The 60,948-nt window shown below is 34.0% G+C and overlaps 8 protein-coding genes across 15 annotated transcripts; 6 read left to right on the top strand and 2 right to left on the bottom strand.

The window, feature by feature from the left end:
• Positions 1-1,672: 1,672 nt before the first annotated feature.
• Positions 1,673-6,284, top strand: LOC122302876. Its single transcript, XM_043114324.1, has 6 exons — positions 1,673-1,915; positions 2,004-2,064; positions 2,426-3,106; positions 3,195-4,562; positions 4,678-4,737; positions 5,092-6,284. Exons 1-6 carry the CDS (start codon positions 1,673-1,675, stop codon positions 6,282-6,284), a joined length of 3,606 nt encoding a protein of 1,201 aa, XP_042970258.1.
• A 5,414-nt stretch (positions 6,285-11,698) lies between these two features.
• Positions 11,699-16,488, top strand: LOC122303210 (NAC domain-containing protein 86-like). 2 transcript variants are annotated; one of them, XM_043114856.1, is made up of 7 exons: positions 11,699-11,888; positions 12,049-12,336; positions 13,472-13,755; positions 14,184-14,519; positions 14,619-15,068; positions 15,433-15,511; positions 15,600-16,488. In XM_043114856.1, the coding sequence occupies exons 2-7, from the start codon at positions 12,180-12,182 to the stop codon at positions 16,349-16,351; spliced, it is 2,058 nt and encodes a 685-aa protein (XP_042970790.1). In that variant the 5' UTR covers positions 11,699-11,888; positions 12,049-12,179; the 3' UTR covers positions 16,352-16,488. The 2 variants fall into 2 exon arrangements, with proteins under 2 accessions (XP_042970790.1, XP_042970791.1); XM_043114857.1 differs by having other exon boundaries at positions 11,700-11,888; positions 15,606-16,488.
• A 1,512-nt stretch (positions 16,489-18,000) lies between these two features.
• LOC122302941 lies at positions 18,001-22,137 on the top strand. Its single transcript, XM_043114423.1, has 11 exons — positions 18,001-18,491; positions 19,600-19,702; positions 19,838-19,851; positions 20,049-20,270; positions 20,385-20,456; positions 20,621-20,707; positions 20,846-20,884; positions 21,135-21,239; positions 21,338-21,500; positions 21,616-21,725; positions 21,850-22,137. Exons 1-11 carry the CDS (start codon positions 18,246-18,248, stop codon positions 21,934-21,936), a joined length of 1,248 nt encoding a protein of 415 aa, XP_042970357.1. The 5' UTR covers positions 18,001-18,245; the 3' UTR covers positions 21,937-22,137.
• Positions 22,138-22,378: 241 nt separating this feature from the next.
• Positions 22,379-27,680, bottom strand: LOC122302942 (ALA-interacting subunit 1-like). 2 transcript variants are annotated; one of them, XM_043114424.1, is made up of 8 exons: positions 27,513-27,678; positions 26,879-26,937; positions 26,595-26,669; positions 26,382-26,498; positions 26,187-26,257; positions 23,855-24,155; positions 23,468-23,757; positions 22,379-22,605 (listed from the first exon to the last, which is right to left on the bottom strand). In XM_043114424.1, the coding sequence occupies exons 1-8, from the start codon at positions 27,604-27,606 to the stop codon at positions 22,545-22,547; spliced, it is 1,068 nt and encodes a 355-aa protein (XP_042970358.1). In that variant the 5' UTR covers positions 27,607-27,678; the 3' UTR covers positions 22,379-22,544. The 2 variants fall into 2 exon arrangements, with proteins under 2 accessions (XP_042970358.1, XP_042970359.1); XM_043114425.1 differs by lacking the exons at positions 26,382-26,498; positions 26,595-26,669 and having other exon boundaries at positions 27,513-27,680.
• A 3,492-nt stretch (positions 27,681-31,172) lies between these two features.
• LOC122302940 (sucrose synthase 5-like) lies at positions 31,173-35,721 on the bottom strand. Its single transcript, XM_043114422.1, has 15 exons — positions 35,408-35,721; positions 35,152-35,306; positions 34,668-34,860; positions 34,467-34,585; positions 34,177-34,393; positions 33,979-34,074; positions 33,716-33,889; positions 33,495-33,611; positions 33,248-33,414; positions 32,851-33,075; positions 32,181-32,747; positions 31,887-32,025; positions 31,699-31,781; positions 31,564-31,596; positions 31,173-31,458 (listed from the first exon to the last, which is right to left on the bottom strand). Exons 1-15 carry the CDS (start codon positions 35,639-35,641, stop codon positions 31,443-31,445), a joined length of 2,535 nt encoding a protein of 844 aa, XP_042970356.1. The 5' UTR covers positions 35,642-35,721; the 3' UTR covers positions 31,173-31,442.
• A 3,583-nt stretch (positions 35,722-39,304) lies between these two features.
• LOC122302944 (phytoene synthase 2, chloroplastic) lies at positions 39,305-44,771 on the top strand. Its single transcript, XM_043114426.1, has 7 exons — positions 39,305-39,582; positions 39,934-40,663; positions 40,783-40,833; positions 42,306-42,478; positions 42,908-43,143; positions 43,790-43,982; positions 44,430-44,771. Exons 2-7 carry the CDS (start codon positions 40,189-40,191, stop codon positions 44,607-44,609), a joined length of 1,308 nt encoding a protein of 435 aa, XP_042970360.1. The 5' UTR covers positions 39,305-39,582; positions 39,934-40,188; the 3' UTR covers positions 44,610-44,771.
• Positions 44,772-46,299: 1,528 nt separating this feature from the next.
• On the top strand, positions 46,300-56,390 carry LOC122302945 (SUPPRESSOR OF ABI3-5-like). 6 transcript variants are annotated; one of them, XM_043114428.1, is made up of 16 exons: positions 46,300-46,473; positions 47,303-47,676; positions 47,893-47,933; positions 48,181-48,925; positions 49,026-49,097; positions 49,183-49,275; positions 49,360-49,439; positions 49,971-50,124; positions 50,529-50,616; positions 50,699-50,790; positions 50,927-50,995; positions 52,079-52,258; positions 53,322-53,514; positions 54,095-55,054; positions 55,273-55,457; positions 55,921-56,390. In XM_043114428.1, exons 2-16 carry the CDS (start codon positions 47,629-47,631, stop codon positions 56,098-56,100), a joined length of 3,180 nt encoding a protein of 1,059 aa, XP_042970362.1. In that variant the 5' UTR covers positions 46,300-46,473; positions 47,303-47,628; the 3' UTR covers positions 56,101-56,390. The 6 variants fall into 6 exon arrangements, with proteins under 6 accessions (XP_042970362.1, XP_042970364.1, XP_042970361.1 ...); XM_043114430.1 differs by having other exon boundaries at positions 47,346-47,676; XM_043114427.1 differs by having other exon boundaries at positions 47,541-47,676.
• Positions 56,391-56,524: 134 nt separating this feature from the next.
• LOC122302946 (CBS domain-containing protein CBSX5-like) lies at positions 56,525-58,387 on the top strand. The gene is made up of 2 exons (XM_043114434.1): positions 56,525-57,257; positions 57,744-58,387. Exons 1-2 carry the CDS (start codon positions 56,794-56,796, stop codon positions 58,123-58,125), a joined length of 846 nt encoding a protein of 281 aa, XP_042970368.1. The 5' UTR covers positions 56,525-56,793; the 3' UTR covers positions 58,126-58,387.
• The last annotated feature ends 2,561 nt before the right edge of the window (positions 58,388-60,948 follow it).

Consider the following 60,948-nt stretch of genomic DNA (forward strand, 5'->3'; position numbering starts at 1 on the left):
TTTAATGTCCAATAATAGAATATTTAAAACAAAGAGTAATTTAAATGTAATCAATAATTAATATCAAGAAAACATATTAAAATAAATCTCGTACCTTAAAAATCATAAAATAATCCAAGAGAGCCCCTTTGTAAAAATATTTGCACATGACTCATCTGTAGAGATATATTCCATAACCTTTTAAAATCAACTAAAAGGAGCCTGCTACATACACACAGGATTTCCACCGAAATCCTCTACCGATAACAGAAATTTTGTTTTTTCAAATTTTTCACTTTTTCTTTCATCAATTTTTTAAGTTATTTAAAAATTTTTAAAAATTAAAAAAAATCACATATTCATTTAAAAACCTTTACTTAATCACTAAGTAAAATAAAAAATAAAAAAATAGAAAAAAAATTTCGGTAAACAATTTTGGTAGAAATTGTCTATGAGAATAGTATTTTCCATAAAAAAAAAAAAAAATACTTCAACAAGAAAAAGAATAGTTTCTCATTTTTGTTCTTTAAAATAAAAAATGAGAAAGAAAGAATTAATAAAATTAACTCTTCTAACAAAGTTTATACTTATTCTAAATAATAAGTATAAAAAAGTTTTTTTTTTATATATAATAAGAACGTGGATGCTAATAATAATAAGCACTCCAGATCTTTTATTACAACTATATTTATTACAACGTTCATTTTATTCTCTATACATTAAATTATCGATTGAAATCAATTTTTAAGGGAAGAAAAAAAAAATTCAACAATTTATATATATATATATATATGTGTGTGTGTGTGTGTGTATATATATATATACACAATGCAATCAAAACTTATAATGTCTTTTGTGTATAGGCAGGAATTATCCTCCTCATCAAGAGATCTAAATATATAAAAGACTCTCTATTGTTCATTTCAAGACCTGTAAGTGCCTTTATATATATATATATATATATATATATATATTATATATCTCTTTTTGTTGGTCCCTGCTTATGATTTTTTTGTGAGTACTTACTTTGAATAGTAAATTAATTTTGAGAAATATTTCATTCAAGAATTTTGATATATGATATTGATCTATGCTTTTTATGAGTTTCATTTTCATGGTATTTTTTCATTCCATGTGTTATTTTGTTATCTTCATTTCCTTGTTAATTTAAAGTATAAATAATTTGCTTGTATGTACTTTTCAACATATGAATCGACGAAATTGTTTATAGCATTTAAAATGCATCATGGTGGTATGGATTTCGCATTAAGCAGTTGTTATTTATTCATTTAGTTTTGGTTGTGTGGAACAGTATCCAACATTTGGAAGAATCATTTGCTTCGTTAACATAATGAGAAGTGGTAAGATTGTGTTAATAAGTTATGTAGCATTTGTTTTGAAATAGTAATATTAATTTTTTAAAAGTTAAGTTTGGGGACTATTTTTTTAAGATCATATAAAACAACTAGTAAAAAATATCACGTATAAAGATTTACCAGAAGAGAAAAAGGAAGAACTCTGTAGAAAACAAAGAGAAAGATATGCTAAAAAAAAGGCATCTAGCAGCAATTCCATCCAGTTAAAAGATTCAACTTCATTCGGTAGTGATCAACTAACTACATCAATTGATGAGCCTTCAAATGATGATGTCCAACATATAAACATCATTCAAGACTTTACTATTCTACAAAAGATGACAAAGAGACAAAGAATTTTCGACGCTGATGTTGACATCGGTGAATTGATTTCATCTCATGAAGTATGTGTTCCTCCTGGTGTTAATGTCTATGTGATTGATTCAGACGCAACTTCATCATTAAACAATGTGACAGATCGTTCTAATTGTTCCAATGATTCTATGGATTTTCTAACACATAAATCAGGAAATACATACGTAAATGAAACAACCGTCTCCAATCAGCTTCTGATTCAACAGGTTTTCCTGAAATTATTTTGTCATCTTTCTTATTCAAACAGCCTTATATTCTTTTTCATTAAAATTTGGGAACATTCTATTCAAATAGGCTCCATGTGTTGTTCGGGAACAGTCAAGTTTTGAAACAAGTATATCGCCACCTTGTAGGGGTAAGAAACCAGTATAATTATATTATTCATTCTTCTAATTCCATTGTCAACTCTTGCCACTCTTTCAGTAGTGTCCTTAGTCAGATCATTCAAAGAACAATCGATGAGTTTACACATATTATCTTATATTCACTTTTGAACTTAATAGGTGAGGGGCATCGCCGCTCTGCTGGACTTAGGCAATTATTATAAGTCGTGCCATCTGAAACATGTTCTTTACCGTATGTGCCTTGTTGCAGACATTGTAAAGCCAAACGATTCTATCATGAAACAAATGGATTTTGTTGTGCTGATGGGACAATTTCTTTGGCCACAAATGTTGTTCCTGATAAACTTTATGATTTTTTTACCTCCAATACAGATAAATCTGCGCATTTTAAGACTTTTGTTCGGACTTATAATAACAAGTTCGCGTTTACATCTTTTGGAGTTAAATTCGATAGAAATCTTTGCAGACGAAACATTCTAACTCAGGGACAGATCTATCACTATATCAATGATTTAATCCCTTTAAATGGTTGTCCTTCTTATCTCCAATTGCATTTCTATGATACGGAACATGAATTAGAAAATCGCATTTCTGATTCAGATAGAATGAATCCATCAATTATAGCTCAACTCATCGATATTCTTCGCATCAATCCATATTCTATGTTTTTCCGGTCTCTTGGTGATTTGCCAAATTTGGAAAATCAAGTAATCCATATAAGATCAGATGCTGGTCTAGATCAACGTATATTCAATGCCCCGACATCTTCACAAGTTGCAGTAATATGGGTTGAAAATGAAGATGCAGATCAGCTAGAAGGACGAGACATTTGTGTCTTTAGTCATTCTGGTGGAAGTCATATAGTTCAATATTACTTTGGCTGCTATGATCCACTTCAGTATCCGTTGTTATTTCCTTTTGGCGATACTGGTTGGCATCAAGGCATTCAAAGAGTCAGTAAAGGAAGCACATCAACATGTAATGAAACAACACGATCAATAGATCCTCATCAATCAATGTCAGCAGAAGAATTACTTATAAGAAAACAGCGAGGTTATAATGTAATCTTAATCTTTCCATTTTGTACTTAGTTTGTAGATGTCCAATTTTATAATACTTCATTCCCTTACAACTTTTGCAGCATTAAACAGAAAAAGGAAGGATCCAATTGTTTCGTGCCGTGAATATTATTGCTACAAGTTACAAATCAAAGAAAATGTCAGATCAATTTTGTTACTGTCTGGTCACCTATTGCAACAATTTGTTGTTGATATGTATGTTAAGATCGAGACGTCAAGATTAGATTATTTCTGTAGCAAACAACAACATATTCGATCTGAGTTATATCAAGGTATTGTTGATACCATTACACTTAGGGAAACCAATGCTTTTAATGTTGGAAAACGGATTATTCTGCCTTCGTCATTTATTGGGGGTCCAAGAGATATGCGAAAAAGATATATGGAAGCAATGGCTTTAGTTCAGCGTTATGGTAAACCAGACATTTTTTTAAAAATGACGTGCAATCCAAACTGGCAAGAAATTTCAAATGAATTACGTCTGCATGAGGAGAGTCAAAATCGGCCTGATTTGGTTGCTCGGGTCTTTCGTGCAAAATTAGAAGAATTAAAGGATCAATTATTCAAGAAGCAGATATTTGGAAAAGTCTCAGCATATATTTATGTTATTAAGCACCAAAAAAGAGGGCTTCCACATGCACATTTTTTAATTATATTACAGAGAGATTGTAAACTCTATGCTCCTGAATCTTTTGATAAGATTGTATCGGCAGAAATACCTGATAAAAATACAAATTTGCACTTGCATAATGCTGTTATCAAGCATATGATGCATGGACCATGTGGAGTGTTGAATCCAACAAATATTTGCATGAAAAAAAATGGCTGTTGCAAAAGCCAATATCCAAAAAGTTTTGCATCAGGTACGACTGTTGGAAATGATTGCTTCCCAATATATAAGCGTTCTTACAATAGAATAATTGTCAAAGTGAGAGGCCATAATTTGGATAACCGTTGGGTCGTTCCATATAATCCGTATTTGCTTACAACATTTGACTGTCACATTAATGTCGAGATTTGTTCTACGATAAAAGCAGTCAAATATCTTTATAAGTATATTTACAAAGGGCATGATCGTATTGCTTTCAATTTGGTTTCCGAACAAAACAATCAACAAATTGATGAAATTCAACAATTCCAATCGGCCCGATGGATTGCTCCACCTGAAGCTATGTGGAGAATATACGGTTTTATTGTTAATGAAATGTACCCAGCAGTATATAGTTTACATTTACATCTTGAGGATCAACATCAAGTAACTTTTCGAGCAAATGAAGACTTAATCAATGTTCTTAACTCTGATCGGTCTGCAAAATCAATGTTAACAGAATTCTTTGCATTGAACCGAGTGGATGAAAATGCCATAATATTGTTGTACAAAGAATTTCCAGAATTTTATGTTTGGAGCCAACAATACAAAGAGTGGACTCGTCGGAAAAAAAAAAACTGTTATAGGTCGAATTGTTACAGCAAATCCATTTGAATGTGAGAGGTATTATCTACGGATATTGCTAAATCATGTAAGAGGACCTTTGTCGTTTGAAGATCTTAGGACAGTTGATGGTGTCATGGCTCCAACATTTTGTGAAGCAGCAACTATGCATGGTTTGTTACAAAGAGACAGTAACTTAGAAGATTGTTTACATGAAGCATCTCTATATCAAATGCCGTCCAGTTTGAGATGACTATTTGCAACTATTTTGGTTTATTGTAATCCAACCAATCTGAGAGAGCTTTGGGAACGTTTTGAGCAAGATATGTCAGTTGATTTTAGGTCGACTGAAGATTCTATGTTGAATGTAAGAATGCAAGTTTTGCGCTCAATCTCTTTTACACTTAAATCAATGGAGAAAGACATTAATTTGTTCCATCTTCTTGGTGACGACATTTGTTTTTATGAAGACCAACTCAAATCTAGGGAAATCGATGATGAATTGGCTGTTGAAATTCCATAAGAAGATATTGTTGCATCAGAAGCCCTTAATAGTAAACAACGACATGTCTATAATTCAGTTTTGGGAAATGTTTTATCTAATGAAGCTGCTACATTCTTTGTTGATGGCCCTGGTGGGACGGAGAAGATATTCTTGTACAAGGCACTTCTTGCCGCAGTAAGATCACGAAAATTAGTCACACTTGCAACTGCTTCATCTGGTGTTGCTGCATCTATCCTTCCTGGAGGTCGAACAGCACACTCGCGCTTTAAGATTCCACTGGATACTGATGAACATAACATGTGTTGTGTCAATAAACAAAGTGCCATCGCAAAGTTACTACGTGTGGCAAAATTAATTATATGGGATGAGGCCCCTATGTCAAGAAAACAACATATTGAAGTATTAGATAAAATGCTACGAGACATTAATGATTCAGAGTTAACATTCGGTGGAAAAGTTGTCGTTTTTTGTGGAGATTTTCACCAAGTTTTACCTGTGGTTCATAAAAGAACAAGACAAGAACATGTTGATGCCAGTTTGGTTTCTTCTTACTTGTGGCCTACATTGATCAAGTTTCATTTGACTAAAAATATGCGAGCAAGATTGGATCCAGTCTTTTCAGAATATGTGTTAGAATTGGGCAACGGAATGCCACCAATCACAGTTGATGAAGCTATAAAAATTCCTGATGGCATGCTTGTTCCATATGAAGATGACTGTACTTCTTTGGATCATTTAATAGATGCTGTTTTCCATGATATTCATGAATATTCAATAAATATTTCAGCTATGATGAATCGGACCATATTAACACCAAAGAACAGTTATGTTGATGAAATAAATGCATTACTAATTCATAGATTTCATGGTGAGATCAATCGATATTATAGTTTTGATGAAGCAATAGATGCATCTGAACAATCAGTTATGGAGGATTTTTTAAATACTCTAACCCCAAATGGACTTCCTCCTCATGAATTGTTATTGAAGATAAATTGTCCTATCATGCTGCTTAGAAACATTAATCCTTCAGAAGGACTATGCAACGGAACACGTCTAATTTGTCGGGCTTTTGATCGAAATGTCATTGATGCAGAAATCACAGTTGGACACCACATCAAAAAAAGAGTCTTTATTCCAAGGATTCCATTCTTACCAAATGTTGATGAAAATAGTGGCTTCCATTCAAACGAACTCAGTTCCCTATCAGATTAAGTTTTGCAATGACTATAAATAAGTCACAAAGGCAAACATTGGATTTTGTTGAAATATATTTACCTCAACCTGTTTTCTCACATGGTCAATTATATGTGGCTCTATCAAGGGCAAAGACTGCATCTACAGTAAGGATTTTACTACGGCCAGTGTCAACTGAACGATCAGAAAAGAACTGCATAAAAAATATTGTCTATACGGAATTATTAAGATTAGCATCTTCAGATTAATGTTAAATGGGTAATGATTCAATTGTATAATTTCAGTTTAATTACTTCAACAAAATTTCGTATTTAATAGAATTTTTTTTATGTATATTTAGTATTGTGTTTTTTAATTTATTATACTCTTAAATTCTCTTTGCAATTTTTTTTTTAATTTAGTATTGGGTTTACTATAATTACACATTTAATATCTTTGTATGTGAACAGCTTTAAAGATGCGGACGGTTTATACATCGATAAAAGATATCACTCAAAGTACAAGAGACTAGAAAATCAAAATGATTGTAGCAGAGAAGTCACCCAAACGAACAGGCCAACGCTCACCAGTGAAGTATCAAAGCCTAACATTAATTGATCCAAAGGTATAGTATTTATCTCTATCTATTGTCTTATATTTTTTTTAGTGGATTAAAAACTGGTAAATGATTTTATTATTTTTTCATTCTATCTATTAAGTTTTGTTTTTATTTTTTATTTTTTTATTACTAATTTGTTGGGTTTTTTGATGTTTGACTTTTTAAATCTTTGGCTTCCTTATATAAATGTCGATGATGTTCTATTAATTTAGTTATCTTCCTGTAACACATTTAAAAACAAAAATTTTACACATAACTCAAAACAATTTTAAATCAAAGAAAATCATTATACTCAATTATTTATTACAATTTATTTTTTTGTAAATTATTCATTACAATTTTTTATATTATACAGGGAAATCGGCTACAAGTTACGATATTTGATAAGGATATTGACTCACGACAAGATACTTTGCACATTTTCCAGTCATATTACATCAGTAATGCATATGTGAAGCCATTGGATCCGAAATATAGAATTGAAACACATAAATATCAATGGATCTTGAATGCTAAAATGATAATTGAGGAAGTTCCAAAGGATGAAGGACAATTGGAGCCACCAAAGTACTAATTCATTCCGTTCAATGAATTAGATACTTACAAGAATTCAATTGCAAAAATAGGTAATTCACTCTTTATTTTAGAATATTTAATTATCAATATACTAAAAATTTAAATCTTATTTGTCAGATATTTTAGCTGTTACAATCAAAATCAAGCTATGTAGAGAGATAACTTCAGCCCATGGACCAACAACTATTCAAGAGATATATGTTATCGATCAAGGGTAAAAATATTTTTTGGGTAGTTCACTCTTTTTGAATTATGTTTCAATTTTTATTTCTTGCATATTCTGCTAATTCTTTTTTTTTTTTATTCCAATTTTGTAGCTTAAACTCCATATGTTTAACTATGTGGAGTCGATTTGTGCAAGATGAATGCAAAAAAATCTCGAAGATAATTGAGACGAAGCCAGTTATACTTGGAACAAAAATAAGAGTTGGTTCTTATAATGATATTTTTAATAATTAACAATCTTATATTTTATTTTACATTGTATATGCTTGCATTAATTATGATGCCTATTTCTAATGAAGGATTATCTCTATCATCACGTCCGAAAAGTAAATTTATGATCAATCATGTTATTTCTAAGGCAACTTCATTGCAAGAGTGGTAATCATCATAAATAAGTCATTATTTGTTTCATACAATTTGAATATTGAAATTTTCATATTTTTATTTCTTATGTTGTATTTGTTTTTATGAATTTTAAAAACGGCGATTAATTATTTATTACTCAAGAGTATTATTGTAAAAAGCTTGACATACCCATCTGCATCTCTATCTTCTGTTGGTATTTGGGAAATAATCAAGAATTGTAATGTTGCTGAGTTCATCAAAAGTTTGCAACCCATGGCGGTAAAATCGTATTCTTAGTAACAGATTCAAATATTTATACAATCAATTCTTCTAAAAAATTATTTCTAATATGATGCAGAAAACAAAATTTTGGATAAAGGCGAAGATAATTGTGGTTGATTTGCGCCAGATATTTTTTTACATGTCATGTATTGGTTGTAATAAAGGAACTGGATATGATTACAATGATACATTCCTTTGTTACCATTGCAAACACTAAAGAATTTCCCAACTACGGTATGTATCTTTCAAATTTTTGGTTTGATAATTTATGTAATAGATTTAATATATAGTTTTTATTGATACTAACTTAAAATGATATTTCCAACAAATTTATAGTTGCCGAGCATATGTTGAACTCGACGATGGTACATGAAGATTATCTGCTGTTATGTTTGGTGAAGTTGTAGAAGAATCATTCGGTTGTTCGGCAGTTGAGCTTATGAATCATACTGGAGATGTACGTCTTCTTATTTTCCATTCGCTTTATTGTTGCGAGTAGAAAAGTCTATCTCAAAATTTTTAACATATTTAGTACATTATCTATAAATAGATTGAGGTTTATATTAAAAAAACTTTTAAAAGTAAATTACAACAAAAATCGTTGAAATTGATTTTTATATACTTATCTATTATGTCAATTTTATTTTTATTTATAAAATGCATAGTAATTTAATTAAAAACATTGCATTCAAAAATTTGTGTTAATTTAGAAGACATAAATTTTCAATATATAAGGTATTTAAATTTTTATTAATTATGCAATTATAATTAAAAATTCCCTTTGCAGGAACATTTGTCATATATAGAAAATCTTGTGGCACAAGTTTCACAGAAGGAGTGAAAGATTGAACTTTTAGTAGACCTCAATTGACTCAACCAAAAGCAGTACAAAAATTTCAATATCGTCTCTATTGAAGTTGTACAAGATGACACAAAATGATGGATCAGAGTAAAAATATCAAAGGACTCATATTTTGAATTGATGTTTTTGTTGGGTTCGTATTAAACTTATCACATTTGTTGGACTAAGTTATGTTTTGAACTAATGTTTTTGTTGGACTTATATTAAACTTATCACATGAAATTTTGCTAAAACTATCGATGTTATAAATATATGTTAGACTATATCATATTTTCAACTAATATTTTTATCTTTTAATCTATACAAGCATGTAATTATTATACTATACTTAACTATCATTATCTTAAATATTCACTAGATTTCATAACTTTTTCTATAAGCTTTAAATTATTGATTGAAATCAATTTTTTTTATAAAATATATACTTTTTTTTTTAAATAATTATTTCATTAAACTAGAGCAACGTGCATTCCTACCTAGTATATATATACTATACAACAAAAACAAATACTACTTTATGCCAAGAGGGTATGTGGTCGGAAAAGGTATATGAATAGTGGGAAAAGGCTTTTTCTCACCAAAATGTTGCGTGGGAGACTTGTTACTTGATTTTAAGCCTTTTTTTCCCCTAAAGTAACAACTCGTGGAAAATACTCATTTTTTCCAACCACATCACCTGTAGAGAAAGGCCATGGATATCACACTCCGAGATCTACAGGGGAGTGCTTATCTATACCAAAATAAACATTAGTGCATTGTGTTTATTTTTATTTATTTATTTATTATTCATAGCATTTTTCGTGTATTTTTTTAGAAAATATATATTAAAAAATAATCAAACACAATACTAAAAAATAAACAAACATAAATACTAAAAAAACACAATTTTCCTTATATATATATATATATGTTATTCAAAATGAACATAATTCCCACTAATTGAACTTTATTAATATATTATATTCCATGCATAGTGAATAAACATCCAACTTGATTTATTAGTTTATTAATAGCCACACACAAAAATGAATTACAAGGGACTTGATTTTATACATTTAGCAGATATGAATGATGATGATATTTAACTACATCTATATAAATATCTATGATCATGATATCATCAACCATCAACAAGCATGCATGCATAAACCCTTGAAAGAGAAAAGCACCAAAAGCTGGATTGATGGAAAGGTAAAGTATGAAACAGAGTATGTGTGTATGGCATCCATGGGAAAAAGGATGAGATAACATACCAAGCGATCCTGCTCTGCCACGTGGTAACTTTAGTTCACATGTCTAAAGCTGGTCCCACATGGGCCCCGATAGACCGATGGACCGTAGTCTTCCATTACCTTGGACCTTGGTAGCTTTTGCCTGCTGCATGTCAGGATGTTCGATTGGGGAGGGATCGGCATTGATTGGTACGTACGTAGTTGTAGTAAATTAATTATCGTATTATTTTTTTTTATAGCGTAAATTCTCCTATATGGCAGAACAATTTATCTGCTCAGGGAAAAAAAAAAAATACAATACAGTTCTCGATTACAAGGTTTTTTTTTTTTATATTTATTTTGTATTTATTTTTAAAAAATAATATTTACAATTATAGAGTATTTGAGTATCGCGTATTTTTTGTAAAAAAAAAATGAATCAAGATGAAACCTATATAAAATAATTAATTTTTTAATAATGAACTACACTTTTTAAAAAAAAAAATACGTGAAAATTACATAATATCTCATGACTATATTTAGTATTACTTCTAATTAAAATTTCCAATTCAAATATAGATAGTAGGATGCAGTGCATGCTGATCTTCTTGCTCAAACCATGCAATTAGTACTTGTCTAAATGACAAAATCTATTTATATTTGATTAATCTTTTATTATCTCATGACGTGTCATTATATGATAAGTTTATAAATTAAATACAATAAATAGTTTTCAATCATTTAATACCATATTATAAAATAATGAAAGAATAATAAAAATTGAGATGATGAGTAGCATTACTCTATCCAAATATCAGCTCCTAGTTATATATATAGTTGGCAACTTGCCAATAATTTATAGGCTACATTATATATATAAATTTCTCGAGAGGAAAACTCTGATGTTGTTTCGGAATTTGCATATTATATTTACGTAAAATTTCTCACGATGATCACATGAGAAAAAGCGACTCGATCGGCGATGAGTATATGGGAATAGATGGAATGGACGAGACTAGCCACAGGAACCAGCTGCATGCATGTGAAAGGGACGTAGTACTTGAGTTAGAACGCCGCCGAAATTCGTTTTCCTCGGTTTCTCGTTAACGTGGATTCTTCGTACAGAAAAGGCCGGTAAAATAACCAATAATATGTCACCACGTGGACCAAGAAAGGACGAGAACGAAGCATGGGATAATTGGAGAGAGAAAGAGCCAGAGAGAAGGAGAGAGTATAGCTTCAAAATAACGATAACAAGAATCAAGTTATAATTTGATTGTGAAAAAACAAATAAAAAGTTAAAGTAGCGATGTAGGAGGGGGGTGGCAGCCTTCCATTGCTTTTCTCTCTTTCTTTTTGTCTTCTTATCAACCCCAAAGCAACACCCACAATCCACCTCTCTCTCCCTTGCGCCTCATCAACTCCCCTGATTAGCTCCTCAACTCTCTCTCTCTCTCTCTCTCTCTCTCTCTCTCTCTCTCTCTCTCTCTCTCTCTCTTAGGGATCTTCTTCTTGTGCCTAAGGTCTCTCTCTCTCTCTCTCTCTCTCTCTCTCTCTCTCTCTCTCTGTTGATCTCAATTGGTGTGCGTGTTTACTAATTGCTATATTAACATATGCATGGAGAATTCATTAAGCTTTATTCTCTATGGCTAATACTACAGTTCTTTTTTGGTGTATATGCAGTGCTGTTGTATAGTTATCGAGTTGAAGGGCTGGTCCTTGTTATTTTTTAATACAAGGCTAGTGATCATATCCTCTTTCATTCTCTAGAAGAAATCCCAAAAGGTGATCATCATATATATATATATATATATATGGCTCCTGTTTCATTGCCTCCTGGTTTCCGGTTCCACCCCACCGACGAGGAACTCGTTGCGTACTACCTCAAAAGAAAGATTAATGGCCGTGTGATTGAATTGGAGATCATCCCTGAAGTTGATCTCTACAAATGTGAACCATGGGACTTGCCGGGTACGTTCCAGTACTTCTTGTATGGTTTCTTATGTATCGTTCTTTATTTCAATTATATTTTCAAAACAACAAGGAAAGCTTCTTGATTAAGTTAACATGCATGTTATAAATCAAATGGGTGATACGAAGCTTTTTTCTTAGGGTTTCATGATAATTTTGGAAATTTCCAAAGCTGGTTTGTCCATTCCATGTATGTGCTACCGACAATAAATTACAATACTTTTTCCTGGTTTGAATGCTGCATCTTGACTCTTGAGTAACTACGACAAAAGTTAGAGCTTTATGGAGATAAAATAATTCATATATATGCTTTTATTTCATTTTTTTCTTAAAGTGCCAATATATTTTCTTTAGAGACTTGGCCACAAAGATAAAGATCAAAACAGGTCACAACACCTTTTTCAAAAGGTGACCCCACATAATTAATGATTTGATCATAAACTCTTGATGATCTACGGCCTTCAGTTCAGACAGGATTTGATTTCTTTTCGTTTTCATTTTTCATGTTTATGAAAAAATAGTGAATCGCATTGAACGTGCATGCTTTATAATTAGCTAGTCGAATATCTTAAACTTTAAGGTAAAAATATCTGTTCTACCTTGATTTATGCGGTCATTGGAAAAGGAAGTACTAAATGGGTCCCTAAAGCATAGTCCCTTAATTTATCTTTATCGTTGTTTTAAACTTGAAGATCTGTAGGCCAGGAGACATATAGGGCGACCAAGTCAAAAAGGATGGGAAAAGGAAAGCTTTAATTGCATTAACGGCTGATATATCAAACGTAAGACAGATTTAAAAGTTTCATATATAATAAGTTTTTCACCAAGTTTGATCTTATTCGAGATTTTTTGGAAGTAGATCGGGGAATAAAATTTGAACATCATTAGGGAATAACGCATGCTCTAAGAATAGGTTATCCTCCTTTTCGTCCATGCAAATCTTCTTATAACTTATAAACAGGAAGATATATATATATATATATATATATATATATATATATATATATATAAACACACACATGCAAATCTTCTTATAACTTAACAGGAAGATATATATATATATATATATATACACGCACACGCACATACACTTTAAGCCTATTCATAATATTGATACATTTTGGAAACATTACAGGCAAATCATTATTGCCCAGCAAAGATCTCGAGTGGTATTTCTTTAGTCCACGAGATCGAAAGTACCCCAACGGATCAAGGACTAATCGTGCAACTAAAGCTGGATATTGGAAGGCAACCGGGAAGGATCGAAAAGTGAACTCTCAGACGCGTGCTGTGGGCATGAAGAAAACCCTAGTTTACTATCGAGGGAGAGCACCCCACGGTGCTCGAACAGGTTGGGTTATGCATGAATATCGTCTGGATGAGAGAGAATGCGAAAGTGAAACTCCTACAGGCTTGCAGGTACGTACTTATATTATACATAGTAATGCTATATACAGTCGTAAAATGTACAAACATTATAGTCACTTTGAAAAAAAATAGGTCTATAATTAAAAAGTTAATTTTTTTCATATGAGTTCCGTATTAATTTACTTTTTTTTAAAAAAACTGCATGATGCTTGTATAATTACGACTATAAATATCATTTATCTATTTTATTTTCTGATCTCTCTCTGATCTCTCTCATATTTCCTCCCTTCTCATTTCATAATGCTGGCTATCCGTATTCATGTTTAATTTGCTTCCCGTATAAACTTTTACATCAATTAATGATGACATCGAACTGATGATGTTTTCACAATTAAATCCAGAGACCAGTGAAATGATCAATAAATTAACTACCCCACAGCTTGGTCATGACTGAATTTATCTTTGTAAAATATTTACAGGACGCGTATGCGCTTTGTCGTATTTTCAAGAAAAGTACAACAGGGCCGAAGATAGGAGAGCAATATGCTATCAGAACTACCAATCAACTAACTAGCGAGCACTCATCAAGCATTGAATTATATTCTGAGGGAAGATGTGATCAAGATTTGGAGAGCTCGGATTATCCAATGCAACATGATTCTTTCTCTCCACACATGCAAACTGGATCATCACATGAGCTCAGTGGAACCAGATCAGATGGGAAATGGATGCAGTTCTTATCCGAAGATGCATTTAACTTTACACCCCCGGCTCCATTTCCAAATTATGGAACTGTTTCATACCCTCCGCCAAAGGTAAAAATTTCTACTATTTTCTATTATCATAAAATCGCCGGTCCAGCCTTTACTCTTTACCAACTATAATAAAATCCATGCTACGCTGTCAATTTTCAGGTCGATATAGCATTAGAGTGCGCAAGGTTGCAGCATCGATTATCACTTCCTCCTTTGGAGGTTAAGGACTTCCCTCAAGCTGAATTCGGTGACTTTAAGATGTCACAGTCGACCCCCGTACTCGAAAGTAGTGAAACTGATATTTTGCAGGAAATCCTTTCAGTAGCTCAAGTTTCTCAAGAACTGATGAATCAATCCAACCTGTCGGTCCAATGGGGTGAAGATTATGCCCCTGATGATGATTTCTCCTTTATGATTAACAAAGAATTATATCATGCCCACAATCCAGTTAGAGATTTGAGATATGAGAGATCATATATTGACAAATCCTGGGAAGATTCAAGTAGGAGGCCAATACAGATTGGAGATCTGGATGAAGATTTTAAGTCGACAGGGAGGATGGCAGAGAACTTAAGATGGATGGGAATTTCGAACAAAGAACTGGAGAAGGTACTTTATTTTACGAGGAGTGCTACCATGACAAAGAGATTGCATAAAAATAATCTTACATGAAGTCATGTGATAGATTATTCTATTTTATAATAAAAGTAATTAACTTTATAATATATGGAACTACATTAATCACGTCATTTGTAGGATTACTTTATAGCTAGTTAGAGTATTTCCCTTATTTTATTAGATAAATAAGGCTAAATTATATTACAATTAGCTAACTCATGTCATTAGCGGCCAAAAGCATATATAGCCAAAATTCATTCTTTCTTTTGTTTTCCTTTCTAATAAACTTTTTATCTGGAAAGTAATTGATCGTTGAGTTCATCTTACAAATAAAAAAAAAATCCATAATGGACAGAGTAATTTTACGGAAGAACCCAAGATTATTCCAATAGAAGGCATCTCAAGCTTCCGAAGCGAGGAGCATGAGTTCCAAGGTATCAAAATCATGTACAGTTTCTTCATTTCTTCGTTTTGTAATCTGCCGGCACTTCAGTTTTCCTTGAGTTTTTAACGAGAGTTCAGCTGCAGGAGAAAGCGGGGATAACAAAAGCTTTGGCGAATTCAATGACGTCACAGATCAGATGAATCATCTCCCGCTTGATTTCATCAACGATGAGCCAAATGATCACGAGAACTTCCTCGATGATGGAAACTGCATGGATGATTATTCAAACTCTCCAAACTTCGAGGTGATTGAGGAAGTTAAGGTTAATCACGGAATGTTCATCTCAACTAGCCAGGTAGCCAAGACATTCTTTCACCAAATAGTGCCATCGCAGACAGTTGAGATCCACCTCAACCCTGTTATGAAGAAAAGCTTCTCAAGGGAGAAAGCAGATGCACAGACAGGATCTAATAACAGATCACGTTCTTTCTTTAGGAAATTCAAGGCATTTGCAAGAGGAAAATTCTCAGCACTCACCAAATCAGTAGAGCCATGGGAAATAGCAAGTGCTATCATTTGCATGGTCGCGCTTTCTTTGGTGCAGATACACGTCGGAGGATATACTATGGAAGAAGAAGAGAAGTTGAATATTAGTGGGAAAGGTTGGTTTAAGAAGATGATCAAGTGCAGGAAGGAAAGAGCCGCTGGAATATTAATAATGGAGGCCAATGAAAGGACAGATGCTGATGAAGAGATTGCATTGGTGATTAACGCAGAAGGTGGGAATAGTAGTTTTGGTGGTTTATCCAAGAGTACGAGGATTTTCCTAACCGTTTCTTTGGCTCTTTGTACCGTTCTTTGGGCTAACCGCGTTATAGCTAACGCTTGATTTCCTGATTTTTAATAAATTCGTTTAATTCTAACGTTAGTTGCTAATTTGGGAGGCCATATACAACTCATGAGCCTAATTAATTCTCAGCATGGTATAGATTACACATGCAAATGGGTCTCATTATACTTGTTGTACTTTATATTCACACTCAGAATTACTTTATAATTATTATTGATTTATATTGATAGAATATACATATATATATATATATATATTATTACGTGCGCATATACACGATTGAGCGAGAGCTGTAGATTAGACAAAAAGAACTGTTACATATATAAAAAATAATTATATAAAATAAATTTATAAATTGGTGTAACTTCGTGAAATTGATTAGTTACGCATCAAACTACATGATGATCAATTTTTAAATTTATTTTTATATAATTTCTTTATAATTAAAGTACTTCTCTTACACGTACAATGGCTATATAACATTTAATGCTACTGATCTTGTAAGTATGTCGACTTTAATTTGGATTGTGTAGATTCCCTATGATCATTTAATAAATTAATGCACGAGTATCTCGGCCAGCTTAAACCCAGATGGGTTTTAATTTAACTAACAACTTATGGCCGAAAGTGATCAGAATTAGTTTGGTCAAGATCCTCAGTGAAGAAATTATAATTAATGATATACAATACATAGACATATATATATATGGCATGCAGGCCTTCACGGAGTCATGAGTATATACTGTGGGTCCCAAATTGGTCATTTTGACAAAGCAATTTTCCTCTTCAACCATATATGCATGTTGCATGTGAATGTATATGCATCATGTGTTTGATGAACGGCTAAAGTGTACCTCAACCTACCAATTAACTATATATTTTTTAGTTATAATTATATCTAAAAAATAAATTTATAAATTGATGTAATTAATTTATTACTTTAAATTTTAAAATTATTTTTATTATAAAATAAATTTAACGTATGACTAAATCACGTTAATTTATAAATTTATTTTTATAAAATTTTTCTATGACAATAGCAGTTATTATATAAATATTATATATATATGCTACTTTTATTAACGTGGAGATCGTACAGATAGTATCCGTAAATTAAGTCTGAAAAAATATAGTTGCAAGTACAATTGTGCACTAATCTGTGCATCAATGTAATGTGATTGGTTAAAAATTAAATTTTATTGAAAATAGTGTTAATTTAAATTTTAAGTATGAATAAATTAATATTGGTATATAGATTAGTATGTAACTGTACTTGTATATAGCAATACTCATTAAGTCCAAAGGATACTGATCTAATGATGATCTTCCGCGACCCTTCGTAATATAAAGGACTCTTTTGCTATTTTCGTTAAAAAAATCAAATACAAGAGCCATAAAACTGATGATGTCGAATGAAGTACTTCTCATGACGGGTTTGGTGATTTTTGACTATAGGGTGAGAGTAGTACTGCATGCTACTGCTGATGGTGCGCGACACATGCACATGGCCAGGGTTTGAACTTTGATCCTGGAGAAGACAGAAAAAGGGTAAGGCATTCGGAACCCACACGGTTAAGGATGATGAGAAAATGACAAAAGAAAATTAAGCCAAACACGGGTTCACGGGTACTCATCTATATATATATATTCACCCAATTTACAAATTATATATTATGCTCCCCGCCCACGACAGTCCAACAAAAGGCTTAATTTATCCCACCACCATTCCCATCCCATTCCTAAAGCTGCATCTCTCTCTCTCTCTCTCTCTCTCTCTCTCTCTCTCTCTCTCTCTCTCTCTAGTTATGTTTCCGGGCAACTTTATCTTCCTCTAAACGCTGCCATATTTACGTGCGCTCGACAGAGCTGCATTATTGCCATAGGGGGGGTTTTCAGTTTTGTAACTTAATTGGCTTCCGACTTTCATTCTTGCATGGCTTCTTCTTCTTCTTCTTCTGGTCGTTGGGTGCGACGAGTACTCTTCGTTTTTATCTTGGTTGAGGTCTGGTTCCTCTTCAACATTGGGTGCGTCGACAGTGCAAATGATATCGCAGCCAAGAAGTTGAAAGTCGGTAACATTTCAAAAGTGGAAGATGCCGTCAATTTCCATATTTACTACGGCCAGACCTTCAAAGTCATCAAGAACGCCATTGACGGCAAGAGCTACCTTCTCATCCAGGTAACCTACACTACCTATATATCTTTCTTTTTTCTTTGTGGAAAATATTATAGTTTTTTTTTTTTTTTTATTCTCTTTAATTTAGCTTATATTTATTTTTTGTTTTTTAAAATCTTCATATAATAAGTTATTCTTCCCTTAAAAATAGAATACTCAGTCAATAAAATTTCTGAAATAACCTTTCTCTTTTGTGAAACAAAAATAAATCCCCCTAATTATGGAAGCCAACATCGCTTTCAGTGATACAACAATTAAATAAAAGAAAAATACCAATTATTATTCATTTTGACATCATTCAAATGATTAGTTCACAAGTTACATGTAATAAATGAGTGATACTATTTAGAGTTTTGCTACATACAAGTACAGTCGTATACTAATCTGTATATCAATACTGATTTATTCATACTTAAAATTTAAATTAATATTATTTTTAATAAAATTTATTTTTTGACCAATCACATCATATTGGTGCATAGATTAGTGCACAATTGTGCTTGTAACTATATTTTTCCTACTATTTATCCTCTTATGACATATATTTTATATATTTTAATATTATTTTTTATTATTTTTATTATTTATTTTATTTTATTCTTATTAAATTAATTGAATTGTTCTACATTTCTACTTATTGTTCATATACTATATATTTATTATAAAAATATTAAAATAAATATAATGTATAGTATGTAGAGATAATAAGTAGAATTATTCCATAACAAATAATCTCTAATTTTTTAATATCATATAATAAGATGGTAAAAAATTAATGATAAAAAAAAAATGGTGACCAGAATCGTTGCTCAAAAAATTATTACCTCCACTTCCTATTTTATTAAAGCATCTTCCAGCTAGAAGCATTTAATTAAAGAAAATACTAGTAAAGTCCCTACTTACAGTTTGATTATTTTAATTAATTAATTAATTTTAATATTTAAAAAAGTAACTATTAATAAAATTATATATATATTTTAATAATTAAGAATGTTAAAAAATATTTTAAAAAAATATTATTTATAAATACACTAACAATACGCTCAGCAGTAATTACTGTGCAGAATTATCATTTATTGATCTTCTCCAATGGATGACAATGTGTTTATAGAATGATTCGAGGATGGCATCAAGGACAAAATATTGCACCTCAAGGATCAAATCTTATGTAATTCCACTGTCAAACTATTCCGCTAATACCGAATTATTTCCAGGTACTATATACTTAACACACTCACGCTACCCTTACTTTCCTTCTCCTCTGTTTTTTCTGACCATTTTCTGTCTTTCTTGTCTTTTCTTTTTCTTTTTCTTTTTCTTTTTCTTTTTCTTTTTATGAAATATCTCAGTTTCCTTTTTCGAGGTGAGGATCACGGGCTTACTGTAAGTTGTACTTTTTACCATTGAGTCCAATTTCTGAAGTCTGGAGGGATTTGATTTTCTTTTCCCTTTTATTGGCCTGATTTCCCAGCTAACACTCATCACGTTAAGAACATTTTCTTGACAATGGAGAAATTAATTTTTCCCTTTAATGTAAACAACTTTAATATCTTTTAACAGCTTCTAGGCTTACTAGGGAGCTTGAAGGGTATTACAGCAGATTCCGTGACTTCTCAATGCGTGCTAAAATTATATCAAAGTGGAGAAATTAAGTTGATCAACAAGAGTGAGCCGCAACAGCTTGCCCAATTTGGAGCACACTTTGTCACCGACACTGATCAAGCACAAGCTGCTTGCAATTTCGCATCCTTTGTTCCCTTTGCAGAGGACACACCTCTGCAGGTAAGCCTGTAAATTAACGATAAAAGAAAAATCATGATCATCCGCATGATAATATGTACGTAAGAAATGATTTCCTCTTACCTATATCTCGTTTATGGTTTCGGATATTGATAGAGGGCCGAGTGGATCAAGTTTCTGGGAGCCTTCGCAAATCTTGAAACCACAGCTAATGACTTCTACAATGCAGTAAGTCTGAAAATATTTAACTTTGGTGTGATTTTGACAATCACTGAAGTAAGGCATATTCATTAACTTACGACTGAGATGATTTCATTTCCATTTGGATTGAAAACAGAACAAATCAAAAATACCTTTTGTGTTTGGTACTAACAAATAGTTTTGGGTTGCAGGTTAAAGAAAATTATTTGTGCTTGGCTAAAGTCGCGGCCAGCAAGAAATCATTCAAACCGACGGTAGCTTGGATTGTGTATTACGATGTCTGTACCATGTTATATTATTTATCTTTGAATATGTGCATAAGTGCTCTTACATTGATCTTTGATTCACTTCAACTATTCTATTCTTATCAATGCAGAAATTATACATGTCTTAAGGTTTTGCTCTAAATCTTGCAGGGAGTCTGGTCATTTACAAAGGAAACATTCAAGTTGAAGGTACAACATTCATTTCGAAATTCTTTATGATGTTGAATAACAACCAAGTACTGTACTCGTATAAAACCGAGATTGATCTGCAGTGCAGGAATCATCGATGAACCTTTTTTTTTTTTTTTTTCTGAATAAAAACTATATGTCTCGAATATCCAAATTATTGTATTCGTACATCAATTTTTTCATGAGCATGTCAATCCTTTTGATCATGACTGTTTCATTGGGTTTGTCTTCACTTGAACTTTTGAGGCAGTTTACAGAAGATGCAGGCGGAGAAAATGTGGACAAATCCATCAATAAGATGACCTACAACATCTCTAATCCTGATGACTTGGAGGAATTTCATGCCATCCTATGTGTAAGTCCAATTACAAAATCAAACGAACTTCAAAATCTTGGGTGTTTTTTTTCCATGGACACGGATCCAACATTTCTAGAACTCATTTCTCTTTGTAGACTCTGGATGTACTTATCGACGAAACGTTTACTTCTGATCCGGCGGCCTACTCTTTATCAACTTTCCTCCAAAATATAAATGTTGAAGATCACTCGTGTTTGGCCTTTCTTTCAAACAAAAGCTTATGGAGATACGATAAAAGAATTTACAACTCGACTCTTGGTAAGTGCTTTCCCAATCATGATATCCTCCATCTTCTTTTATAGACTTCATTATAAATATATGCTAACAGTTCAAACCTTGGGAAATATTTTTTTGTGATTTTTCTAATGTGAAGATTGGTTCGACGGAGCGGTCTCTCAACCTCAGTTGGTGTTAGCAGATCTCATTGAAGCTTTATTCCCCACAGGAAATTACACAACAACACACTTCAGAAACCTTGCAAAGGTAGATTGATACCTTGCTGGGGGGTTAATTGTAATTTTCCCTATTAGTTACTTCAAAAGGGGAAAACAAAATTAAGGAATTAACGTATGGTTTATGGTTCTAATTTATACATCTTGACATGCAGGAAGAAGTAGTAATAAGCATTGGCCCAGACATGTGTGATAGGGATAACTCCACAGCAATGCAACCCACAATTGTAGCTTGCGGATAATGCTTCTATGATTTCAAATTTCTTTGTCCCTAATTTCTCCAATTTTTCCTCAAGTTGATGATATATGCAACACAGCAATGTGATTCTAGTCATTAATTTTAGTCCTTAGATATATCCTCTGTAAAACATTTCAATTTGCTTATACATATGCTTTGTTATTTTCAAGAAATTAGTGAACCAATTTTCAGTTGGGTACTTCAATCATACTGATAGCCATTTTCTGCATAAAAAACTCGGAAGAGTAATCCATCTAAACCAGGGTTTAATGTACCGTGTTTCTCTTTCTTTGTTTTTGTTGTTTTTCCACTCACATTAGAGCCGAGACTAATCACCACAGATGCATTTATAAGGTAATCGAACCTGTAAATCTCTCTTGTTTTATTCACACACACACACACACACAAAAGGTAAGGGAAAAAAAAAGTTGTAACCGAAATTATACTTTGCACCAAATTAGAACAATGCCATTTGCTTCTTAGAATACAAAAATCTCGATAACAGCAGAGCTCTATATGCATTCAAAATACAATGTTTCAAACATAAATAAGGCTCGGCTTGTTGAGAATGTTTAATGCTTAAAAATTAGCACATACGATGCGGGACATATCTTAAAAGGTTGAACTCGTATGTCCCCTGTTCCATGACAAGTAGGATGGGTCCCCAAGAGGCCTGCATAGAAAGCAATAACTTTCTATAATCAGTTCACTTTACGAATGATTATAATCGGTTCACTTTACGAATGATTACAATCAGTTCCCTTTCAAAGTTATGAAACCAAATATCAGAATCTGAACCAGGGTGGCACTAAAATGTGATTTTCTGTAATTGATGAAGGAGAGAAGTGGTGAACATGCACAGGGGAAACAAAATGAGTTTGATATTCACTAGCTTATGATTGCACAGAGCATCACTTTGAGTGAAATCAATTCTAAATTTAGGCTGTCAGCCAGCCTAAAGTATAAAATGGCGGGATGAACACCTTACAAGAACCAGCAGAGTTTTTCAAACTTTATCTAGTTTGTGGAACCCTTCAGGTGTCGGAACCTGGATCTTGGTGGGTATCACCTTTAAAGAAATTGAGTGCGAAGGATGGTTTGACAAATGTTTTTATGCCTTTGCCCTAAACCTAGAAAAGTGCAAAAGGAGGTAAAAGAACCAATATTAATCGATGAGTATCAGTAGTTTATCAAAATTGATGGATGTGTAACATTTAGGAGGATTTGGCATGGCAAACAGTAGCCTACAGAAACCTTATTTTTTCATCGGTAAGCAAAACTTCATTGATCATAAGAATAGGCAAAAGCCCCAGGCATATGGGACATAACAATAGCTTACAGAAACCTAAAAGCCAGTTTTTTTTTTTTTTTTTTTTTATAAGTAATAAGAAGTTTTTATTCATACGAAACCTAAAAGCCAGTTTAAGCTACCGTTTACTTCATTGTATGAAATTAAACCATAATGCTCTTAGCAAACGGGGAACTATTTATAGCTCAGAAAAGTGATTAATAAGATTTTCATACGACCCACTCACCTTGGTTTGATCACATACAAAAGTATGAAGCTAATAGCCAAGAACAAGCACAGTCCACCAACAGTAAGATAGGCTACACCCAGGAAATCATTTTTGCCACCAATCCAGCTTGTGGTTGAAAGAACCAGCCTCTTTTTGCCACCAAAACTGTAGGTGTTGTAATTGTTCTGTATTACAACTGTTACTTCATCATTAGCTTCGAGGTCTGTCTCTATTTTCCCATACAGTTTTCTGAAAGTTGGCAGTGCTGCAGTTCGCATCCAAACAATAAGATCCTCTTGTTCACTCAACTGGTCCATGCAAAACCAATAAAATTAATTCTTCAAAACATAGAATAAAAAACAATAAAAGATGCAACAAGCTCGGAAGTATAGGAAGATATATTACAGGTATGCTTGCATTAAGTTTGGCACCCCCAATCAAACCTCCACTTTGGAAGTTTTTTGGATAGACATCAGAGCCAAATTTACTTTCTTGATCACTTTTCCATGCTATGTTCTTTTTGCTGACCTCTATCACCTTGTTTTTCACTGAAAATCCGTATGTGTCATTAAACAAACTCCAAGCAATGAGGCCACAAGGAACAATTGGAGAGTTATTTTCCGTGACGGCTTCAGGTTTACAGGTACTTGTGACATCCTCACTCGCTTTGCTCCGCAATTGTTTGTCACTTCTACTCTTAACATATCTAAAAACAGTACAGCACATTCCAGATAAGTTCCAAAATATTTCAAATATATATCACAAAAGTATGGATGCAGATGATAAATTTAGAAAAACTGGTAGTTATTGGATCTTATTAGAATGCCCCAAAAATGTAGGGAAAATAAATAGGAGCGGAAAGGTTAAAATGAAAAACACTACTGGAATGTATAGTGTTCTCATGAAAACAAATGAGATAGTGCTATAAGTGGTTAGTTTCAATCCAAGTGAAAACCTTTATTCTGTATTTTTTTTTTTTTTTTTTGTTTGATGTGTTAGTTTCACTTCAAAACATTTCTAAGGTAGATTTTCTTTTTCCTTCGGTATATTTCATAACCAAAACAGTCATTTGGTCACGTTTAACTTTATTTTTTTATTTTGTAATCCCCAGGGCAAGGAATCTGATAGCTTCGCAGTTTGATATTTTCAATTTTCTATTCTTTTCAAGTCACTCAAATGTCATTTTTTGTAATAGTTCAAAGGAGAAAAGAACCGCAGACATTGATGCAAAAGTATTTTCAATGTAAATAAGTTTTGCTTCCTGTAATATCTTCAAGCACATTAATAACCTAACACTTCCAACCATGCTTACAGGAAAATATATTCCAGAACAAAAGGGATGCCATTTTCCTAATTTTTTTTTATGAATAAATAAGGTATATTGATCAAAAAATGGAAATGTCAGTACACAATTCTAATGCCCTAACTAGGTAGGCACATTAGAGACGAGAAAATCATGAAAGGCCATGCCGTTAAAATCAACAGCAATAGCCCAACTACAGAGAGTTCTAAAAAATAAAAGTTTAAGCTCTCCTAACGATCTCTCTTGATCTTCGAAAGTCCGCGCATTGCGCTCCTAATTTTTTCTACTCTCTAGGACTCTATTGATCAAGACTTGGAAAGTTTATCTGAACATAACAGAAGGAAAAAAGAAAAGAAAGATATTTCCCAGAATTTACTTCTTTTCTGCTCCCTTGATTTTCCATTAAACAATTACAGCATAAGCTAAAGTCGAGTTAATACCATAGGGAAAATAAAAACGGGTATCTCTTTCCACAGAAATTGTACAATACAAGATCACTTATCACTTCATTTTCCATTTTTCTCATTCTCCTTTGCTATTTGTATTTTTCTTCCTCTAATATAAGAAGATTTCTCAAAATAAGAGGAAGAAGCTCAACTTAGTCCAAATACCATCCAAGCACAAAACCAACTCAATTCCTCATTGCTTTTATAGGTTCTGGATTGAGGTTCCAGATTAATGGGCCCTACACAGACCCTATAAAGGTAGACCTGAGAATATATAATGAGTTTACATGACCTTTTTATGCACAAAATGTCTGTCACAATTACTTTCCTTTTTTAGCTGTACGGTTGTGCCCTTCCAAAGAATTTCAGATCTTTGGCATAGTGTTATGCCCTTAACACATCTTCTATATAAATGTTGGTAGACAAATAATGAGGAAAACAGCTATAATAGCAAACCAACACAATCAAACAGAACTTTATATGGTTTTTTGTTTTTCTTTCTACATTTCAATGACTTTTATGTAAGGAAAATGAGAACTGCTCCCCCCCTCCCCCCAAGGAAATGTGGCGATTTGATGTCAACCCAACTCAACAAAGCCAAGGTGCATTGCAACTTCAGATTGGAAGTCTAAATTAACTACACGTGAACCTATAAATGGAACAGAGCACAAGGTATCAAATGAGAAATAAAAAATATCTAAGCATTGTTACTGCCCAACTAGCTGGAGAGGGGAAAATTAACATAGCCATTACCATAAGCAGCATGCCTACAATCTCCTAATGGGATGTTTTGACTTCTTTGGATGAAAACATTCCAAAACCTTTCGAGGAGATGAATGCATGGATGCACAACAAATTTAAGCTATTTTCATTTTCAGAAAATAAGAAAGAACTAGGTTTATCTATTCCATACTCCACATCGTTACCAAAGATAGAGAAAAAATGGATTATTTAATAAAAGAAAGATTTACACATAATTTTAACGTACCGACGATGATTCTGATAGAAGTTATCAAGTTGATAATAGATATAGACAGGACTTTTCATTTGCTTTGAAACCTGAAAATTATCAAATTACTCTGCACATTTAGGAATATATATCATCCAGCTGGATTGTACAAAAGCATAATATGTAAAGGAAAACCAAAGCCTAAGCCTGAGTACTGAAGGAATAGGGACTGACAATCAATCTCTTAGTACACGTCTTGTTAGTTTCACTACTTTGAATATATGCAAGCTTATTGTAGGTATAATTAAGAGGAACGCAATCCTCATCATATCGGTCGACAATTTCCACAACCTGCATGTCAAAGAAAGTGTGGTTTCCTTACTCAATATCGATATATTTCCAACACTATCAGTTCAAGAGAAATTAAAAAGACCTACAATACAATACCCGTTCTGATGCAAATAAGGAAGCAAGGCCAATAGGAATGAAGATAATTCCAATAGAAATAAAAGTTGTAATGACCTGAAACCAACAATTATTTATAAATAAAATAAAAATAAAAATAATAAAAAAATAAAATAAAAAGAAGAAGAAGAAGAAGAAGAAGAAGAAGAAGAGGTTCTGATATGAGGAGAAAGGACCACGCGCACTAGAATCTGAAGTTAATTAAAAAAAAAAAGCTCTAGCATTCTATAATTAAAACAAAAGAAGGTATATTTGTTAAGCTATACCCATGCTGGCGTTAAAATTGGTTTGCAAGCAGGAAGCTCTTGCTGCGTAAACCTTGAATCTGCAATAATAAAGAAAAGAATACATTTATCGCTATTAAAAAATGCCCTGGTATACAGTGATCTCCTAAAAGACCAAAATTTTCGGCCTGCAATTCGATTGATGGTTTAAAAGCTTTAACTATTTTTTATGGGTAATTTGAAAGCTTTAACTTTGAGGATGCAAAATTCAGTTTTCAAAAAAATGCAACTCCCACATAATTTAAAAACGGCATATTACATTTTCTAAAAAAAATGGCATATTACGGTAAATGAAGTAATTACCAAGGCAGACATAGAATACACGGAGATGACATTCCTGATTAGGTTATATAAAGAAAGGGAAATTGCAGCACAAGGTAAAGAAAAAGACAAATGTACATGTATAAAAATCTGTTTAAAAATGTACATGGCAAAGAAAGCCATTGCCATTGGAGCCGTAGGCAATATGAATAAACTTATAAAATCTCGAATACCCCTAAATCACATTGAAGAAAAACATGCATTATGAAAAAAAGAAGAAGGAGAAGGAGAAGAAGGAAGAAAACAGGAGGAAAAGGTATGCATGGAATAGAAAAGAAGAAAAGCCATTACTCACATTTGGGTTTCTTGGAGTTCCTTCTGGCAGCGGATGATGAATCCGACGTGCCGTCTCTGGCCCCTCCCGAGCTCGTTTCTCCCTTGAGAGCCATCTCCGCACAAACACACGCACACACACAGAGAGAGAAATAGAAGGAACGGTGGTTAGTAATAATGGAAAATTTGGAAAGAGCGGTGATTTTCATGGGGGAAAAATAACCAAAAGCCACCCATTTCGTTAGTTACTCGTGATATTTTATTTTTGGACAGTTACGATGTCTTACAATTTTTCAACCAAAATTATCATATATTATTTAATTTTCCCTCTTAGTCAAAAAAATAAATGGCGATTAAGATGAAGGGTGTAAATCGATTCGGTTCAGGTAATAGATCGAAATTTTTAGTCCATCATTTTCTTTAAATTATATCAAACCAAACATCCATAAGAACTAAACTAGATTGGACCCGTAGCTATCAGTTCAGCCTAATTTTTTTCCTTCTTTTTTTAAATAAATTAATAAAAAATTTATTTAAACTATTAAATTAAAATTAAATAAATTATTAACGTGGATTATGCAACTAACTCGTTAAAAAAATATTTTACTATAATTATATTTATGATATTAATAGTTACTACTTAGTACTTACTAACCTTTTTTCTTTTTCTTTTTTCTTTTTTTTTCCTTTTTTATGGATGGTACTTGCTAACTTAAACTTTACTTTTTAGTATGCATAATTATTAATAATGTTATATCTTTTATATATAGTTAATGAATATCAAATAATTTTATTGTATATAGATTATTTATACTTGCTTGTAACTTAGGTATTTAAAAAAATTACCTAATTATTTTAATTAAGTATAAATAGTAGAGTATGTATGATGTATTAACTATTTACATATAATGACATAAATTATCACATGATTTATAATTTATTATTAATTGATAACATATATTATTTTATATTTTATATGGTCAATGATAATAAATTAGATGAAAATCACATCATTAACTTATATAATTATTATATAAAAAAATATATATTAAATTATTAAAAAATATTTTAAAAAAATAGATACAAGAGTTCAATCCGATTCGATTCAATCCAATTCAAAATTTATAGACTACAGGTCCACAAGACTGGACCAAATTATTTACAACCCTAATTAAGATAGTAAAAAAAAATTAGTCGATATATAATTTTAATGATCGTATTTAAACAAACAATATCAAGTATATTTTAACTAATTTTCCATTTAAAATATAAATTAAAAAAATATCTTTAAAATTTATCAAAATGACCAAATTTAAAATAAAAATTAATATTTATTTTATTGGAATAGACGACATAAAATGAAATTTATTGTTGATAATTTAAGATGTAGACTACTGTCATTATGACACTCTTATGATCTTATCTCGCTGTATTAGATATTATTGTAGACTAAATTTTACAATTATTTAAAAAAAAAACAAGAAATAATTAATTTAAATATGATTAAAAATGTTATATTTATAAGATTTGACCAAAGTAAAATAAGAATGTGATATATAATATTCCTTGCTAGGTTAAAATAAATGTTAAAATTTGTTTAGCTAATAATAAGAAAATATTAAAGAGAAATGATATTTGCAGTCATGGTTGTGCAAGCGGCGTGCAGTCGTTTTGAAAAAAATGAATTAATATGAGACCCATATGAAAAAAAAAAATTAACTTTTTAATCGTGGATTCCACTCATTTTCAAAGTGATTGCGCGGTGTTTGTAATTTCACGACTGTATGTAACATTGCTCAATATTAAAATCTATGATTGGGTGGATGATTTTATTTTCTCTTTTTTCTTATTTTTTTATTTTTATTTTTAGTCTCACAAATAAATGATGGTGTACAAAAAAAAAAAAAAAAGTAGTTGGAGGGGAGAAAAGAACAGTTGAAGGTTGTTGCTCGAGTGCAACTACCGGTCCGGTCTTGCTCTCGTTGTATCCTCTATTCTAGTATGGCCTTTCGGGGCATCTGCGATTCACGTTTCTTCGGTAGCGGAAAGTCGAAACTACCGGATTAGGTAGTGAGATATTTAGGTAGTAAAGGAAAGCTAGCTGCCGGCTGTCGGCCAGCTCGCCGCTTAGCACAAATTTGAGTTTTTATTTTTTTAATATATTTTTAAATATTTTTAAAAAGTTAAAAATATATATCAATACATTAAAAGTATTTTTCTTAATCATTAAGTAAAAAAATTAAATTGATGAGTGGTCATTTGCAATGAGCAAATGCAAGCGGTGGGGTAGCTTTATTCATAAGATAAAGCTTAAGTTTGTACATCACATTATTATTTTATTTTCATCTCAATATATAAGATGTGAAATATTTATCATTATTTAATGATAATGAATCATCTAATAAAAGATCATCTAATAGAAATAAATATTTCACATCTTATATAATTGAATGATGGTATGGTATATAGAATTTTCTTAATATAAATAATATTTGAAAGTTTGTGTATTTTTTAAAGAAAAATTAATATTTATATATAAAAGAAATTCTTTTAATGATTGATTCTGCATTTTTTAAAATGACTTAAGAAGAGGTTTTGGGGTAGAGATGAGAATTTTAAGTTGAGATGATAGTTTAAAATATTATTTTTTTAGTGTTATTATTGTTTTGAGATTTGAATAAGTTGTATTGAGATTTAAAAAAGTTAAATTGTTTAATCTATTTTGTGTAAAAAATTAAAAAAATTGTAATGATGAGATGAGATTTTTAAATTACCAAACCTGCCCTAAACGACTCAACGAGAGTTGCTCTGGTTATAATGGCTAGCAAAATGCTTTGCTAAAATCTAGTCAATTTTTCGATTTTTTTTTTCTTTTTCAATTTGATAATTAGATGATTGAATATAATGGAAACAATTTTATGAACATTGTAAACACTTGTCTAACATATTTTCTTAATTAATGTTTAGTTCAATGAGTTGGAACATTTTCACGTTGTAAAAAGTCTTACAACGTAAAAAGTCATACAATGATGAGTTGTATGTTTTAACACGCCAATTTGTAATTAATAGAATTCAACTTTCATATATTGATGAAAAGATGTAGTTATTTGGAGGATAAAGATCAACCATTTACCCAAGTTTATTATATCTTAGTTTGAGGAATATTAGCTGGTTTGGATTCAGATATGAGATGAGATGAGATAATTTTAGATGAAAATTGAATAAAATATTATTAGAATATTATTTTTTAATATTATTATTATTTTAGGATTTGAAAAAATTGAATTGTTTATTATATTTTGTGTGAAAATTTAAAAAAATTGTAATAATAAAATGGTATGAAATGAAATACTTTACAAATCCAAACCGATTCTTATGATCAAATTAATTAAGAATGCATAACTTAGATCGAGGAGCACATGATATCAATTTAGAAGAAGATCATGTAAACCTTTTAGGCATATAGATAGTGATAGGGAAGAGTAATGTTACATACTGTCGTGAAGTGTGTAAGCGTCGTGCAGTCGTTTTAAAAAAAAGTGAGATTTACAATTAAAAATTTAATTTTCTTTTCATGTGGATCTCGTATTGATTCATTTTGTTTAAATTGATTACGTAGTATTTGCATACTCATGACTACAAGAATCATTTATCAATATATAAATAAAGCTTGAGAAAGAAATAAATAAAAGCTCATAATGCTTCTTATTAATTATAAAGTATAAAAAGGCTCGATTACTGGCCACGGCAGAACTGGTTAACACATGATCATGAATCAAACCAATTCTCCCTTTATTAATCCTTACACAATATTACCTTTTATTTGTAAATATGGGGGAAAAACAAAAAAGAAAAACAAATAAAGTACTGGAACTTTGGGAAGACTTGAGAGGGAAGCTGGCCGGCTGAGGATGCAATCGAATTAAGCAAGCTGCCTCTGTTGTCTGACACTTTAAGCTCCAAACATCCTGAAAAGTTGGTAAAGTATATATAGTTGGTTCAAGTACTGGACTGTTGCATGGCTGAACGCATGAGAATCCATAAAATGAGCAGTACTCGGAGTTGGCCTTTACCTTTGCAGTCGGGTACTCTCTGCCCGTTTGATGCTGCATAAATGAAAACATATGTGTTTAGAGAATGGAACATGATCATGAGTTGCTATATATTCATTCATAATTTCGGTTTTTTTTTTTTCTTTTATAACATGCCTTTTTGATGGTGGTAATGCAGGTCTGATTGGCTTTGGTTCTGGTGGCGAAGCTTCTTCAATTGGGGTGGGTACATTCTTTGCCTGTAAAAATGAATGCGAGGTGAGAAACAGGAACCAAATCTGGACACTCATCACATATATATGAGTTGTTAAGCAATATAAAGCTTTAGAAATATAATAACATACCAAATTCCTGAATAAGAGATTATAGAACATTTGTACGTATCTTTGCTTTGCCTTTTTCTGATCCTTGTTCAACTTTCTCCAGAAGCTGTAAATATTCGCCATATTCAACACCTTGTTTGCATATATCTTCCAGGTATAGCTGTAAAGAGGGAAAAGTCATATAATTTAAAGGTCATATGCATGGAAGAAATTATGCATAATTCAGCTGGTGGATGCATGTCTTGGAATGGTCATTACTAATTAATGAGAATAATTACAAGCATAATTGCTAAGATATATCGTTTATGTGATTACCATTCATTTATACGCTGCAAACCTGCAGCCGAAATCTTGCTCCAGTATGTTGTATCCACCTTGCACTTCTCGAAGAACTCTGCAATTTTGTTGCTTGACTCATCGCCATTGTTGGGATCAATGTGGAAACCTGAGACCCCATCAACGATGATTTCTGCAGGACCTCCTTGATTGGTAGCAAAGGTGGGAAGTCCACAGTTCATTGCTTCGATGACCGTCAGGCCAAATGCTTCATACAAAGCAGGCTGCACAAATGCTCCCTTTGTGTCAGCAATACAGCGGTAGAGTTCTCCGTTGCGTTGCCTATCACTTTGCGCCGCAATCCATCTTATCTGACCCTTAAGATCGTATTTTTCTATCATTGTGTGCATCTTTTTTATTTCAGATATCTCTTCTCTATCCTTTGATTTTGAAGGATCAATGAAGCCCCCAACCACAACAAGGTTAACCAAATCTCTCAGCCTCTTGTTCTTCCCATACCACTCAGTTAATCCAGTTATGTTCTTCACAACATCGAGCCTTGCCATCGAGAAGATGATAGGTTTGTTCCTGTCCTCTAGGTATCCACTGTCTCCAAATAAAGTTCAGATAAAATTTTATGTAATTTAGACAAATTTATGATCCACATTAGCATAAAAATTCATTCATGCTTTGCAACTTCAGCACTCACGTGTGTTCATTGTTGTCCCCTTTACTGTACAGTAATTCTTCAATGTCAGGGTGAAATGATGTGAATCTTCTTTGATTCTCTGTGCAAGGGAAATAGACAGATTGATCGGCCCCTGGTGCAGCAATGTTGAATTTGGGATCAAATACGTTGATGCCGGAAACAACTCTACAAAGTCCTGGAAGCGTAAATGCACCATGGCTTTCATATTGTCCTGGTCTGTCTTTGCTGCAAGAAGTGCAACCACAATTATATAAAGCCTACGGATTTGTACTAGCAAATTTTGAAAAAATATTTCTCGCAGGTTACTAAAAACTCATGCTCAAGCTAAACAAATTTCAACCATTTGACTATCATGTTTATAGCTTCAAGTTCTATTGAATCTGGGTAATTCTCTAACCTTCCTGCAATCTCTTGGAATGTGCTAGCTATGATGAAATCTGTTGCATTCATTGCAATTGTATCAGCAGTGAATTGGCATGAGAAGTGATACTTGGGGTCTAATTCCTTCCATTTGATGTCTGAGTTTTCATATTTAGTCTTCTCCAAAGCGTGCGCAATAGTTCCCTGGTTTTCAAACAAACTACATTAATACTAAATACGGAAAGAGAAACTCCATAGCTGCAAAAATGAGGAGGAAAAAACACCTGAGTTATCCCAAGTTTACTAGCCACGAGAGATGCCACTAAATTCCCATCAGTGTAATTTCCAATGATAAGATCTGGATTCCCATCCATTAAGTCGAGGATCTTGGTTGTAGCATCCTATTGATATACATAAAAGTGACCAAATAAGTGATAATAAAAAAAAAAAGTAGCTACTGTTGGAAGTTTAAAATCATGAATTCAGAGAGAGATGGAATACATGCCTGAGTGAACTTCTCAAGATAGGGATAAATTTCAAAACGAGAAACCCAGCGGCGGAGGATCCCGTTTTCAGTCTGGAAAGGCACTCGGAGGATGTTTGAGTGCTTGGTTCCAACGATTGCTTCCAGTTCTTGGTTGCACTTAGTTCCACGTGAATCGGGTATAAGCCGTGTGACCTGTCATCGTTAATCAGATGCTTACATAAAACTTCCAAACTAAATTTCCTTTGTTTGGAATTTGTTCCTTGCTGTTTATGAAAACTCACCACAAGAATTTGAGGCTTCACATCTAGCCCCTGCTGCTTGATTCTGAGGAGCAATTCTTCTTCTAGAGCTTTCACTTGATCTAGAATGTAAACTACCTGTTTGAAGTAGTAGATGAGGAAAAAGCTAACTTGCTCTAAAATGTTGATTAGTACTACTTGTATACTAGTTTTCTATAATTCCAAATCAAAATCTTGTACCTGCCCACCAGTATCCGGCAAGCCCAGGACATCTGATTGGCCAAAGTAGCCGTGAGGGGAGAAAATTACAACATTGAATATTGTAGGAAGTCTGCTCAATAACCTCTCCATATGCACTGGATCGGGTGCTTGGAGAACTTCTGAGAATGCTTTGATTGTCTCTTTTACTCTTTGTGCAGTATCTCCCCATCCTTTCTCGAAGCCCCACTCCTTAAACCTGTGTAGGAATTTAATAATCAGATACCCTTTTTTCAGTGTCTGCAGACAGAATTTAGTATTAAATGGATCACCTTAGCTCAAAATTACTATATGGAGTGTCTTTGGGAAGTGCTGAGATGAGCAGTTCGGCTACTATGAGGGCCATCTGAAGCTTTGATGCAGTATTAAGGGAGTCATTTATCATAAGTTTCTGCAAATTTAAAATTACCATAAGCATTCAGAGTTCTTCCAACATTTTATCTTAAAAGGAATTGAATATTTTCTATATATACTTCTCCTTGGTGATTGAGCGTTAGCAAATAGTCCACGAGAGGTTGTGCATTCTCAATTTTTCCACTAAGCTTTGAAGTCATGAACTTTGCAACAAAATTGAGTCCATTTCCAATTGAAGAAGATAGGGTTAAGTGAGGAAGAGGGTAGTCGAGAGCTGTAAAATCTACTTCCAAAGCATTTTCATCGTTTGCCCTGCAATGTAAAACAAAGTTATTATCCTACCTTTAAGCTACAAGCTGGGAGTTGATAACAGTAGTGTGGTCAATGAACTAGTTGGTTTTCTTACCCTTTTTGATGGGTCGTTTTCCACTCCTCATTACATTCGGTTTTGTAAAACATATCCGAAAGTTTTGAAAGTTTTATTATATGATGAAGAGCAGAGTAAATCTAGGTCAACTTGATTAGAGTATTTTGGAAACATGGAATTCAGTTGGCTCTTCCAAGAAACAAAGAATTAGATCTAGATGAAGAGAAAAGGCATACCATTTTTCATCATATACCATTTCTTTGAACTTCAAGTAGTCTGTAGTAGTGATGGCATCAACCGATAAATCATCAGAGCTGACTTTGACAAATTCCCAAAATCCAGGATTTGGTCTTATGGCAAAAGCAACATGCGGTGGTACAACAGCAGCTTCCTGCATATCTCAATTGCATGGATTAGTAATATCAACAAAGCTATCATTTTGGTCTCAAAATGTTAGCAAAGAACTTGCAAATATGAAATAAAAATAAGCACCTGTGTGGTACACAATATGTAGCCAAGCACGCCCTCCAGGACTTGAGTTCTTTCCTTTTTGTCATCGATCACTTGCTCCATTTCAACCATTAAATGGTCAAGTTTCATTATCCTTCTTCCCTTTTCAATGTACTTAGCAAAGCACTTCTTCATATGGTACCGACTCTGCCTCAAGGCATCTGGCATGTTATCGGCTAGGGACTCAGGGCTCTTTAAGGTGGCAGCATTAGCCATTTCGAACAGAAGTTTAGTTCAGAAGACAAACTAGGGTTATGAATGTGTTTAAACAACACCGGTTTGGTCTGCTTAATGCTTAGAAGTTTTGCATTTTATAGAGTGATAAAGGTTACAAGTTTTGATGCGTGGCTAAAATGTTCACCATGAGAGCTTGCTTTTGGTTTCCTCAACTTTTGGGAATCTAACTTTTAGTAGATTGTTGGAAGTGGACATAAGAAGAAGGGTGCATTGCTGGAAGAAGAAGAGAAGAAGATGAAAGTAAAGAACATTTCTCGGAGAGAGGGAAGGAAAAGAAAAGAATTCACAGCAGGAAGAGATTCCTTGTTAAAAAGCAAAGCCAATATAGACACTATTTCTCGCACGTAAGTACTGGTATCAATCTTTTCTTCTTTCTGTCTTGTGCTACTCGATAAGAAAGAATATGCATGCAGTGAAAGCTACCATGATCTCCACGACGCTACCTTACATTGGTCTCATTGCAGTGTTCAATGTTGGAAACTCCCTGTTGAGTTCTAGGCAATTAAGCTGGTTCATGCATGTCCACCTTTCTTCCTTCTGGCTAAACGTGGTTCTCTTTTCATTCTGCAATTATAGAGGGAAAAGGGCAAAGTGTTAGGGAGGAAATGAGATGTTATGATATTTGCGGTTCTGATATGTGCAAGTTTTGTGCATTTTTAAAATTAAAAAAAAAAAATGAATAAATATAGAATCTATATAAAAAAAATTAATTTTAATATTTAAAAAAAAAAAATATGCGAGACTTAAAAACCTTAAAACTATATTTAATAGGAAAAATATAGTTGCAAGTACAATTGTGCACTAATGTGATATGATTAGTCAAAAAGTAAATTTTATTAAAAATAGTGTTAATTTAAATTTTAAATATGAATGAATCCATATTAATATACAGATTAGTATGCGAGTGTTTAGATATAGTAAAACTCATTTAATATTACTCTAAATATTACTCTACTTACCGACGCCTAGCAGATACCATATAGGCCAAGATTGGAGCCGTAAATGGAATTGCACGTTGATATTCTCCCTTTGGGCCTGAAGAGGACGGTCCTGAAATTAAGAATCCCGATTTCAGGCCCAACCATACCATGCATCATTGTTTACGGGCCGGCCCCACAAATCTCAAATTCTTTTGTGCGGCGGGATTTCTAACAAGACCGAACATTCTACATGGACCATGAATTCAGTACGTGGACAAGATAGGTTGACAAAATGTTTTAATTGTTATTATTATTTGTTATTTAAAATAAAAACATTATGTTTAGAAAACAGTTAAAAAAAAACTATAGTTTCTTAGATTTTTTTTTATAAAAATAATAATATTATGTTTAGAAAACTTTTCTAAATTATAAAAATTTCTTGCACCCAAGTTAAAGTTTCTTAAAATAAAATCGCAAGAACTCCTTCTTCTTTTTTTGTGATATTATTAAATATCTTTTTACATTCAATTCAAAGTATTAAAAATGATACGAAGCTGTGAATCTGTTATGTCATATTAGAAATAATGATAAAGTGTTAGATTTATGAGGCCGAATCGAAACGGAACGAATGACTTACATATAAAATTTTTAAATATAATATAGTATTTTATATAATAGTTGTATAAGTTAATTATTTAATTTTTTCTAATTTATCATCATTGACTATATAAAATGTAAAATATTATATACTATCAATTAATTAATATATCATACGATAAATCATTTAATAATATATGTTGTTATATGTAGATACGTACTCCACTAAACTAATATTAATATCTTAAATATAATTATAATTAGTTATTTTTTTAATGAGTTAACTACATAATTTATATTAAAAAGCTCATTTAAATTTGATTTTACTAAATTAATTAATTTTTTAATAATTTATCTAAAAAAAAAGATGAAAAAATGTTACTACCTCATATGGGCCAAATTGGACTGACCGACTGACCAGACCGATAACTAACAGTCTAGTCTGATCTTTAGGTGTAACTAATTTGATCTAGTCTAGAAAAAGGGTGGACCAAAACTAATGTTTTATGTGATTTATGTCAGATCTATTTTATAATATAATAAATTTTATAATTTAAAAAGTAGTATTGTATGTATTTATAATTTTATTTATAAGACTCATTTTATTAATTCTTTTTTAAAATTTTATTTTTAGTGTATCGTGATTTTTGAATTTCAAATATTATAATTTTTAATATATCAATAATTGACATGTGAAAAAGTAAATATTTTATAAATTTTTCTTTAAGTACATTTAATATTTTTCAATTTAAAATATAGATCTCCTTATATCAATTTATGAAATTTATATTTTTTAGACTTTTTTATATTCAGATATTTCTCTTAATTTAAAGTAAGCAAATTTTATGGAAAAAATAACTTGCTAATAATAGCCAGCAGTCTTGCTTTTGTTATTTTTGTAACAATTTTAAGAATTATTCTATTATTAAATCGATTTGTAAAGCATAACATTTATATTATAATTTATAATTGATAAGATTGGGTAATCCAATCATTTATCTTCATAGCGGACTTGAAAATAAGTTTTTTTCTTAACATTGAATAGGTATGTCTTTGTCCACATGGTGGATCCTGAAACGAGCCACGTAGAGTGGTTCAAAGCACTTTTTGTGGGGAGGTGCGGTGGGATTTATGGTCAGATTCGGGACGTACGTCCAGCATGCAGCGCAATGGCACGACCACCCAATCCAAATTAACCAAAGAGATAAAATAAAAAAGAAAGACAACAGTAGAGTTAGGTCAACACAAGGGATACGTGTCGAATGTCCGGCCTACAAACACCAGTGGCCGAAACGTGTGGACTCCATAGCCCCACAAGGCCACAACGAACAACAATATGGTCTTTTCCCACACACTTTTTCTACGTCAAACACAAGGACAAAAAAGAAACAGAGAGAGAGAGAGAGAGAGAGAGAGAGAGAGAGAGAGAGTCATTACGGTAGCATACCTCTCTTGTCTGTCCCCCCAGAAAATCCGTTCCGTTACATCCTACGCACTGCCAACCTAGAGCAGTGACTTCCACACTCTCTCCCACTCGCCGGGCCCCACCAGAACCGCCACCCCCACCCCATCTTGTTTAAAAGTGGTAAAGTTAGCACGTAGTTGATAACGTTATCTTCCACTGATTGGGTGCTTCTTCCTACGTGTCATCCTCTTCCGAACTCCTCAGATTGTCAAACGCTGCTCTCTCTTTTCGGATCTCTTTAGAATTTCCTGGGATCCGATTTGGAATCTTATCGAGAATAATTTCGTATAAAAAATTCTATACACAACAGTATTATTTTATTTTTATTTTATTATATAAAATATTACATATTTATTATTATTAAATAATTTTTTGTCATCTAATAATAATAAATATATTATAATAAAATAAAAATAAGATAATGATATGATATATAATATTATTCTTTAATTTTTACTGTTTAAATGCTTTTGTGGCTCAGGAAAAATAAAAATAAAAATAAAAATTTAATCCAGATTATCCGTATGACTAAGAAGCGGGCGGGTCGTAAATCGGATTGACATCGTGCTTGCCCAGCAAGCACTGGTCTTAATCCACAGACAAAGAGGTTATTAAAAACGAGAAGACCGTAAAGGCAAATTTAAGAAACGGAAAAAACCCAATCCCGATACCAACAAGGGCTCTTAAACAAGAGCTTAAATAAGAGAACCAAGTTTGCATGACAATGAGAGAAACGACACCTTCACTAACAGGAGAGTACTAGAGACAAAAACATTGTTATATATAGTAGAGTCTGGAACCGTGGCCAGACTGTTTGGCAAGGTTTTTGCTCGTGGTTGTAATTTTCTGTTCCCATGGCGTTGATGTCGATGCCTGAACTTAGTATTAATTAAACTGGGAGCTCTTGTGAGTTGCTTTAGAGCAACAGCATCCAACAGGTAGGCTTATTTTTCATTGCTTATGTATGTTTCTATTGACGTTTTTGTTTCAGATTTTGTAAAGTAAAAAGCTGCAATGAATTTCATATAGAGATATTGTTATGGTAAAAATGAGTGAAAACGGGAACCCAACCCATTTGAGTCACTTAGACAAAGAAGTTGTTGAGCAATTACCCAACCTTACCTTTCGTTGCCTTACTTCTGAAATATTCTCTTGTTAAAGATCCCATTTTGTGAGTTCTTGCAGGTGCGAATGGCAGGTTTTTGGTTTTCTCATAATTTGATGTTCTTGAAGCGTTGGCTGTGTGTCTATTTGTGTATTTCACCATGTTTTTTTCACTTCAATCACAGAAAGTTTGGACTGAGCTTCCTTGGCTTTTCACCGACTGAAGTTCCATTCTTGGGTTGGGTGGTTTCGACTGGAAAATTTGGTTTCCTTTGTTTGTGGGCAATATTTTAATCCTTCCCTGGAAGTTGAACCGCGTTGCTTTCAAAGGATATCTTTAGGTTAATTGGTTTTCTTTAAATCGAGGTTGGAGACATAGGAAGACGCGAAGGACAAGAATATCTCTGTATATTTGGGTAGCTACGATCTCGAGTTCAATAATGTCTGTAGCATTATTATGGATTGTCACCCCAAGCATAGAGGTATCCAACTCCGTTGGGTTCTTCAATTCGGTCAGAGATGGAAACCGGCTTTTAGATCCATCAATCTCTATATCCCGATATTGGGGATCAACTAGAGCGAAGAAAGGTAGGAAAGAGAAATGGAATCCTTGCTCTGTTAGTACAGATTTGAAGTATTCGGGCGTTGGTGGCTCAGGCTTAGACAGTGGAAGCAACTTCCCTGTACTATCAAGCATGGTAGCAAACCCTGCGGGAGAATTGGCCGCGTCATCGGAGCAGAAGGTTTACGATGTGGTGCTAAAGCAGGCAGCTCTGGTTAAAAAGCAGTTGAGGTCTAGTGGTGATCTTGATGTAAAGCCGGATATTGCTCTTCCTGGGACACTGAGCTTGTTAAGCGAAGCTTATGATCGTTGTGGAGAAGTTTGCGCAGAGTATGCAAAGACATTTTACTTGGGTTAGCGTCCTCTTATTTATCCTATAATTATTTCTTGCATTTTTTACTTGAGATTTGAATGCTGTATCTTCTGTACTTCGGAATTCAATTCCTTGTTGATTTTGCCTTTTCACTTTCAGGTACTCTGCTAATGACCCCTGAAAGGCGAAGGGCTATCTGGGCAATATATGGTGAGTGACTATGGCCTTCTATCAGATCACATCTTTCTTCCCTTTTTCTCCCTCGAATACAACTTTTTTTCGGTTCCTCCATTAGGAATTAATAAGTTAAACGGGCAATGTTTATAATAGTAAATTCTGGTGGGTATGCAAGAGTTATATCACAGCATAGCAAGCAAAGAGAGGCAGTTGTTAAAATTACTGAGCTTCTAATTCTTGAAGTTGCGCAGCTTCTGCTAATACTTAGAAGTAAGAGGTTCTTGCCTTGGTGAGAAACTTATAATATTCCTCGGCCCGTGTAACGAGGTGATTGGTGCTCTTTTCTTTATTCACAAGTGTGCTAGGGCAGGGGAACTTATTATTATCGAACCGTAACGACCTAATGAATTTTTAAATTTAATACTTGTCTTGTCTTTTCTTGGGTCAAATGTTATACTTGTCAAAGCAAATACAATCATTCTCATTGGCCCGTCCCAATATTTCTTACTTCATGCTTTAAAACTCTCGTCATTGCAATGACTTTTATGGCTTTAAAACTCTTATGATTTTTGGCTTCTTTCCCTATCAAAGGAAGTTAGGTACCTTTTCATTATCATTTTGGAATATGCTTCTTGCTTTTCTAATAATATGTATGAGATGACAATAATCAATAAGTAGAGCCTTGCTTGGAAGAAGGCCTTGGTTCTCTTCACTGTCTGTACTGATTAGTAGTTAGTTTAGCAGAAAAAAAGTAGGCCATTCTAGTACAAACCGAAAAGATCATTTAAGGATATATGGTCTTGAAGATGTCCATAGTTGTTCTCCAAAATGTGACTTTCTAATCTTCATATCTTTTATCACCCTATTATAGGGAGAATGAAATCTAATAAATGCACACAAGCAGGTTCAGTGGCACAGCTTTTCAGATAGAAAAACGAAACTACAAAGACGACAGTAACTGATTTACTCTCACCAAGTAACCGTCCAGCTACTGCAGTGAGAATGGTTTTTATCTTAGTGGTATCTGGAAGCAAGTTTAGTCTTTTAAATTATGTACGCTAACTTAGGCTTTCACCTTTATTGAAAATTTATTGAACGGTACTCAGAAAATGCAGCAAGAAAGAGAGAAATACATCCCAGTGTCCAAGACTGCCACAACTACAACCTCCACCAAAATACTAGATAGGGGAATGTATTTGTATAAATCTAATGCATTGTCTTAGAATAATTCATGTCACCATCATATCAGCCACTGTATAATTCGGTTTGGTCAACATACCAGATAGGTGAACAGTCTGTTTTCCTTCTCTATTTCTGTTATAGTCCATGTGTCTGTGAGCAATTTCTATATATGTGTACTTGTAAAAAAAAAAATTCTATATACATGACTTCAATCTGAAAAAAGCTAAATTAGTTTCATCTTTTAGTTCTTATAATCCCCAGTTCGTTTGAAATTAAGGCTTGAGTTGAGTTGATTTATTTCCCTTATGATGTTGCACATACAGTGTGGTGTAGGAGGACAGATGAGCTTGTCGATGGGCCAAATGCTTCGCATATAACACCAACAGCTTTGGATAGGTGGGAGTCACGGTTGGAAGATCTTTTTCGAGGCCGTCCATTTGACATGCTTGATGCTGCTTTATCAGATACAGTCGCCAAATTCCCTGTTGATATCCAGGTTAGACAGTACTCTTGAGAAATCCTTGAAATCTGTGACTACAACAATAAAAATCTTCATCCACACATTAGGTCTGTGACTACAACAGTACTAAGAGTATTAAAAGAACTTGAAAATAAACTGAATATGGTGCAACAATGAAAGTTTATCCACACATTAGGTCTGAACTGAGAGATAGGGTCAGCATGGTACTTGCCAACAAAGAAAAAGAACAGAGAAATGGGTTGGCAAGTCTCCACCAACAAAGGGAAAAGGAATATCAGATCACCGTCTTGTAGCCTTACTATTCCAAATCTCATTTGAGGTTTAAAGGAAGACTTCCATTTTACTGGCAATACCTTTGATCAAAGTTATAGCACCTTTCCAAAAGCTTCTTGCTTTAATTATTAGACAACTTCTAACCCAATCGTGTGACCGTTATTACTGCAGCCATTCAAGGATATGATTGAAGGAATGAGAATGGACCTAAGGAAGTCAAGATACAAAAATTTTGATGAACTCTATCTCTATTGTTATTATGTTGCTGGGACAGTTGGATTGATGAGTGTTCCAGTTATGGGTATTGCACCTGATTCGCAAGCAACAACAGAGGATGTATATAATGCTGCCTTGGCATTGGGGATTGCAAATCAGCTTACAAACATACTAAGGGATGTTGGAGAAGAGTAAGTGCAAAGCTTTTGACAGGATTAGCCATAATTATTCAGTCTTATTAGTAATATTAATACAACAAAAATGCCCAAGCCCGGGAGGTTTCTTCTTGGCTGATTGGGCCATCCAGTTATAAGGTACCAGACTCCAAAGATGTGAAATGTGGTACAATCAACCTGGTCAGGGATATACGTTCAATTATTTGTATGCAGCTAGGTTGTTTTCAAAACTGGATTGTCTAAAATTTGTTTCATCAAAGCTGGTTCTTGCTGTTCAACAAGCCAGCCGAGTCCAGTCTGGACTTTGAGGTTCCTTACATCTAGTATTGAACATTCGAAGTAATTCTATATCCCAGTTCTGTTTAATGTAATGCTTATGCTCCATATTATCCATAGGTTCCCAGAGAAGCTTTGTTGATTAAAGTGAACTTGGAATTTCTTGACAGCCATTCTTAAGGAAATTCTTACAACATCAAGCATTATTTTCTTCTTCTTTTCCTCCCTGTTTGGGCACAACCACTGCTTATTCCTTTGGGAATAAAATCGAACCTCAACTAAAAGCTCAGTGCCTTAGTAAATGTCTCTTGATGGAAATAATTGTATCTATGGTACTAACTTGACTCCTTTATTATCCACTTCTCATGAATTGTTCTCTATCCAGTGCTAGAAGAGGTAGGGTTTATCTACCACAGGATGAGCTTAATCAGGCAGGGCTTTCAGATGAAGACATATTTGCTGGAAAGGTGACAGACAAATGGAGAAACTTCATGAAGCATCAAATAAAGAGGGCAAGGATGTTCTTTGATGAGGCAGAAAAGGGGGTGACAGAACTGAGTGCAGCTAGTAGATGGCCGGTAAACAATCATTCTGTCAATATGAAAAACCATGCCATGGATTACCCATTAGGTTTTTAACTTTAAAAACCTTAAAAAAAAAGTTGACACCGCAATATTTTTTCATAAATATCAATGTATGTAATATGGGCATACTGCTTTACGAACCCAAATCCTGAGTTTCAAAATTGCCTTTATCACTAATTAATCGGGAAAAAAAACGTTCTCCATCTCCATAGCCTTGTAGGCCAGTCCTTGAAATATCTTTTTTCATCTGAAAATCTGACTCTTTTTTTCTTTTACTAAAGTATCTTGCCCTCCATCGTTTGTCACATGAAAGATACACTGGAAAGGAATTTTTTCTCTTGTGATTGAGAAAATTTTGAATTGTTGTTGGATATATCTTTGCCTGTTTATTTCTGAGCTACCAAGTCTGATACGAGCGCATAATGTTCTTAAATATTGCAGGTATGGGCGTCCTTGTTATTGTACCGCCAAATATTGGATGAGATTGAAGCAAATGACTACAACAACTTCACCAAGAGGGCTTATGTAAGCAAAGGCAAGAAGTTACTTGCTTTGCCGATTGCATACACAAAATCTCTTGTTCCACCATCAAGAACATCATCTCTGTTGACCAAGGCATGAAATTGAAATACTGGGCATAAAATTATAGAACCGATTATGTAGGGGAAAAGCTTTAAGCTAAAAGGAAAAGGCATAATCTGTATATTATCAAACCTTATTTTGCAGCTGTTATTCGCTGTAAAAAGTGAAAGCATCCCTCCAAAGATTCCTTTAAAAAGCAAACCTTGTGCTACAGAAATAGATGGCAACGGTGGATTTCCATACATAATACAGAAATATAATGGCAACTCGTGCCTGCAGTGGATTTCCATACTCATGGTGTATGAGTGTGCATAATAAACTGATGGTTCAGCGATCCAAATGATCAGAAAGAATGGAATAAACTGAGATGCAGAAGATGAATAGAAGACAGAATAATTCTTCATTTTTTTTTTTTTTCACTCCTCTTTCGTACGAGAAACAGAAAATTACAGAACATAATGTAGCTGTCAAACACATACTTCCTTCTTTTCCGTTCATTCTTCTATAAACTACATACACCATACAAGTACACTAGAAAATAATACTACTATGGCCCTTTCTTTTGCCTCCTAATTTTGTCCGTTCATGCATTTAATTTTTTTTATTTATAGATTAAAGAAGTGACTATTAGTAAATTAGTATTTTTTTATATTTTTAAAAATGTTAAAAATATATGAATAACAAAAATGAAAAAAATTTAAAAAATGAATTTTGCTTAGATGGTACGCCTAGCGGTCACTTCTGGGTGGCACCCTAGCAACACTCTTTTAAGATTTAAAAAGATATACTAATCACACACATTTTGTGTTTAAGATTTATATATTTAAATAAATAATTACTTAAAATGTTTTTCATTAATAAATGTTTCATTATCTCCCTATTTATACTTCAAGTTCATTCAATCCTTCCTTCCTTTCTTATAAGCGTGAATTATTAATAATAATAATAATAATAATAATGGTAGCGGTATTAGATGGATGGGCGAAGCTAAAAATTCAGAGTTGAAGTTCGAACCAAAAAGTTGAAAGATTGAATTGAAAGAAAACTCAAAACATAAAAAGTACAAGAATGTCTTTGATTCAGTACCACCTAAGATGAAAGAAAAGCAGCATCATTGAGATCAAACTTGGATAAGGTTTTAACTTATTAGTAGATTTAGATGTATTTTTCTTGCAGATATTCTCTATCTTATAAATTTGATTTTGTTCATTATTATTATTATTATTATTTGGTAGCATATGGGATGTGTTTACGATATATTCAGCCACAAGTACCACAAGCTAAGCTTATCAAGAAATTAAAGACAAATTAGAAAGAGCAAATGAGCGATGCTGATTACGATATATTTAGTATTATTTTTAATAAAATTTATTTTTTGATCAATCACATTAGATTAATATATATATTAGTCTGTAGTTGTGCTTGTAATTAGATTTTTTTCTATAAAAATTATTTTTATCTTCAAGAATTTTACTACATACAAATAAAATCGAGTACTAATCTGTATATTAATATTGATTTTTTTATATTTAAATTTTAAATTAATATTATTTTTAATAAAATTTACTTTTTAATTAATTATATTAAATTGATAAATATATTAATCCATAATTACGCTTGTAACTAAATATTTTCTATATTAATATCGGTGAGGAAATTAATGTACGAAATATGCTTCTAAAAATATTTTTCCCACATATATATAGCCCATCATGTCCCTGAGTTTGTATGTACAGCGTGAGTTTGGGGGCCTAAGTCAAATGTACAGAGTTCTGTGCCTGAGACAATAAAATCCTTAAGAAGAACAGCGAAATCAAGAAGGGGAAGGACGACAAGAAGAAGAAGGATAATACAGACGAGCCCGGATCAGAACGGATCCGACCCACATCCGCAGGTCCTCCTGGTACGTTCTCTGCTAATTAGGGTTCCGGTTCCTTATAGATTTATCGATTAATCAAACTTTGTTTAAAAAGTCCCATGGTTTCTTCGCTTGATTCTTTTGTCCTGAACTTCTTGGCACTCAATTTCACGGGTTACCATTCATTTTCCCTTGTAGCTGTTTTGCAATCCTAACTTGATTCTCCAAGATATTACAGCCGCATACATGCAAGTGCGTGTATCTCTTCTGAACACGCACAATTATGAATTATGTTATTCTGTTTGTTGTCTTGCTATACTTTTTTTTTTAAATTTTTTATTATGATTACGATTCATTCTATATATTTTTTTTATAAGTAATGATTCATTCTATATTTACACGGAAAAGAATGCATGGTGTAAAAGAACCAGCATTTTTATTTTTTAAAAGAATGAAAAAGGCCTCAAGTTTTTATCAGCACGACAAAATTTTGTATTAATTGAAATGGAAAAGGTCTCTTAAAACGCATAAAACGTTTTGTCGCTAACTGATAGATGCATTGCCAAATGAGAAATGAGTGGCTCCGTATAGTTATAATGTAAAGACGACATGCCCATGTTCGACATTCTATGTTTGAAAGGTGCTATTTTGTGTGTTTCCTCATGATAAGCGGGGAAAAAAAGATGGAAGGAAAATTTCTCTTTTTTCATTTTGATGAGCGGAAAGAAAATGTCCCTTCTCTGCTGCAGCTGTTGATTTCCAAATTGCGATGTATATGTGCTTTTTGCATTATCTCTCTTCCTTATCCAATCATGTGTGGTGAAGTTACTTTACACCGTTTATCTAACATTTATACTGGACTTCGTTTTTCAAGACTGATAGCCTTCTGTGCATTACTTTGGACAATATTCATTTAGCTGATGGTTTCTACAATCAAGATCCTCCCCTGTTTTGTGTGTTAAGAGAATTGGAAGATGGGTCTTACTGAATTTGTGGAAAGGGTTTGATTTTGAGGATTCCAGTTATGAAAGAGGGGCCAAGGTCAAGTCATGGGAGTTATTGGTTCTTGGTTCATCATGGCATAACTGTTTCTGTTTGTGCATATATTACAGGAGAGGTATTCATACTGCTCCTGAACCTTCTGAACGACCTTCAAGAGCCTTGTAGGGCCGTAACGCAGACGGGTATTGCTTGCGAGAAATGGATCCTGGTCGCTATGGTCTGCATCGAGGATGGGATAATAACAGCGTAATTGTGGTTTCCTCCTTAATAATCACCTATATGGGATGATAAAACAAGAAATTTTAGGGCACATGTGATTGTCCATTTTTTTTTACGGCATCTCATCCCTAAAGAAAAACGAGAGAAAGCTGTGGGGCATTGAGGATATGGACTGGATTTGCCTAAGCTCGTACCATGATTGATTATTTGTGGCTGACATAGGTTATTCTCTTGAATTCACAGGCTCTGGAGGGTTATGGTGCAGTACATGAGCCAAACTTCCGGTGAGTGCTGAGTTGCTTATCATCATCACAGGGGTATTTTAGTATTCTTGGGTTTAAGTGTCGATGGAAATTATATGGATTGAGAAGCTGATGGTATAGCTTTATTGGTGTGTATTTCATTGTTATTTTGCAACCAAGCTTTATAATAATTTATTGTATTCAATTGTTTTGATGTTTATTTTATTTGGTGTGCATTATATCACATTTTATCTTCTCTCTCGCCACCCATTTTACATTCGTTTGGCAGGGTTGGTGCTTCCTATGATGAAAGGAGGTTTTTAGATGAAAGATTCTCAAGAGAAAATGTTTACCCGAGAAATGCCTTCCATCGTGAAGTATTGGACAGGGAGAACTATCCACCACCACCTCCTGCAATTGGTCTTTGGCCACAATCAAGGAGGAGAAGTTATGAAGAGGAATATCCTCTTGATAGGGAATCTAGGCGACATGAAAAATCGTACATTAGTTCATACCATGAGATGGATACCTTTCGTGATCGAGACATTGATACCATTCAAGAGTTTGATGAGTTTGGGGATGGGTATCACAATGTTGACAACTCTCGTGATCATGGATTTGGAAGGCCTGCAAGGTTTGAGGGACGTGATCGTGATGATTATGCTTATGATGATTATGATCGTAGGTCCCGCTTGTCCCATCAAAGTAGGGAGGATAGCCGTGATAGGGACTATGACCATGGTCGTCATGGTTATGATTCCGATTATGATAGAAGTAGTAGGAGAGATGGAAATTGGAGGCGGCGTGGATCCCGTGATAAGAGATGCCCAAGTCGGGAACGAGATCAGAGTCCACATAGAAGGCATGAGCGCTCTTGGTCTCGGGGGCATGATGATCGCCCTAGATCAAGGTCCCCTCGAGCACGAAGCCATAGTCGAACTCATCGCGAGGACAGCTATGATGATGATCGACATGAGAGGATGGATAAGCGAAGGGAGCGTGAAGAGAAGCGTCATCGTGAGCAATATTCTGTGGTATGCTTTAACTGTTTATAATGTATTTTGCATGCAATGCAGTGTACCTCTGAATTTTAGCTTGCTAGAAGGCTTCAGTGAGAATCCTGTTTTATTGTAGGCCCCATCTGCCACTGTTGTTGTGAAGGGCCTGTCACAGAAGACAACTGAGGAAGATTTGTACCAGATCCTTGTAATATTTTAATGTTTTTGTTCTGTATTCTATTGTTATCTTTCCATTTATTCTTTAATTAAAAGTCAATTTGTGGGACTATCAGGCTGAATGGGGACCCCTTCGTCATGTTCGTGTGATCAAAGAGCGAAACTCTGGGATCTCTCGTGGATTTGCTTTTATTGATTTTCCTTCTGTGGTACCTCTAATGTGTAACTTGCTTAATTTTTTATGCTTTTATTGAAAAGAATAGTGTACATTCCCAGTTATTGTTCTGGAACAGGGAGCAGCTCGTGCAATGATGGACAAGATTGGAGATGATGGTCTTGTTGTGGATGGAAGGAAGCTGTTTTTTGAGTATAGGTATTTTTTTCTCCTACAACCATCATTCAATTCTTAACACACTATCTGATAAGATTGATTCTATAGTCTTCCGTGCTTGTTGTCGATAACATAAAATCTTTTATGCTTAATCAATCATTACATCACTTGTGAAAAATACTTACTATGTGCTTGGGCTATGCCTATTTTCTTGTCAATAAAATCTCTTATTACTTTAAAAATAAAAATAAAAACTTGTGAAAAGTGGTTCAATGTTAATACCATAGTCTTAGTTTATATAAAAAAGATCAGTCTGGAGCTCAGACTGGGCGAAACCTGGATGAAGTTTAATTTTTCTGTGGCTATTATGGTTACCATGTACTTGGGCTATGCCTAGTCCTCATCAATAAAATTCTTATCTACTGATAAAAAAAATTATGATTAGTTGAGTATTTTCCATCAATAGTGCATTTATTGTGATCAAAGTGCTACTGACCATGTCTGGAATGCATGCAAATCCAAAAATTCTTATTTTTGCTGCAAGTATACTGGGTGAACTGTGTTTTGTTGCAGTAGTAAGCCAACTGGTGGGGCAGGTGGACCATTTGGTCAAGAGAATGCTTTGAAATCAGGCCACTTTAACCATAGAAGCATTACGGTACCATCTGATTGGATGTGCAACTCTTGTGGCTGTGTCAATTTTGCTCGGCGAACGTCTTGCTTCCAGGTTTGCTTCAGGACGAATAAAGAATCTTTTTATTAAAAGAGTCAGCTTTACATGTAGGCGAGCAGACTTGCATTTCATTTTTCAGGAGACGGACAAGCTATCCATTATTCTCTGATGATATATTCTTTTGGGTGTTTTATGTTCATTTTATTTATTTACTTCTACTGAAGGTGCCCCCCCATATGGACGCTCTGGACTAGTTTTTCAGCTTTATCATGTTAATGTTTCATGTGTTCTACCTGGTGGTTCACTGGACCTAATCAGTGATTTAGTGTTATTAAGTTCTACTGGACAGAGCTGATACATGAGGCGTGAATTAATGATAAAATGTTCAAAATGGAGGCTTGCGTGTATATTGATTTGATGTTTCAAATTTCTATTTAAATTATCTTGGTTTGCTGCAGTGTAACGAGCCACGTACAGATGATGCTCTCCCAGCAGATATTGCTTTATCAAATCCAGCACCCATAGGAAAGAAAGGATTGGAGGCAGGTTAGCATTTTATTGTTGCTTTGAGCTTCTTCCTTTTTTTCTGTACTGCAATGTTTGACTAGATGTATTGATATTTCTTCAGGTCCTACTCATGTTTTGGTGGTTCGAGGATTGGATGAAAATGCTGACGAGGAAATGCTTCGTTATGAATTTTCCAAACATGCTCCAATTAAGGTACCAAAATGTTGAGTACATAGTTCAAAGTTTCTGCTTGCTGTATATGTTTTTAAGAAATAGGTTGCATCCCCCATCCCCTTAACTTGCTCCATTCAAGATTTTGTGTATGAGTTCTGTTTATCTTAATTTGCAGGACCTTCGTCTTGTCAGAGACAAATTTACTCATGTCTCAAGGGGATTTGCATTCTTACATTTTCATTCGGTATGTTCATTTGATTAAACTTTTCTGCTTGCCCTTGAGTTATGTTCTAAGTGTGGTTTAAAGGTTTGGTTTTCTCATACATATTATGGAGTAATGGTAAACATGCATATGCTATTAAAATCAGAGAAAATATAAATGTTTGGTAGGCTTCTGACTAGTTTTTGCTAGGTGTTGCTCTTGTATATGTCCCATGGACTTGGGCTATGTCTATTTCTCATCAATAAAATTATTATTTACTGATCAAATAATTCTGAAAACCCACGATGTGTTTTGAACCTGTCTGACGATGGGGTTAGGTTGTAAAGGAGGAAAAGAAAAGGGACCTTGGAATTACTTAAATTGAATGATGAAACCACGGCTTAATTGAATGATGGACCTTGCTTTTTTTTTCCTCTTTCCTTTTTTAATCTCTCTAATTTTAATACATTTTCATTTATTCATCAAAAAAAATACATTACTGGTACTTAGAATATGAAATATTTTTTTGTAACACGTACTTTAACATGAGTACTGCCTGCAAACAAGCAGGCCTTGATCAAACCAAAATCTTTTCAGAGCCAAAAAAAAGGTCAAATTTTTGTTGAATATAAAGGTGGATGAAATGGTATTTTCATTGAAATCTATGACAAGTCAGATGGAAACACCATCTAAATGTTTCTTTTTGTGTTGTGTCCTGCATATGGAAAAGCTAGGAAGATTTTTTTTTTGAATTAATGTTTCTTAAAAAGAAAAATCTGAATTAACCTTATTTAGTGATAGAATCTTCCTGCAAGTTCCCTCTCGAGGCTGATAAAGTTAACCCAGTCACAATGCTGTGGCTTGTGAAGGTCATCTTTGCTGGTGTAAAGTTGTGGGAAACTTCCGTCTAGGTCCTTGGGTTGAATTTTAGTTTTTAATCTTTCATTATAAATGGACTCTGGGCAATGCATCTCCTAAAGACTTGTGGAAACTGTAGTTAATTCCCGTCCCCCTACAAAAAAAGGAAAGAATATTTCTAAGATATTATTCTCTATAGGGGAAGAAAGAAGGTTAGTTGCCTAAAAAAATGGTGTCAGCTAGAACCGCTGGTATGACTTATTGTAGGTGGAGGATGCAACCAAAGCTCTTGAAGCAACGAATGGAATGACACTTGAAAAAAATGGGCAGATCTTGAGGGTTGCATATGCAAAAAGCATCCTTGGTCCAGGATCAGGCACATCAGGACCTTCCCAATCAAGCAGCCTTGCTGCTGCCGCAATTGAGGCAGCAACATTTGCTCAGCAGGTGCTTATTTATACATGAATGCATATGTGCACTCTGTACTTTTCCTTTTACAGTATCTATTTGTTTGTTCAAGCATTAAAGCTGTTACTTGATTTTACCCATTTTGACCTCTGTGGGATCTTTAGAAATTCAACCCTAGGTTTAGGATTCATGACAAGTTCTTGAAGACTTCTTATATAGGGTTTGATATATAAGGACTTACCAATGGTTAGATAATTAAAATGATCGAATTCTAAAGGTAATTTGGTGGCTGTTTGGCATTAAAACAGAGAATTGAAGGATAAAAGAAAAAGATAAAGATAAACCCTAGGCAATCACTTTAGGTTTCCTAGGCAATCATTCTTGAGAAGTAGAAGGCAATAATACACTCAAGCTTTAGGAAAGCTGATGAAGTTTGTGAACTGGTTCTTTGAATTGACTAATTCGACTATTGCTAAACCTTTTCCAACATGGACTGAGTTTCCTAACTAAAACATAAAAGTACTCTAAAAAAACACTCCTAAACTGAGTTGAAAACTACAAAATATACTGAGGATGTTCCCAACACAAAAAATAGAGCCATGAGCTTATATTACAGCCCATAGAGATTACGCCTGAAATAATTGAACTTGAGAAAATCTAAGAAAAGCTAAACTGGTGCCTGTGCCTATCTAACCTAAAGAAATTTAAAGGTAAGACTCCAACTGCTGGCAGTCTCTGACTGTAAAAACCTAACATAATCTTTCTGTAGTTTGGCTTAGACATATTGCAGCATATGGACTTGATGCTTATGCTTTTTTTGTTCTTATTTTTACTTATCCCTTCCTTTTTTTGGTGTTATAATTTTTTTTATGGGTAGATGTTTGGTGTTATAAATACCAATGTTATTTATCATTTTCGGCTCAATTTCTATGCAATTGAATAGAAAGAATTCCTCCAAGGGGCTCAAAATCAGCCTGCAACTCTAGATGTTTTTTATTTTATTGCATATATCATTGTACTTTTTAGTTGCTTCTGGCTCTGCAGTCTATATATCATTTATTTGGTCATTGCATTCTTATGCTCCTTTCTTTTGGCTTTTCAGTATGATGCTGTTGGATGGGCACCAAAAGAGTATAACCCGGATGACAAACAACCAGCCAGCAGGCAGGAACAAATTGATGGGAAGGTTCAAGTTCAAAATGACAGTTCAGCTCCACAAGCTGGATTTGTGTGGGATGAGGCATCTGGTTATTACTATGATGCTGCGTCTGGGTTTTACTATGATGGAAATACAGGTTTGTCTTTTCTGACTGCATTTTTTAAATAAGCAATCTAGTATTTTATTAAAAAATTCAAAGGGGAACATGTGACATGTAAAGAGGAATGGCTAATTAGATATAGAAAAAGATTCTTACTGTTTGAAGCTTTATGAATCTGAATTGTTTTGCATTTATTGTAGCAAAGATAGAAAAAATGTCCTACATTGCTCAAGAAGGATAAGTTATTTCCCTTTGTAATAAATTTCAAGGGGCTTCAATTGTAGCATTAATTTGTCTTCTTGGAGTATGCGCCCAGATGTGGCTTGGGCCTTCTTTGGGTTGTTACATAACTAGTGGTCATTGAGATGTTATATCTGTTGTAAGGATGAAACCACGGTTGGAATTGTTTATGTTGTCGCTTATGAACTTTCCATCAACCTCCAAATGCCCCTGTCCAACCTCAGGCAGAGTCCGGTTACCTATGGTTTCTATTGGCTGATATACTGGATCATTGATATCTGCATGTTTCAAAGTGTATGCTAATAATATGAATTTTAGTTTGAATCACTTCTCTTCGAAATTGCATTTTGGAATCTGACCTTCATGTTCTATGCAGGTCTCTATTATGATGGTAACAGTGGAATTTGGTATACATATGACGAACAAACTCATCAATACATCCCTTGCACTGATCAGAATGACAACAAAACATCTGGTGACCAATCTGAGCCCCCCAAGGCATCAGATGGTTCCAGTAATAGAAAAGTGGTTATCTCTGCACCAGCTACTACGTCAGTTGAGAAGACTGCCTCATTGCCAGATGCAGTACAGGCTGCAGCAACAGCAGCAATAGCTGCAGAGAAGAAAGAGAAAGAGAAATCAAAAGAGATAAAACTTGCTTCAAGGAGCAGCATTCTGGCAACTAAGAAGAAAATGAATAATGTATTGTCTCTCTGGAAGCAGAGGAGTCATGAAGGGCAAGCAACTCGTGTGGCTCTTGATGAGAGTCAACTATCTGGGTCAGCTGATGACAGACCCTTTTCTGTTGGACAGTCCACAAAAAGCAAGTATAAGACTGATCCATCGTCCATAAAAGATAATTCCATGTCCAGTTCAGGAGCTTCCAACATTGTCTCTGCGGCCCAGGCTGTTGGTTTGGAGTCTCCAGTCAAGCCTAGACCTGTGAGTAACAGCTTAGGGGGGACTGTGATGGGGGTCATTAGAGGTTCTGGAAGAGCTACAGTTAGATCAGAATCTACGTATTCAGGATTATCTGGTGGTGTTTCCCCTTCAACTGTTGCTACAAGTGCTGTTGGTTTTCCTTTATCAACAAATGCAGATATTTCTACAGCTGTAACTCCATTTAAAACGGATGCATCTGCGTTGGGTACCTATGCACCACCTGCGGCTATTGGGGGTGGCAAGAGGAGGTTTTCTGAAATGCCACTCAATCCAGCTTCTACATATAAGGAGCAACCTCAAACTACCTATAGGGATCGTGCAGCGGAGCGAAGGAGCTTGTATGGATCATCTTCTGTTGGGGAGGATTCATCTGACTTGGGATTTGATGATTCAAGTAAGCTTTGGTCAACAGTTTGTGCCTTTGATCCTTTCTTATGTGCTCATATTATGTATGTTTGTGATATTTGTAGCACTGGCTCTGGGACATTTGCCAATGATTGTTTTATTTTCCAGTTTATTTATCCAAGTTTATGATTCATCGCTTCTCTATCTCTTGATATTTGTATCGACTTCTGAGAAATCCTATCTCTTTACTGTTGGTGAACATCCAAGATCGAGATATTGCATCAAGGAAGGGTTCTATGGATTCAATGCCTTTTCCCCCCGGTGTTGGTGGAGGACGTGTATTCGGAGATGCTAATGTTAATAGTTATGAGGTCATTACTGCAGACAAAGCAATTGATGAAAGCAACGTGGGTAACAGGATGCTCCGCAGCATGGGCTGGCATGAAGGCTCGGTATCATTTCCTTCTTTGCACTTCACAGTAGTTACAAAATGTTGATCTAGTGGTTCTATATAACTGAAATGTGCTCTTCATGCTTGAATGAAATGCAACTCACAGTTTCTCGTTCTCCCTGTTGGTAAAGCACTAGGATTTTATTTGTTCTATTTTCAAGTAAGGGATTCAGTTTATTGTTATAGAATGCAGTTTGATGTAGACATAATTTTAAAAAGTGCGGTTTGAGGCAGACATATCATACCCAATTTTCTTCATGTATTAAACATCTTTTTACGCTGATTACTATCCTTTTTTCTCCTACTTTGCCGTTTGTAACACCTGGCTTTGTGTAGGACGTGGTGTCTTGTTACTTGTTTATAACTTAGTGCCAGTGGCCGCTTGGTCTTTGGAGCAGGATTCAAACATTTTACACACTCTGGGGACACTGTTTTTCTTGTTTTGGTAATGTTCTGGTGTGCAGGGATTAGGGAAGGATGGAAGCGGAATGGTAGAGCCAGTCCAGGCGCAAGCCGTGGAAAGTAGAGCAGGACTTGGGAGTCAGCAGAAGAAGCTTGATCCTCTCCTTGAGGTGCAGGCTGGAGATAGTTACAAAACCCTACTTCATAAGAAGGCACTTGCCAGGTTTCGGGAGATGTCGTAGATAGATAGATGTGGGGCAATTGAAGCTGCTCCTGGTTTGCAGGGAACTGACAATAAAAAAAAATTTAAAAAAAAAAAAGAAAAGAAAAAAGCGAGGGAAGCTAGTGTCAAGACAAGACCTTGAAAAACTGGTAGTAGAAAATGTAGTGTGCCTTGTAGAGAGGCGATTTGGTCGTGCAATATTGGTTGAAGGTGTATCTTGAGACTCATTTTCTATTGTCTATTGTAAAAACTAGCTTTTCAAGCCTTGAAAAGTTACTGGTATTATTGAAAGCTATGAAATTTTGATTACTCTTTGTTTTGCGGGGTCTTTTAAGCAAAACGTTAGAACATATACTGTTTTCCATCAATGAAGATTTTGGTGCTATGAAGCTCTGACCGTGGTAGTGCCTGACCTAGTGTTGGACAAGGCAAATGGAGTCATTTCATTACCCGGATTTCAGTCCAATAATTAATCAACTTGATAGAAATTTGGTGAGACATATATAATGGCTAAGAGCATTGGCATTGGCTTCATCAAAAGCCAATGCAAATGCATAAATTGATGAACGTGTGAGAAATACCGCTGCATTGGTCTCGGCAAACATAAAATCTGAAGTTTTGACCTATAGTAATTCTTCCGTTTCCTTCAAATTTGAAGGAGCACTGCACATTCATCTTTAGTTTATTTTATTCCATTTTTAATGCCCAACCGATGGTTTTATTTTCCCTCTCTCTTCCCTCTCTCCTTTTTCCTCCCCGCGTTTTCTCTCCCCCATGCCTCTCTTTTTCATTTTTCGCCATCAACAGAAACGAAATCTCTCGGATTCTTCACGCAGAACCGATTTTATCAGACCTCTGTCTCAGCAAACCAGCCCTAAGGTCCTTGCCCATTTCTGCAACCGTCGCTGACGCTTTGGCGGCCTTGAAAAATACCGACGACAACTTCATCAGCGTATGGGACTGCGTCGATCACTCGGCCAAGGTTGAGTTTGGTCACGACAACGTCGGCGTTGGCTGTGAGTGCCGTTGCGTTAGCAAGGTGTGCATGGTGGATGTGATATGCTATCTTTGCAGGGATGAGAATATGTTTTCTCCTTCTGCTGCCCTGAAGGCGCCTGTTTCTGCAATCTTGCCAAAGATTCCTGGACTCGTGAGGCATCTGGAGCCATCTTCGAGGTACTTGATACAGACACTAATAACTTGGATTTTTGTCTATGCATGTATTTTTTCATTTTTTTGAGTTTGATCATCTTTGCAGGGCTCTATCTGGGTTTCCCTTGAATTTCAGTTTTAATGTCTCCGTAGGAGTTTTTCATAATTTTAAATGCTCGTTTGAACGTGATAAGATGTGTTTATTCAACTGCTACGCGTGAAACTGAAGGAAGCCATTATTCGTAAATGTTAGACATTTTTATTCATCAAACCCAAGATCGATGTGGTTGAAACAAATTTCTTCAAAAACTCAACCCAAGCCTATTAATTTACAATTTTCAAATTATATATCCTGAAAAATAAATTAGAACGTTGTTTCATTTCATCGTAACATTTCAGTTATGACCTGAATTGAAAGAAAGACGAAAGCAAATTGACCCAATTCAGCTTAACCTCCCCTGTTTCAAGCAAGCTCTGCAAAACGTGAATCTGTTTTTCTTGTCTTTTCAGATTGTGGGAAGCCATCGATCTGATTCTGCAAGGAGCCCAGAACCTTGTGGTACCGATACAAACCAAACTAAGCAGCTATTCAAGAAGAAAACAGCTCCAAAAACCCTCGACCACCGGCCCTACTACCATCCACAACGGCCGCGAATTCTGCTGGTTGACTCAAGAGGACATGATCCGGTTCCTTCTCGGCTCCATCGGGCTCTTTTCCTCGCTCTCGGCGCTCTCTGTTGACACTCTTGGCATTATCACCACCGACATCTTAGCCATTGACTATTACTCCCCTGCCTCTTCGGCAATTGGAGCTATATCCCGCTCTCTCTGTGAGCAAACTTCAGTGGCTGATTCTGGTATTGTTATGCTTTGGATCCGTAATGTATTGTGAAGTAGTTGTAGATTTATAGGCCGACTTTGATATGGACTCGTTTCCAGTGTTGGTATATTGGTATTTTGCATCTGATTTGTGTTCCATGCAATCCCAGTGTTCAGTTGTGGTTGGAATTCCTGTGAACATTCTGTGTTTTTTTGTTTGGATTCTGTGGAGAAGTGGGTTTTTGGTTTTCATACTCTCTGACTTTGTGTTCATGGAGCAGTGTTCATGAAGTTAGATTGATGAGCCCCTACTTTATAGAAACACCCTTCTATTTCATTGCAGTTTTTCCCTTGCAAATGGATCATGACCTTGTGCCTTATCATCAAGCTGTTTAACACGACCATAACATGGCATGTGTTTGTGTCTTTGTTCTGTTTGGCCTTCAATACACTACATATATTTTTGGTTTCTGTTTTTGTATACCTTTAAGGTATCTGCCTCTTGGTTATTAATAAAAAATTCTCATAAATATTATTATTAAAAAATAATATTATATTATTATTTTGATGAATCAAATGACTAATCCAATGTAGGGATATGGCTAAGGAGGTTTTGGACTTATGGAAAACATGCACTTTTCATCAAATTTTAAAGATGGCTTTGATGAAGCCAATGCCAATGCTCTAAGAGCATTCACATTGGCTTCATCAAAATCATTTTTAAAATTTGATGAAAAGTACAAGTTTTTCATAATTCTAAAATCTTCCTATCCATAATCCCACATTGAATTAGTCATTAGATTCATCAAAATAATAATATAATATTATTCTTTTAATAATATATATTTTTTTCATATTTTGAAATTAAACCTACTATATGTATATTAATAATTTAATATGATATTTAAATTATTGATTTCCAACTAATTTTTTTCCTCAACTTAATTAGTATATTGTGAAGGCAATTATGAGAATTATTTTTTTATTAATATTTTTAAATAATTTGAATTATGAAAAAAACAAAAAGATGTATAATTTTATTAATAATTACTTCTTTAATTATTAAATAAAAAATAAATTAAGAAAATTAAAATAATTAAATGATAATTGGAGACTCGATATATTTATTTATTTATAATTGGTATTTGGACATTTTTAGACATTGCAATCCTTGCGCCACCCAACTAACCAATGTCCCCACCCAACCCATCCCCACCCGCTCTGCTTCCCATCTCTCTCTCACTCTCTCTGTATTTCTTCACAGATCTTCTTCTCTAGAGGTGGTTGTAATTTTTTGTTGTTGTTGCTGCTGCTGCTGCTGCTTGTAAAATTCTTTGTGAAAAATGGTGAGGAAGAAGATCAGAGAGTACAATTCTAAGCGCTTGCTGAAGGAGCATCTCAAACGTCTCGCCAACATTGACCTCCAGATCCACTCCGCCTAGGTAGCTTCATTCTCCTCCCTCCATCCATCCCAATGCTTCTAGTTTCTTCTGTAGCCGCCTTTGCCGTTTCCCTTGTGATCACTCTTTGACATCTTTATCATTTGAAAACAGAGAAAGAGAGAAAGGGGGAGAGAAAACATACCAGTTGCCTTTGGAGAAGAAGCTCGTGGAAAAATCTTGGGTCCAAATCAGAGTGTTCTGCGTGAAGAATTCAAGTGTAGTTTCGGTGGATTGTGAGAAATGAAGAAGAGAGAAAGTGGGAGAGAAAATGCAGGGAAGAAAAATCGAGAGAAGGAAAATAAAATAGACCGGTACATGAAATAAAATAGAGTAAAATATTGAGAAGACAAGTGTACAAAAGCCCTTTAAATATGAAGGAAAAGTTAGAAATACTGTAGGTCAAAGTTTTCCATTATTTGGTTTGACTAATCTAATGTAGCCCTTTTTTCACATATTCATTATTTTATGCATTTGGCTTGACTTTTGGTAAAGCCAATACCAATGCCCATCGTCCATGCTGGCCTCACTCCAACCTAAAACATCTATTATCTCTTTTAATATTTCTACATCATTACAAGCCAATGTTGAATTATCAATATATAATGAATATGTTCATAATTTCTTTTTCTTTTTTCCTTATAAAAGTAAAGTTCTTCAGTTTAGATATGACGTGACATCAACGTTGCATTTTTAAATAAAAAAACCAAAACTTCATCACAGGATATGTTTCTAATTCAATTAAAAATCTTTGAAGTCTCCAAATTAGTGTGCCTCGTTTGAAGTCTCCAAACTAAAGTGTGACTCGTTTGTTTGGTTTTTTTTATTTTTTCTAAACAAGCAAGGTATATATATATAAGGATACTGCAAAGTACAATTACAAAGTTTAAGGAGGATCAAAAAGAAAGAAATGGAAAGAGTCATCTAAGGGTATGCTTCCAAAAACAAGATTGGTTGCTGCCCATTGCGCTACAGAATGCGCACATCGATTTGCATATCGATGAATTTTGATAAAACTCCAAAGCGAATTACTCGCATACAGATGTTGAATATCCTTGATGATATTGGAAATATACCAGTTTAGAGCAGAAGATTGGTCTTGAATAGCTGAAAGAACCAATTGTGAGTCTCCTTCAAAAATAACCTGAGTGTGTTTGGATGAAGCCGCCATTTTAGTGACTAGGAGAGTTGTTGTTGCTTCAGCGACAAGAGGGTTTTGGGACTGGATTTTATCAGTTTGAATGCTATGAAAATTACCTCTATTGTTGAACCCAAGATTTCAAGTTTTGTGTAATTATATATTTACACATGAATTTTGATGATAACAAATGAATTCAAAGAATAAAGAAGTCTCAAGCTCAAGTTGTCTACACAATGGAGTCAAGCACATCAAGGAAACAAGCATGAGCAAGAAGGGAACAAATTCACATTAAAATTATATAGTAATGTTGTAAATC

The sequence above is a fragment of the Carya illinoinensis genome, chromosome 3 (genome assembly GCF_018687715.1).
Source record: "Carya illinoinensis cultivar Pawnee chromosome 3, C.illinoinensisPawnee_v1, whole genome shotgun sequence".
NCBI classification, from domain to species: domain Eukaryota; kingdom Viridiplantae; phylum Streptophyta; class Magnoliopsida; order Fagales; family Juglandaceae; genus Carya; species Carya illinoinensis.

Excerpts from the sequence above, each read along its gene's own strand:
- LOC122302945 (XM_043114428.1), top strand. The coding sequence starts at position 47,629 with ATGGATCCTGGTCGCTATGGTCTGCATCGAGGATGGGATAATAACAGC. Across the intron at positions 48,926-49,025 it reads ATCGTGAGCAATATTCTGTG|GCCCCATCTGCCACTGTTGT; the intron begins GTATGCTTTAAC and ends GTTTTATTGTAG. Across the intron at positions 53,515-54,094 it reads TTACTATGATGGAAATACAG|GTCTCTATTATGATGGTAAC; the intron begins GTTTGTCTTTTC and ends TGTTCTATGCAG.
- LOC122302942 (XM_043114424.1), bottom strand. The coding sequence starts at position 27,606 with ATGGCTCTCAAGGGAGAAACGAGCTCGGGAGGGGCCAGAGACGGCACG. Across the intron at positions 26,670-26,878 it reads CAATTTTAACGCCAGCATGG|GTCATTACAACTTTTATTTC; the intron begins GTATAGCTTAAC and ends TGTTGGTTTCAG. Across the intron at positions 26,258-26,381 it reads CGTGTACTAAGAGATTGATT|GTTTCAAAGCAAATGAAAAG; the intron begins GTCAGTCCCTAT and ends GATAATTTTCAG.
- LOC122302940 (XM_043114422.1), bottom strand. The coding sequence starts at position 35,641 with ATGGCTAATGCTGCCACCTTAAAGAGCCCTGAGTCCCTAGCCGATAAC. Across the intron at positions 34,075-34,176 it reads TGCCGGATACTGGTGGGCAG|GTAGTTTACATTCTAGATCA; the intron begins GTACAAGATTTT and ends TACTTCAAACAG. Across the intron at positions 31,782-31,886 it reads ATCTCTTATTCAGGAATTTG|GCAAAGAATGTACCCACCCC; the intron begins GTATGTTATTAT and ends TCATTTTTACAG.
- LOC122302944 (XM_043114426.1), top strand. The coding sequence starts at position 40,189 with ATGTCTGTAGCATTATTATGGATTGTCACCCCAAGCATAGAGGTATCC. Across the intron at positions 40,664-40,782 it reads TGCAAAGACATTTTACTTGG|GTACTCTGCTAATGACCCCT; the intron begins GTTAGCGTCCTC and ends TTTCACTTTCAG. Across the intron at positions 40,834-42,305 it reads GGCTATCTGGGCAATATATG|TGTGGTGTAGGAGGACAGAT; the intron begins GTGAGTGACTAT and ends TTGCACATACAG.
- LOC122302941 (XM_043114423.1), top strand. The coding sequence starts at position 18,246 with ATGGCTTCTTCTTCTTCTTCTTCTGGTCGTTGGGTGCGACGAGTACTC. Across the intron at positions 20,271-20,384 it reads CAGAGGACACACCTCTGCAG|AGGGCCGAGTGGATCAAGTT; the intron begins GTAAGCCTGTAA and ends GGATATTGATAG. Across the intron at positions 20,457-20,620 it reads CTAATGACTTCTACAATGCA|GTTAAAGAAAATTATTTGTG; the intron begins GTAAGTCTGAAA and ends TTTGGGTTGCAG.
- LOC122302946 (XM_043114434.1), top strand. The coding sequence starts at position 56,794 with ATGGTTTTATTTTCCCTCTCTCTTCCCTCTCTCCTTTTTCCTCCCCGC. Across the intron at positions 57,258-57,743 it reads CATCTGGAGCCATCTTCGAG|ATTGTGGGAAGCCATCGATC; the intron begins GTACTTGATACA and ends TTGTCTTTTCAG.
- LOC122303210 (XM_043114856.1), top strand. The coding sequence starts at position 12,180 with ATGGCTCCTGTTTCATTGCCTCCTGGTTTCCGGTTCCACCCCACCGAC. Across the intron at positions 15,069-15,432 it reads CGAACAAAGAACTGGAGAAG|AGTAATTTTACGGAAGAACC; the intron begins GTACTTTATTTT and ends CATAATGGACAG. Across the intron at positions 15,512-15,599 it reads CGAGGAGCATGAGTTCCAAG|CTGCAGGAGAAAGCGGGGAT; the intron begins GTATCAAAATCA and ends ACGAGAGTTCAG.
- LOC122302876 (XM_043114324.1), top strand. The coding sequence starts at position 1,673 with ATGACAAAGAGACAAAGAATTTTCGACGCTGATGTTGACATCGGTGAA. Across the intron at positions 1,916-2,003 it reads ATCAGCTTCTGATTCAACAG|GCTCCATGTGTTGTTCGGGA; the intron begins GTTTTCCTGAAA and ends CTATTCAAATAG. Across the intron at positions 2,065-2,425 it reads TATATCGCCACCTTGTAGGG|ATAAATCTGCGCATTTTAAG; the intron begins GTAAGAAACCAG and ends CCTCCAATACAG.